The 72089-nt window shown below is 39.0% G+C and overlaps 2 long non-coding RNA genes across 2 annotated transcripts; one reads left to right on the top strand and one right to left on the bottom strand.

The window, feature by feature from the left end:
• Positions 1 to 44399: 44399 nt before the first annotated feature.
• On the top strand, positions 44400 to 45304 carry LOC118803689. Its single transcript, XR_005006912.1, has 3 exons — positions 44400 to 44527; positions 44923 to 45098; positions 45230 to 45304. It is a non-coding gene; the product is annotated as an uncharacterized LOC118803689 (long non-coding RNA).
• A 3462-nt stretch (positions 45305 to 48766) lies between these two features.
• LOC118803687 lies at positions 48767 to 50567 on the bottom strand. Its single transcript, XR_005006911.1, has 4 exons — positions 50463 to 50567; positions 49880 to 50059; positions 49718 to 49785; positions 48767 to 49591 (listed from the first exon to the last, which is right to left on the bottom strand). It is a non-coding gene; the product is annotated as an uncharacterized LOC118803687 (long non-coding RNA).
• Between the last annotated feature and the right edge of the window lie 21522 nt (positions 50568 to 72089).

Here is a 72089-nt window from a genome sequence, read left to right as displayed (position 1 = left end):
CTGCTTTCATTAAGGTTCGTCATGTAACAGTCACTTTTATTAAGTTTGTCTACGTCACAGACGCTTTTATAAAGCTTCGTCACATCACAGCCGCTTTTATTAACGATCGTCACGTGACAGTCGTTTTAATTAAGGTTTGTCACTTCCAAACCGCTTTTGTTAACGTTCCTCACATCACAGCCGATTTTGTTAACGTTCGTAACGTCACAGCCGCTTTTATGAAAGTTTGTCACGTCACAGCCGATTTTATTAACGTTCGTCAGGTCACAGTCGCTTTCATTAAGGTTCGCCACCTCTCAACCACTTTTATTAACGTTCTTCAGGTCATAACCGATCTTATTTAGTTTCGTCAAGTCACACCCGCTTTTCTTAAGGTTCTTCATGTCAATTCCGCTTTTATTAACATTCAACACGTCAAAACCGCTTTTATTTAGGTTCGTCACATCACAGCCGCTTTCAACTAAGGTTCGATACATCACAGCCGTTTTTTATAAACGGTCGTCACATCACAGCCGCTTTCAGTAAGTTTCGCCACGTCACACCGCATTTATATCACAGCAGCTTTCGTGACAGCCGCTTTTATCAAGGATCGTCACGTCACAGCCGCTTTTATAAAGGGTCTTCAGGTCACAGCCGCTTTTATTGAGATTCGCCACATCACAGCCGCTTTTACTAAGGTTCGTCACGTCAGCAGCTTTTTAAAGGTTCGTAACGTCACAGCCGCATTTATTAACCTTCGTCACCTCACAGCCTCTTTTATTAAGGATCATCACTTCATAGCCGCTTTTGTTAAGGTTCGTAATGTCAACGTCACTTTTATTAACGTTTGTCATGTCAAACCCGCTTTTTTTTTTAGGTGCGTCACATCACAGACGCTTTTATTGAGGTTCGTCATGTCAAACCCTCTTTTATTAAGGTGCGTAATGTCAGCGCCGCTTTTATTAACGTTTCCCACATCACAGCTGCTTTTATTAATGTTCCTGACGTCACAGGAGCTTTTATAAAGGTTCTTCACATCACAGCCGCTTTTTTTAAGGTTTCTCAATTCACAGCCGCTTTTATTAACGTTCGACACATCACAGCCGCTTTAATAAAGGTTCTTTACTTCCAAACCGCTTTTATTAAGGTTCCTCACATCACAGCCGCTTTTATTAACGATCGTCACGTCACAGCCGCTTTAATTAAGGTTCGCCACATCACAGCCGATTTTATTAACGTTCGTAACGTCACAGCCGCTTTTATGAAGGTTTTTCACGTCACAGCCGATTTTATCAACGTTCGTCACGTAACAGTCGCTTTCATTAACGTTCTTCACGTCACAGCCGCTTGTATAAAGGTTCGTCACCTCAGCAGTTTTTATTAAGTGTCGTCACGTCACAGCCGCTTTATTTAGCTTCGTCATATCACAGCCACTTTTATTTAAGTTCTTCACATCACAGCCGCTTTTATTAAGTTTCGCCACGTCTCTTAACGTTGTTCAGGTCACAACCGATGTTATTTAGGTTCGTCAAGTCACACCCGCTTTTCTTAAGGTTCTAATTGTCAATTCCGCTTTTATTAACGTTCGACACGTCACAGCCGCTTTTATTAAGGTTCCTCACTCCACAGCCGCTTTTATTAAGGTTCGCCACGTCACAACCACTTTTATTAACGTTTTCATGTCACAACCGCTTTTATTTAGGTTCGTCAACTCAAAGACGCTTTTATTAAGGATCCTCATGTCAATGCCGATTTTAGTAACGTTCTTCACGTTTCAATCGATTCAATTCAGATTCGCCACATCACAGCCGCTTTTATTAACGAGCTTTTACTAAGGTTCCTCACTTCACAGCCGCTTTTATTAAGGTTCGCCACGTCACAACCACTTTTATTAACGTTGTTCAAGTCACAACCGCTTTTATTTAGGTTCGGCACCTCATAGCCGCTTTTATTAAGGTTCGTCATGTCACAATCGCTTTAATTAAGCGTCCCCACGTCAAAGCCGCTTTTTTTAGCTTCGTCATGTCACAGCCGTAATTATTAACGATCATCACCTCAGAGCCGCTCTTATTAACGTTCGCCATATCACAGCCACTTTTATTAACGTTCGACACATTCACCCCCTTTTATAAAGGTTCTTCACGTCACAGCTGCTTTTATTAACGTTCGTAACGTAACCGCCGCTTTTATGGAGGTTCAGCACGTTACAGCCGCATTTATTAACGTTTGTCACCTCACAGCAGCTTTTATTGAGCGTCGCCAGGTCAGAGCCGCTTTTATTTATCTTCGTCATGTCATAGCCGCCTTTATTAACGATCGTAATGTCAGAGCTGCTTTTATTAATCTTGTTCATGTCACAGCAACTTTTATTAACGTTTTTCACTTTATAGCCGCTTTTATTGAGGTTCGTCAGGTCACAGACGGTTTAATTAACGTTTGTCACATCACAGCCGCTTTTATTAAGGATCGCCACATAACAGCCGCTTTTATTGAGGTTCATCACGTCACACTAGCTCTAATTAAGGTTCGCCACATCACAGCCGATTTTATTAACGATCGTCACGTCACAGCCGTTTTTATTAAGGTTCGTCACGTCACAGCCGCTTTTATAAAGGTTTTTCACGTCACTGCCGCTTTTATTAACGTTCGTTAGGTCACAGCCGCTTTTATTAAGGATCGCCACATCACAGAAGCTTTTATTAAGGCTCGCACATCACAGCCGCTTTTATTAACGTTCCTGTCAAACCCTGTTTTTTAAGTTGCGTCAAATCACAGCCGCTTTTATGAACTTTCGTTAGGTCACAGCCGCTTTTATTAAGGATCGCCACATCACAGCCGCTTTTATTAACGATCGTTAGGTCACAGCCGCTTTTATTAAGGATCGCCACATCACAGCCGCTTTTGATGAGGTTCCTCACATCCCAGCCGCTTTTATAAAGGTTCTTCACGTTACAGCCGCTTTTATTGAGGTTCCTCACGTCACAGCAGCATTTATTAAGGTTCGTGACGAAACAGCCGCTTTTATTGACGTTCGTCACGTCACAGCCGAATTTATTAAGGTGTTGCACGTCACAGCAGCTTTTATGAAGGTTCTTCAAATCCCAGCCGCTTTTATTAAGGTTCGCCACATAAAAGCCGCTTGTATTAAAGGTCGTCACGTCACAACCGCTTTTATTTAGGTTCGTCACGTCACAGCCGCTTTCAATTAAGGTTCGAAACATCACAGCCGCATTTATTAAGGTATGTCATGTCACTGCCGCTTTTATGAAGGTTCACCACGTCATAGCCACTTTTAATAACGTTAGTCAGTTCACAGCGGCTTTTATTAAGGTTCGCCATATCACAGCAGCTTTCGTTAAGGATCGTCACGTGGCAGCTGCTTTTATTAACGGTCGTCACGTCACAGCCGCTTTTATAAAGGTTCGTCAGGTCACAGCCGCTTTTTTATTGAGATTCGCCACATCACAGCCGCTTTTATTAACGTTCCTCACGTCACAGCCGCTTTTACTAAGGTTGGTCAGGTCGCAGCAGCTTTTTAAAGGTTCGTAACGTCACAGCCGCATTTATTAACCTTCGTCACATCACAGCCTCTTTAATTCAGATTCGCCACATCACAGCCTCTTTTATTAAGGATCATCCCGTCAAAGCCGCTTTTTTTAAGGTTCGTAATGTCAACGTCACTTTTATTAACGTTTGTCATGTCAAACCCGCTTTTTTTAAGGTGCGTCACGTCACAGCCGCTTTTATTAACGTTCGCCACATCCCAGCCCCTTTTAGTCTTCTTTGTCACGTCACGACCGTTTTCATGAAGGTTCGCCACATCACAGCCGCTTTTATTAAGGTTCCTCACATTTCAGCCGCTTTTATTATCGTTCTTCAGGTCACAGCCGCTTTTATTAAGGATCGTCACGTCACAGCCGCTTTTGATAAGGTTTGTCATGTCACAGCCGCTTTTATTAAGGTTCCTCATGTCACAGCCGCTTATATTAAAGATCCTTACGTCACAGCCGCTTTTATTAACGTTCCTCACGTCACAGCCGCTTTAATAAAGGTTCGTCACTTCCAAACCGCTTTTATAAACGTTCCTCACATCACAGCCGTTTTTATTAAGATTTTTTACGTCACAGTGGCTTTTATTAAGGTTCCTCACACCACAACCGCTTTTATTAAGGTTCGTCATGTCAAGGCCGCTTTTATCAACGTTCGTCATGTGAAACCCGCGTTTTTACAGATTCTTCACGTCACAGCCGCTTTTATTAACGTTCGCTTCATGCCAGCCCCTTTTAGTATTCTTTTTAACGTCACAGCCGCTTTTATTAACGTTCGCTTCATGCCAGCCCCTTTTACTATTCTTTTTAACGTCACAGCCGCTTTATTCAACGATCGTCCCGTCGCAGCCGCTTTTATTAACGTTCGTCACGTCATTGCAGGTTTTATTAAGATTCGTCATGTCAAAGCCACTTTTATTAACGTTCGTCACATCACAGCCGCTTGTATAAAGGTTCGTCACTTCACAGTAGTTTTTATTAAGTGTCGTCACGTCACACCCGCTTTTATTTAGCTTCGTCATATCACAGCCACTTTTATTAAAGTTCTTCACATCACAGCCGCTTTTATTAAGGTTCGCCACCTCTCAACCACTTTTATTAACGTTCTTCAGGTCATAACCGATCTTATTTAGGTACGTCAAGTCACACCCGCTTTTCTTAAGGTTCTTCATGTCAATTCCGCTTTTATTAACGTTCGACACGTCACAGCCGCTTTTATTAAGGATCTTCACGTTACAGCCGCTTTTATTTAGGTTCCTCACTTCACAGCCGCTTTTATTAAGGTTCGCCACGTCACAACCACTTTTATTAACGTTCTTCAAGTCACAATCGATTTAATTCAGTTTCGAATTCGAATTCAGATAACGATCGTCACGTCACAGCCGCTTTTACTAACGTTCGTCACATCACAGCCGCTTTAATTAAGCGTCCCCACGTCACAGCCGCTTTTATTTAGCTTCGTCATGTCACAGCCGCAATTATTAACGATCGTCACGTCAGAGCCGCTCTTATTAACGTTCGCCATATCACAGCCACTTTTATTAACGTTCGACACATCACAGCCCCTTTTATAAAGGTTCCTCACGTCACAACCGCTTTTATTAACGTTCGTCACATCACAGCTACTTTCATAAAGCTTCTTCACGTCACAGCTGCTTTTATTAACGTTCGTAACGTAACCGCCGCTTTTATGGAGGTTCAGCACGTTACAGGCGCTTTTATTAACGTTCGTCACCTCATTGTAGCTTTTCTTAAGCGTCGCCATGTCACAGCCGCTTTTATTTATCTTCGTCATGTCATAGCCGCCTTTATTAACGATCGTCATGTCAGAGCCGCTTTTATTAATGTTGTTCATGTCACAGCCGCTTTTATTGAGGTTCCTCAGGTTACAGACGGTTTAATTAACGTTCGTCACATCACAGCCGCTTTTATAAAGGTTCGTCACTTCATAGCCGCTTTTGATGAGGTTCGTCACACCACAGCAGCTCTAATTAAGGTTCGCCACATCACAGCCGATTTTATTAACGATCGTCACGTCACAGCCCTTTTTATTAAGGTTCGTCCGTTCACAGCCGCTTTTATAAAGGTTTTCACGTCACTGCCGCTTTTGTTAAGGTTTTTCACGTCACTGCCGCTTTTATTAACGTTCATGTCAAACCCTCGTTTTTTAAGTTGCGTCAAATCACAGCCGCTTTTATTAACGATCGTTAGGTCACAGCCGCTTTTATTAAGGATCGCCACATCACAGCCGCTTTAATTCAGATTCGCCACATCACAGCCTCTTTTATTAAGGATCATCACGTCATAGCCGCTTTTGTTAAGGTTCGTAATGTCAACGTCACTTTTATTAACGTTTGTCATGTCAAACCCGCTTTTTTTAAGGTGCGTCACGTCACAGCCGCTTTCATTAAGGTTGGCCACATCCCAGCCCGTTTTAGTCTTCTTTGTCACGTCACGACCGTTTTCATGAAGGTTCGCCACATCACAGCCGCTTTTATTAAGGTTCCTCACATTTCAGCCGCTTTTATTATCGTTCTTCAGGTCACAGCCGCTTTTATTAAGGATCGTCACGTCACAGCCGCTTTTGATAAGGTTTGTCATGTCACAGCCGCTTTTATTAAGGTTCCTCATGTCACAGCCGCTTATATTAAAGATCCTTACGTCACAGCCGCTTTTATTAACGTTCGTCACGTCACAGCAGCTTTTATTGAGGTTTTTTACGTCACAGCCACTTTTGTTAAAGTTGGCCACGTCACAGTCACTTTTATTAAGGATCGTCACGTCGCAGCTGCTTTTATTAACGATCGTCACGTGACAGCCGCTTTCATTAAGGGTCGACACGTCACAGCAGCTTTTATGAAGATTCTTCACGTCACAGCCGCTTTTATTGAGGTTCGTCATGTCACACCCTTTTTTATTAAGGTTCCTCAGGTCACAGCGGCTTTTATTAAGGTTCGTCACGTCACAGCAGCTTTTATTAACGTTCTTCATGTAACAGTCACTTATATTAAGTTTGGCTACGTCACAGACGCTTTTATGAAGCTTCGTCACATCACAGCCGCTTTTATTAATGATCGTCACGTCACAGCCGCTTTTATTGAGGTTTCTCAATTCACAGCCGCTTTTATTAACGTTCGCCACATCACAGGGGATTTTATTAAGGATCGTCAGGTCACAGCCACTTTTATTAATGCTCCTCACATCACAGCCGATTTTATTAACGACCGTTACGCCACAGCCGATTTTATTAATATTCTGCATCACAGCTGCTTTTATTAACGTTCGCCACATCCCATCCCCTTTTAGTGAGGTTCGTCACGTCACAGTCGCTTTTGTTAACGTTCGCCACATGCCAGACCCTTTTAGTATCCTTTGTCACGTCACAGCCGCTTTTATTAACCTTAGTAATGTCACAGCCGGTTTTATTAAGATTTGTCACGTCACAGCGGCTTTTATTAAGGTTCCTCACATCAGAAACGCTTTTATTAAGGTTCGTCATGTCAAGGCCGCTTTTATCAACGTTCATCATGTGAAACCCGCGTTTTTACAAGTTCTTCACGTCACAGCCGCTTTTATTAACCTTCGTAACGTCACAGCAGCTTTTATTAAGGTTCTTCATGTCAAAGCCACTTTTATTAAGGTTGGTGACGTCACAGCCGCTTTTATTAAGGCTCCTCACATCCCAGCCGCTTTTATTATGAGTCGTCATGTCACAGTCTCTTTTATTAAGGTTGGCCACGTTACAGACGCCTTTATTAAGGCTCCTCACGTCACAGCCTCTTTCATTAACGTTTATCACGTGACAACCGCTTTTATAAAGGTTCGTCACGTCTCACCCGCTGTTATTAACGTTCGTCAAATCACAGCTGCTTTTATAAAGGTTCGTCATGTCACAGCCGATTTTATTAACGTTCGTCACGTCACAGCCGCTTTTATGAGGGTTTGTCACGTCACAGCCGATTTTATTAACGTTCGTCACGTCACAGTCGCTTTCATTAACGTTCGTCACGTCACAGCCGCTTGTATAAAGGTTCGTCACCTCACAGCAGTTTTTATTAAGTGTCGTCACGTCACACCCGTTTTATTTAGCTTCGCCACGTCACAGCCGATTTTATTAAAGTTCTTCACATCACAGCCGCTTTTATTAAGGTTCGTCACCTCTCAACCACTTTTATTATCGTTCTTCAGGTCATAACCGATGTTATTTAGGTTCGTCAAGTCACACCCTTTTCTTACGGTTCTTCATGTCAATTCCGCTTTTATTAACGGGGGATCTTCACGTTACGGCCGCTTTTACTAAGGTCCCTCACTTCACAGCCGCTTTTATTAAGGTTCGCCACGTCACAACCGCTTTTATTTAGGTTCGGCACCTCATAGCCGCTTTTATTAAGTTTCGTCATGTCAATACCGATTTTATTGACGTTCTTCACGTCACAATCGCTTTAATTAAGTGTCGCCACATCACAGCCGCTTTTATTAACGATCGTCATGTCACAGCCGCTTTTATTAACTTTCCTCACATCACAGCAGCTTTAATTAAGCGTCCCCACGTCACAGCCGCTTTTATTTAGCTTCGTCATGTCACAGCCGCAATTATTAACGATCGTCCCGTCAGAGCCGCTCTTATTAACGTTCGCCATATCACAGCCACTTTTATTAACGTTCGACACATCACAGCCCCTTTTATAAAGGTTCCTCACGTCACGGCCGCTTTCATTAACGTTCATCACATCACAGCTGCTTTCATAAAGCTTCTTCACGTCACAGCTGCTTTTATTAACGTTCGTAACGTAACCGCCGCTTTTATGAAGGTTCGGCACGTTACAGCCGCTTTTATTTACGTTCGTCACCTTACTGCAGCTTTTCTTAAGCGTCGCCATGTCACAGCCGCTTTTATTTATCTTCGTCATGTCATAGCCGCTTTTATTAATGTTGTTCATGTCACAGCAACTTTTATTAACGTTTTTCACATCACAGCCGCTTTTATTAAGGTTCGTCATGTCAACGCTGCTTTTATTAACGTTCGTCACGTCACAATTGCTTTAATAAAGGTTGGCCACATCACAGCCGCTTTTATCAACGATCTTCACGTCACAGCCGGTTTTATTAAGGTTCTTCACGTCACAGTCGCTTTTATTAAGGTTCCTCACATCACACCCGCTTTTATTAAGGTTTGTCATGTCAATGACGCTTTTATTAACGTTCGTCAGGTTAATCCCGCTTTTTTTAAGGTTCGTCACGTCACAGCCGCCTTTTTTAAGGTTCGCCACATGCCAGCCTCTTTTACTATTCTTTGTCATGTCACAGCCGCTTTTATTAAGTATCGTCAGGTGACAGCCGCTTTATTAAGGGTCCTCACATCCAAGTCGCTTTTATTAACGTTCGTCAGGTCACAGCCGCTTTAATTAACTTTGGTCACGTCACAGCCGCTTGTACAAAGGTTCGTCACCTCACAGCAGTTTTTATTAAGTGTCGTCACGTCACACCCGTTTTATTTAGCTTCGACACGTCACAGCCGCTTTTATTAAAGTTCTTCACATCACAGCCGCTTTTATTAAGGTATTACCAACCTTAATAAAAACGGCTGTGACATGACCATCCTTTGTAAAAGCGGCTGTGACGTTAGGAACGTTAATTAAAGCGACTTTGACGTGACCAACCTTGCTAAAAGGGGCTGTAATGTGGCGAACGATAATAACAACGGCTTTGACGTGACGAACGTTAATAAAAGCGGTTGTGACGTTACGCACCTTAAGTAAAGCGGCTGTGACGAAACGATCGTTAAAAACAGCGACTGTGACGTTCCAATCCTTAATAAAAACTGTGACATGAAGAACCTTAAAAGATGCGGCTCTGACGTGAGGAACCTTAACAAAAGCGACTGTGACCTGACGAACGATAATAAAAGCGGCTGAAATTGTGAGGAATGCTATTAAAGCGGCTATGATGTGGCGATCTTTAATAAATGCGGCTGTGAAGTGGCGAACCTTCATAAAAGCGGCTGTGACGTGACGAACGTTAGTAAAAGCGGCTGTGACATGAACGTTAATAACAGCGGCTGTCACGTGACGAACCTTAATAAAAGCTGCTGTGTTGTGGCGAATATTAACAAAAGCTGCTGTGACGTGACGAACGTTAATAAAAGCGGCTGGGATCTGGTGAACCTTAAGAAAAGCGGCTTTGACGTCACGAACCTTAATTAAAGCGGCTGTGACGTGACGATCGATAATAAAAGCTGCTGTGACGTTAGGAACCTGAATAAAAGCGGCTGTGACCTGAGGATCGTTAATACAAGCGGCTGAAATGTGAGGACCGTTGTTAAAAGGGGCTGTGATGTGGCGACCCGTAATAAAAGCGGCTTGCACGTGATGACCATTAATAAAACCCGTTTTGATGTGGCGAACCTTAATAAAAGCTGCTGTGACGAACGTTAATAAAAGCGGCTGGCTGTGACATGACGATCTTTAACAAAAGCGGCATTGACATGACTAATCTTAATGAAAGTGGCCGAAATGTGAGGAACGTTAATATAATCAGCTGGGATGTTATGAACCTTAATAAAAACGGCTTTGACGTCACGACCATTAATAAAAGCGGCTGTGACGTGGCGACCCTTAATAAAAGCGGCTGACGTGACGATCGTTTATAAAAGCGGCTTTGACGTGACGAACCTTTGTAAAAGTGGCTGTGATGTGCCCAACCTTAATAAAAGCGGCTTTGAGGTGACAATCGTTAAATCGTTACCACACCCCCTATTTTCAGGTAACTCCACCTCTGGCTCACCTTTGAAAAATGCTCAAAAATGGGAGGGCCACGCTGGGAGGGACACTGCAGTGATGTAAGAATTTGAAGGTGGGGCTGCGAGGGAAACCGGGTGGGCTGGGCTGCTGTGTTATTAGAGCTAGCGTACGTTAGCTACCAGAAAATAAGGAGAGTGACAGAATCAAACGGCACTTTTGTAACTGAGAGTCTTACGAGGCTGAGATTTTTCTCTGCTACCATCCCCATCTTCGACGAGGGAAGGTGCTTCTGATCAGGCAGTGCGTCTTGAGCCTCAACAGTATGAGCCACTGACTCAAACCATAATCTAACTATAATCTAACTATAGCATCACCTAAAAATAATCTAACCATAATTTAACAATAGCATCAACTAATCATAATCTAACCATATTATCATCTGATTATAATTTATCCATAGTCATTGCATCATCTAATCATATTCTAACCATAATCTACCCTAATCTAAGTTGAACTGTAACTATAACCTAATAAAATCAAAGACAAAATCAGTACATCAAATACACAAAGGCAAGAAGAACATGCTATCTGACAAACTGTGGTTAATGAATGAGTTCATGCTAAAACGAGACAGTTACGGATTTTATTCTCACAGTTATCATAAACTATAACCTTGGAGTTGAATTACTATATTGTTTGAATTCATTAAGTAGGTGAATAACGATCTGGCTGTATGATTTCACCGTGCAAACAAAAAATCTATTTAACTAGATAATGAAACAGTAACTAATTATAGTTCCAAAGAATTATTACCTTGATTCTGTAAAGTGAATGACCTAGAAATGGAAAATGTCTCAGCTGCACCTCACACTGTCTCACTGAACTGTCTCACTGCACTGTCTGACTGAACCAGCACAGCTTTAGTTCTTTAAGAGATTAGTGGTAGTTTCTGAATAATGGAGATCACAGTTAAACCTCAGTACAGTATGACTACATTGTACTATTGATGTGAATGTCTTTACTGTTCTTTCAGATTAGATTAGATGCGATAACTATTCTTTTTCACAGAGGACACTTAACTTGGCGTTTCCTTAGATGCAAATATAGAATGATCTATGTGGATCACTTTACCGATTGGTTCAAAGTCAGAGAGGAAAACACACTTTAGACTATTAACTGACTTGGACTTCAGACTAAAATCATTTTGCTTCGAATGAACTTATGTCTTAATTATGTTTATTTTTTATAAAGCAATGATTAAACATCCCATTTTGTCACTACCGGCCCTGTGACCGGAAGGTTCCTGGTTTGATCCCCTGAGCCGACAGTACGTGACTGAGGTGCCCTTGAGCAAGGCACCGAACCCCCAACTGCTCCCTGGGCGCTGTGGATAGGGCTGCCCACCGCTCCGGGAAAGTGTGCTCACTGCCCCCTAGTGTGTGTTCACTAGTGTGTATGTGGTGTTTCACTTCAAGGATGGGTTAAATGCGGAGGTTGAATTTCCCCGTTGTGGGACTAATAAGAGTCACTTAATCTTAATCTTAATCTAAATCTAATCTTAAAGAATGGGATCTAACTGCTCACCTTGTGGCCATGAGGGCCATGCAGTCTCACTTCCTGCTCTGCAATGCAGGGGTGTGGCTAAATTAGGCTCCACCTACAGACTAAACTCTTTGTGTGGGACAAGATTTTTTGAATAAAGTTTTTCATTAAAAAAAATCTCATGATAAATATAATTATAATCTAAAAAAATAAAACATTGATCTTGATCTTCTCTTCCTACAGACCTTTCTGCTGTGGGCTCACTCCAAAGACTGCATCCACAAACACCGGATCCTCACCAGGTACCTCTGTCCACTCTGAATGGCCCTCTGTCTTCACTGTGATTTTAGAAATAAACTGATGGATCATTTAAACCAACAAGGATTAAATTAACCACAGTTTAGATCTAATGAAAGATTTGTTGATCTAGGTTTTTATTGCAATTCAATGCACATTTTAAACATGGCTTAACAATTCAGTGATTTGATAAGCAAACTAAGGCAACTTAAGGTTTAGTTTAAAACAGAATTAAAACGCCAACTTGTCTCAATATAATCCTGATTAACTGTTAAAAAGGTTTAAGGTTTGATGCAGATGAATTAATAGATGACTATCAATTTAATCCAAGCTACATCATAATCCTTGTTGGTGCACTCAAGGGCCACCACACCCAGATTAAGCCTAAGTTTAGACGTTCACCGTTGCCACTGCAGGTACTATTTGGGTGGTGGATCATTCTCAGCACTGCAGTGACTCTGACTTGGTGGTGTTGTATTAGTGTGTGTTGCGCTGGTCTGAGTGGATCAGACACAGCAGTGCTGCTGGAGTTTTTAAACACTGTGTCCACTCACTGTCCACTCTATTAGACACTCCTACCTTGTCAGTCCACCTTGTAGATGTAAAGTCAGAGATGATAGCTCATCTGCTGCTGCACAGTTTGTGTTGGTCATTCTCTAGTCCTTCACAGGATGCTGCCCACAGGACGCTGTTGGCTGGATATTTTTGGTTGATGGACTGTTCTTAGGCCAGCAGTGACACTGATGTGTTTAAAAACTCCAGCAGCACTGCTGTGTAATAATTCATTATTAAGTTAACTACTTAACAGAACCACATACATCACTGTTCTGGAAGAACCAGAACGTATCAAATATGTTCAAATGTAACTTTGGGGTAGGAAAAATATTAAACAAAAACTTATGTGAAATGAACTGTAAGTAAAAGCAAATTAACGAAAACCCATAAAACTGCAAGAACATTCTGACCCCACAATATTCAGAGACAGGCTACTTAAAACTGCCCAAAGTATCTGTCACTTCCCCCCTTGTGCAAATAGCAGCTACTTACTAAAAATTCTGACATTTTAACTTCTTTGAAAAGTTGTTTGACCTGTTTTTCCCAGGATATGTAAAGGACAGCTGCTGAGCTCAAATGATGCAGAAAAGTAAAAATTGAAAAAATGGAGATACATGTTTTAATTGGACAGCGACGATATGTATATACACCAATATTGACTGCCTATCAGGTCTGATGGGAGCTGTGCGTGTGTGTGTGTGTGTGTGTGTGTGTGTGTGCAGTTATGGGTGATTCCAGCGTTCGGTGCTTACCCACAGTTTGAGAGTGGAGTGGGGAGGCAGTTTTATGGTTTCTCCGTGTGGTTCATGTTTGTGAATCTGGGCCAGCCACTCACCGTCTTCTACAGGATGCACTCTGTAGGAGCTCTGATTACCAGGGGTGCCAATAGTTGTAGTGGGAAATGTACAATGCCTTTTGACATGTGGCTTTTTTGATCAAATGAAAGTAAAATATGAGTTAAGGCACCCTGTGTTTCTAACTTCTGAGAATTGACCCCATCCCACAGAGCTTTCAGGTGAGACACCTCAGAAAATAATCTGTGTTCATCTTTAAATGAAAAAAAGTCATGAAATGATTTGAGGTTTCTTACTAAAAATTAGAAATAAGCACATATCTCAATATTATCTGAACCCAGAGAAAATTTTAATTGCTCAAATATTGATCTTTGATGAAGTTTATCACAGGTGTTTCTCCAAAAATGTATTAGACAAAATGTGAGAGATGAGAAATGAGATGCAAAATTCTCTAATTTCCTCTTAGTGTTGGAAGAGAAATCGGTCAGTTTCTTTCTTTAGTTCAGTTGCAGATCAAGATGAGCGTTATTGTAAGGGGTAGATCTAGAGCAACACCCCCTCTGACCACTTGAGGGAGACGCAGTGCAACTCCCAATCGCAATCAAGCACAATGATCTACACCTGGATGTAGGGCTACTTAAGGCCTGAGGCAGAGATTCATGTTGCTGAGTCTTTGTTTCAGAGTTCTGGCAAACAAACCAGCCGGTAATTTCAGGTAGAAGCTCTGGAGTGTTTCTCTCGAGCTTCTTTCTCTCTATCACTTCTCGAGCCTGTCCTCTTTCTCGAGTTGTGTCTTTCTTCCTTTAAAACCTGGGCCTAACAAAAGAAAAAGGAAGGTCCTGTGTGTTTTTGTGTTAATTTTTTCCACCTAAACTTTCTGAAATATCTCCTTTGTTTAAAGATGCTGTTTTAGCATTTCTTTGTTTTAGCTTTTGTTTCCTGCCTTTTTCCCCTCTGACTCTTTCTGGTTAAAACTCAACGCTGTTTTCATCATCATGGTGGTGGTGGCACAGTGGTTAAATACCTGTCTCAGACTCTTGAGGTTGTGGGTGTACACCTTGCTTGTGGCAACCCTGTTTTTTAGGGTTCAAGTGTCATAGGTGCATGGAGCCCTACTGGAGTCCTCCTCCCTCCTCCTCCTCCTCCTCCCTCCTCCTCCTCCTAAGTTTGTAGGGAAGACAATGTCATCCAGACACCAAACTTGAAGAGTAGGTGTAGTTTTTAAACTAATCTCAGGCAAATAAATTGGCCTGATGGTGGTGCTATACAGCAGCATTTAATGATTGGTCCATATCTCCTGAACTGTGAGACCTAGATTAAAAATTCTTTCAGAATCTGAAACTTTGCATAATTCCATGAAACTCTTTCCCTGTAACTAAATGGCTCCACCCTAAACCTCTTCATAATTGGAAAAATGTGAAACAAATTTTTCTGCTTGTCTGAGATCTTTCAAAATATCCAAGCAATACTGGTGTCAATGTGCAGGGGAGTCTCCTGGTCAAGAATTATTAAAACTATTTAGATATTTGTAAACAATATGGCTGCTACATGTCAATTCTGCCCTTCTGGGCAGAGCTAAGTTTACTAAAATGGCTACAGATTGGGTTGCCTTTGACCAAATCTCATGAAACTTAACTTAATAGGCCTTAACTGGAAATTTGGCATGCTGTGTCCATGGGCTACTTTATAAGTGACCTATTAAGGACAACCCAGTCATTGGACAAATATGGCCACCATTGACCAATAAGATTTCAACAGGCATTTGGAGGGCTTAGCATTGACCAATCATCACAAAAGTTGTATCGTGTCCACATGGGTAATCTCTAATAGCCTTTAAAGTTTCAGCTCAATTGGCCACGAGGTGTAAACCTAGAATAAGTCTGATGCATCTTATTTTGGAATAAAATAAATCACTTCATATCATGGTTTACATTATGTGACATTTTATCAATAGAATTCTATTAAAATTCTTCAGTTTTTCTGTAACTGTTCAATATTTGAATTATTTTTTTTATTTATTTTTTTTAATTAGCCTGAGTTTTAATCAAATTGTTTCAAATTCATTTAAACCAATCTGTGGAGTCTAAGTAAATAATGACTTAAGATCTTGACTTTATTGCAAAGAATGGCTGTGACTCCTCAATTACTATTTTGGCCTTGTTTCTTACATAAGGGGCTACAAATACATCAGTCTTTCTCTGATTCTAACCAAATTTGGAAATATTGTGCAAAATGATGGCCTGATGAAGCAGGCAAAGTGCCAGTTACATTGATCTCCATGGGCCAGTGTTCAATCAAATGTGAATGTATTTAATGTCATTTTCTTTTTATGATTTGAAATAAGGAGAAGGTAATGTTTTCTAACTAGACATGTAATTAACATCTTAAACTTTGCAATTATGTGTTTATGTGAATCAGGAATGGCAATATATTCTCTGGTCACCAGAGGGAGCTTCAGCATTAAATGCAAATTATTACTACCACACACACACACACACACACACACACACACGTCCAGTCATAGGCTTTACATTGTGTATTCTGTGGTAAAGAAAGCTTGTGAATTATGTTCCATTGAGCCCAACAATTTTTTTTTAATTTTTTTTTAAGACTTGTATTTGCAAAAATTTCAGTAAATCTTCAGAGTTGGGGAAACTTTTATTATTTTTTTTTAATTCCTCCAAAAGTTTTATTGTATTGTATTGCATCGTCTCAACCTTGCCTTTTAAACAAGGTTGGCCCAAAGTGTGTGTGTGTGTGTGTGTGTGTGTGTGTGTGTGTGTGTGTGTGTGTGTGTGTGTGTGTGTGTGTGTGTGTGTGTGTACATTGACGATCAGCCAAGGTAATGTATAACATTTTGGCTTGAAACAACTTAAGTTGGCTCTTGCAAAGCTCACTGCACTGCCAACAATCTATAATACCACTATTTCTGCCAAAGATTTAAATAAAGACACAGCAACTATTTCAAATTATACATCATGAGCCTTAACACTTTGCAAAATATTTGTATTTTGCTTAACTATATGTATTTTACAAGCACTGTATTAGCCTACTGAATCCAATTTAAACAACTTTTACATGCTTTAAAAAAAAAACCTACATTCTTTATTTTCTTCAAACAATTTACCACCAGACTTCAGTTTTAAAATCAAATTTGAAAGAATACAAAAAAAAATCCAGTAACAAAGTGCACTTTTCATATTTAATGTTTTTGAAAAGACTTGTATTTGCAAAAATTGTCAGTCTGTCTTGCACATTACACACATACGTCTGTTGAATGTTATGAAGCTTGTGATTGTTGTCTCAAGTTTACAATTTGCAATTGCTGTTATAACTTCCATCTCATGATCTGGTTTCACTATATATGGTAATGTGGTGAAGTTTCACCTGTAAAATGACTTACTTAGTTTACACAGATTGTGTTAAGACCAATTTTGATAAAATGCAATCAAAACCTAAGGACTAAGAAATGTTGTTGTATTGAAAAGGCCATACAAATAAAATCAACGGCCCTATTCCCCTAAAACCTCAATCTCTGAATGAATCTCTCACACACACACACACACACACACACACATTAAGGTCTTACGAAACCATTTTTTAAAATTTTTATTTCTGGAAATCAGCTGAACATTTTTTGATTTAAACTCAAGATTTTTTTTTTTTATAAGGTTGCCAGCTCAGGGAGAAAAATAAGTAAATAAATAGCCACACAGCTCTAAATTCCATGTCATTAAGCAGCACTCAGCAGGAAGGGAAGAAAAAAACACATTCCTTTTAAAATTTGGATTCTGACTTCTGCTGCTGTTGTGTCCCAATAAAATAAATATAATTTACCTTCAGAAAAACATCCACCAAGTCTTCATCTGGGACACCTAAATTGAGAAGTCTCACACCTTTTACCTCTAACTTTTACTGACACCTGTAAACCAATATTGCTAGTATTAGCAGGGACGTTACTACAGTGTCCTCCTCTTACATTTACATCATTTAGCAGACGCTCTTATCCAGAGCGACTTACAGAAAGTGCTTTGTCTATCCAGAGAAAGAATCTTCGCTAGCTACCAATAGGTTAGAGAGAAAGTCAGTCCTAAACTCAGATACTGCTAGAATCAGAAGGTCATTGACACCCAGTGAAAAAGGGACAGAGTTACACACAGAACAGTGCGATACAATACATAAGTGCTGTACACTACATTACAATCATTAGTGCTCATTTAAGTGCTGAATAAGCAGGTGTGTCTTCAGTCTGCGTTTGAAGATAGCGAGAGACTCTGCTGTACGGACAGCCAGTGGGAGTTCGTTCCACCACCTGGGTGCCAGCACAGAGAACAGTCTAGATGCTTGCCTTCCACGCGCCTTGAAGGATGGCGGGTCAAGCCGAGCTGTACTCGAAGCTCGAAGGGCTCGTGGTACAGTTTGAGATTTGACCACTGCCATCAAGTAGGGAGGGGCTGGTCCATTTTTGGCTTTGTAGGCAAGCATAAGGGTTTTAAATCTGATGCGTGCAGCTACAGGAAGCCAGTGAAGGGAGCGCAGCAGTGGGGTGATGTGGCTGAACTTTGGGAGATTGAAGATGAGTCTTGCTGCTGCATTCTGGATGAGTTGCAGAGGCCTGATGGCCTGCATCGGAAGACCAGCCAAGAGCGAGTTGCAGTAGTCAAGCCTTGAGATGACAGAGACTGCACTAGCACCTGGGTGGCCTTCAGACATTTCTTCTGCATCAGCATGTTCCATGTAATCAACCTGAGTAACAGTGGTGGACTTTATTGTGAGACTGACCTTCTCGTTTACCTTTCTAGTTGACAAATGAGAGTAGTATGTATCCTACACTGTTTTTCAATGTATGATTTATGACCTGATTTATGACCCCTGTGTGACAGGCATGTCAGTTTTGATTGCCAGGTCATTTTTATGACCCCTCTGTGACGGGCCGATTTATGACCCCCTTCTCTGTGACATGCCAGTTTGAGGGACAGGTCTGCCTGGGGTGGGTGTTTTACGACACAAAATTACAGAAGGAACAGGGTGGTAGTATACAGTACTGACTCACAATTCCAAGCCGATCTTGTTGATATGAATGCATATTCTAAGGAAAACGACGGTTATAAATATATGTTGACGTGTATTGACGTATTTAGCAAATATGCATGGGTCCGTTGTTAAAAAGTAAGTCGGGTTTGGAAGTTGCTAATGCGTTTGCGTCCATACTAGCAGAGGGTAGAGTGCCTTAAAAATTACAGTCTGACTGGGGCAAAGAGTTTTTTAACAAATATTTTCAAAACCTGATTTCAAAAAACAAAATTACGCATTTTGCTACAGGTAGTGAACTAAAGGCTAGTATTGTAGAGCATTTTAATAGAACTCTAAAAAGTCATAGGGGGCGATATCTAATGGCTATAAATTCCAAAAGGAACATTGATGTTTTACAAGACATAGAAGTATAAAAATGAAACCAGCTAATGTGTCCAAAGACAATGAAACTATTGTGTTTAAAACATTGTATGGTATGAGAGACGGACTAAACAAGAAAACTGTGTTTAAGTACAAGGTGGATGATGTTGTGAGAATTTCTAAAGTCAGGGGTCCATTTGCAAAGGGTTACGAGGAGAACTATACACATGAATTTTTCACTGTTTCAGAGTGTATCCCTCGTCAACCACCTGTTTATGGATTGAAAGATTATGATGGTGATGTTATACAAGGTAGTTTCTATGATGAAGACATGCAAAAAATAATTGCATCCAGAGATAAAGCATTCAAAGTTGAAAAAAAATTTCGAGAAGAAAAAACAGGGTAAAAAAAATATAGTTTTGGTGAAATGGCTGGGATGGCCTCCCAAATTCAACAGTTGGATTCCTGAAAAAGATGTGGTGGATATACAAAAGCCTTAAAAGATGTGTCGTTTTTGTGAATGCATTCATTACAACCAATGACAAACATGGGTGACAAAGGTTTTTGCATTACTTTGCCATGCAATTCATCGATGTCGGTATACCCCGACAACCAAATTTCTAATTACAGAACAAAACTGGCAAAAACAATTGATTTAAAAGGTGAAGTAGGTAGTGGGTGTTTTAGCGTTTCATTACCCGCGGACGTGGAAAACATTTGATGAACATGGCGCGACATTTATGGTGATCGATAAAATCAAATTCAAAAATAACAAAAATAAAATTACCTGACGGATATTATAAAGACTTACCAGTGTTGATAGATGAGATTAATTTTAAACTATAATCACATTCAGTATTTATTGGTTACGATCAAATAAGACACACAATTTATATTAAGACAAGACCTGGCATAGGTTTAGTATTTGATGGAAAACTAGCTATTATCTTAGGTCTAAAACCGAGGGAGATGCTAGAGTCTGTGTCTAAAACGGATCAAGATCAAGAAATCTTAGAAACTTTTAGAAACAGTACGCACCGCACCCAGCCAACATCCATGGGGGTTTCTACACACTGTATGTTTACCCAGACATCATCTAATACCAAACAGTTGAAGACTCCTTTGTGCCTATGTTAAGATGTGTACATATATCAGGGGACATCCATGACGTTGTCACTGTTAGATACAACAAGCCGCACTATGTGTCGGCAACTAAGACCCACATTAGCGACATTACAATAGAGGTGAAAACTGATCAAAACCAACACGTCACTTTTTCATATGGGAAAGTGATTGCAAAACTACATTTTAGACCAGTAAAACAACCAAACGGCTTTTAAAATGGATGCATTCAATGCACAAGCTATGGACCCTGAACGCTATGTTTCTTACTACCAAAATCAAGCGGGCGGTATCATGCCTGGTTATGCAGGTAGTCCAGCTATGTACAGAGCCGGATTTGGTTGAATTTTTAGAAATTTGTTCCGCATGGCAATACCATTGTTCAAAAAAGGGTTTAGCTAAACCGCATCTAAAAACAGCTGCAAAAAACATTGTCAGCGATATTGTCAGCAGTGGTCTTACACAAGTAATGCGAAACAACCAGGACGGTTCAGGCATGCTAGTAATGGCATGAAAATCTGTGAAACAACCCCCTGGAAAGAGGCGTGGTCGCCCTGCTAAGAAAACCAAGCGTGAGTTGAAAATCGCATCGATTCAAAAAGGAAGAGAAAGGGGAAACAGACCAAACGAACACCCCATAGAAAGGCTATCAGTACTATTTTCTGAACATGGCTCTACTTCATCACATGTCTGAAGAATGTATCAAGTCAGAACTAGACTTGTTTGTGTTAAAGGCACTGTGAACATCTATCGAGAAAAACACTTATGTAGAAATTCCACCACTTTCAGCAATATCAGACACAGCCCCTTTGGAATTTTTTATAGCCGGCCATGGTGAAGATTATACGGATCTGAATAACATTTTCTCTTGTACCTTTCTTGTTTAAAATCACAAAACCTGACAGAAGTGACATCGATGACAGAGGTGCTGTGGGGTTGATAAATTATCCAGGAGCCACAATATTTTCACAGGTGGATGTGTCGCCAGGTGATCGACTAATTTCACAGAGTTCCAGTACCTACCCATACCGCAGTATCATAGAATGTCTTGCCAATTATGGTCGGGATACCTTGGAAACAGTTTTTTTCTGCTGGACTGTGTCCAGATAAGAGTCCAGCAGAAAAAGCTAGGAGCTCTGTGATAATAGTCAACAAATTTAATTGTATATGCTGTTTTTGACAGTGTCATTGAAGTGTCGAATCGAAGACAAGTTTTGGTTGATTTTTACTAATGAATACTTGAGTTAAACGCCATCATGGACAAAGTAGCTGTCAACACACATTTTCTCTGGGTGTTAGCATGCGACCATTTGCCAACAAACGTCATCAGGAAACTACCAACAATGGCTATTATAAATATGCATACATCAGACCTCCCGGGTGGACACTGGCTTGCTGTGTACATAACTGAAGATCGTGCTTTTTTGACAGTTTTGGAAACCCACCAGAGAGGTTCCCTGACATGATTCGTGAGACAGCGGTACTCAACTAGACAAGTACAAGACTACTTGCGGCCTACAGTGTGTGTGTGTGTGTGTGTGTGTGTGTGTGTGTGTGTGTGTGTGTGTTGTGTTTTTTTTTGTGTTTTTTTTTTTGTGTGTTTTACTACATCACCAAAGGGTTAAGTTATGAAGATGTGATGTCTAAATACTGTTTAGATTTGGTAAAAATTGACTATGGTTTTGACACTTGTAAAGAAATTTTATCCATGTATTTGTAAGAACAGTGTTTAAATGTGTCCAGCATGTTCAATCAGGACAAACATTTTAATGTATAATTGTGTCCCTATGTGATGTAATGGTTGATAAATAAAAACAAACAAAACAAAATTTCAACTCATTTATTTACAAATATGTAACACACATCAGTGAAACATCGATTTAACACAGTATTTTCTGAAATGTATTTACATAGTCATGATAAACAATATGTTAAACAAATAAATTAAATCCATCCAGCTGGTGTTGCGGTACCAAAAACATTTTTTCAGCGTATTACATCTCTTCAGTTTATTTGGCAGTTATCAAACTTGTTAACGGTAAAGCAATACTTAACAACGGTAGAAGAAAGCCCCCTTTCTGATTAATTACTTTCTTTTTTCATGAAACACCAATCTTTTTATCAGCAAAAATTTTATTTCAGACTTCTTCTTTAACACATGATGATACTGTGTCGGTGTGAGAGGTATGGTACCGTTAAGTACATTAAGAGCCGCTTCACACAGAGTTAAAATAAGTTCATTAGACGCTGCTTGGAAAATAACGCGTCTCTGTGCAGGCTTAGCTTTAAATAAAAGTTTGAGAAGTGGCAGGTTTCTATATAGTCTGTCAGATATATTGATCTATCTGTGTTTTTTCTGAATGTAAACAACAGGACTGTTTGAAAGCAGATCCGTTCTGAGACGAAAGTCTTCAGGAGTCTTTATAATCAATCATAAGATGACCGAATGGTTTACTTACAGCATTTTGAAAGCACTCCATGAAAAACTTTGTATTACCAGGGTACATCTGTCTACCTAATACACCAACCTGATTGTTGTCTCGAGGATTTTTAAACAATATGAGGTAGTTTGTGTTCAAACTAATAGTTCTACTAGACTTTCCTTTAAAAAATAAATTCTGTATTAGGTAAATGGCACTTTCGATGGTGTACATACTGCGTAAATACCTTTTTCACCTCAGCATTATTGCTAGCATCTTTCGTAACATCAATAATTAACAAATTTATTTCTGTTAAGTGGCAGAAGTGTGTCATCATTTAGGGTTGTTGGTATCCCTTGAACAAAATTTCTTATTTTTAACATTTGATCATAAAGGGGTTGCCAACAATCATAAATGTATACTATGTTTTCTATTTTTCTTTGAACGTGCTGATGAGTTGGTTTCAATCAACTGTTTTACAAAAAATGTTTTTTCAGAATTTGATGGTCCACCTATTACACAAGAAAAAGGGTGTTTTAATCTAAAATCAAACCCTTCAACATTGCACACCCCATGGTGGTGATGAACACCTTTAGTATCCATAAGGGAGTGTTGAAAAATCAGACAACAGGACCCGTTTGTTGTATAAGACTTGCTTAAACTAAAAAGGTCAGGGTAACTTGGATTTTGTTTAAAGTCTACAGACCAATGCAGGGGAGAGACAGACACTCAGGCCGAGGATGCTTCAATCAAAAGTAACTTTATTGGCTAAATATGACACTACAGTTGGATAACTTGGTTAATAAACAAAAGAAAAATAAAAAACAAGGGAATGGCTCAGGTAATGTAACTTATTTCACAGTGTAAAATGGTATGCAAAGGTGGCTGAGGGCGCTCCTTGGGAAAGCGACTCGGGCCTTAAGGACAAAGGATCTATAGGGCAACTTAACCTAAACTAGCATATATCTAAAAGAGAATTCTTATCGAATAAAATAGCGTCGAACCTTGACTGCACAAATGAAAGATAGCCAGCCTTACTTTGAAGTCGGGAGACAGAACTGCAGGTCCTCTGAGATGGGTCGCTTGAGGATCGGCTGGAGCTTGCACGCTGGGCATTTCTTCGCTGGCCCTGGAGTCTTGGTGGGACTTCACACAGGCGACGCGCTGCAGTTGATGACCGACTTCTCCGGCGTCTCGCCTGCCCGAGGATGAAGCTTGGAACCAGGGCAGTCTTCTGGCGAGGATTTGGTTCACCGGTCGAGGCACGGCTCTGGCTGGGCTTCAGAGTCTCTGGGCTTCTTCTTAGGGCTGGGGAGTGCAGTCAAATTTCGAGGCTGCTAACCTGAATCACTGCCTCTCTTCGTCAGAGCTGAAACTTGAAATTCCTTACTTGGCCATGTAAAGAAATCTTCACTTTCTTCTCTAAGGTTGGGTTAAACTTAAAGGTATAAACAAAAGACAAACTACACAAACAGCAAAATATCCAGATCTGATCTAAGCGTTCTAAACCTCTAAACTTTCTTTCTAACTGCGGTTGGTACAGACTTGTGGAAGCTTCTCCTTGTTCACTGGATCAAGTAAACGAGAATAGTAAAATAGAAGGCTAAATATAATAAGTGAAAAGAAAACCTAGGTGCATGCTTAGTGTTCTAAAACCACTACTTTAAATGGTTATTTCAGTAACTTTCAGACAGTTATCCTACACATTCCCAACATCTGGTAAAAGAAAAGAGAATACACACTAAGTAACTGGGTACACAAATACAATCATCATCTCTTGCAAATTAGATAGGATTGATAGTCAAACATGCATATCAATGAGTGTTTCTGGTGGTGTGGTGTGGTGATGTGGTAATTCTTGTTTTCACACCTTGGGGTGCTTGGGGTGCTGTGGGTCCATGTTGAGATCCTCAGGGGATTTAGAAATTTTTAAATTCTCATTTCAGATTGTCGTAGCAGTCCCGTTCAGGTATGTTTAGTTTAAATGAGTCCTAACGTAGGGCGGCACGGTGGCGCAGTGGGTAGCGCTGTCGCCTCACAGCAAGAATGGCCTGGGTTCGATTCCCGGCCGGGCGACCAGGGTCATTTCTGTGTGGAGTTTGCATGTTCTCCCCGTGTCTGCGTGGGTTTCCTCCGGGTACTCCGGTTTCCTCCCACAGTCCAAAGACATGCAGTCAGGCTGATTGGACATGCTAAATTGCCCCTAGGTTGTGTGTGGTGTGTGTGTGTGTGTGTGTGTGTGTGTGTGTGTGTGAATGTGTATGTCTGTCTGTCTGCCCTGCGATGGACTGGCGACCTGTCCAGGGTGTATCCTGCCTTCCGCCCAATGACAGCTGGGATAGGCTCCAGCACCCCACCGCGACCCAGAAGGATAAGCGGTTTAGATGATGGATGGATGGATGGAGTCCTAACGTATGGTTGCAGTTTGGAGTGGATATATACCTTAATGTACTTTCTGTTACGTAAAGATAAAGTTGTCCACAGGACTTTGGAGAGCCATATGCCACATTCCAGAGGGGGGTGCTCTGTTGCCCCCTGGGTCAAGGGAGAGGGGTGCTGGTTCTTGATTCAGCCGTAAATTTGAGTTTGGGGTTGGGAGTGTTAAGTCGACAGATTTACACTTTCAACTCCAGACTCGCTGGAGCCAAAACGCCCTTAGCTTTTGGGTGAACACTCAGTTTGAAGTAAAGTTTCAGCCAGTGTTCGCTACAAGTGTGATACCTTTTGCTTTCATACATGTTTTTCCGGTTGCTGTGCGATAACCGTATGTCTTGGGCCCTCCCGAGCAGAACTCTGTAATGAAATCGTCACTACCAATTTCGTCTGTCAAATCACCTAAGTAGGGTCCCAGAGGGGGTTCCCAATCATCTTCACGAGAAACAAAAATAACACGCTCAGTATCACTGTACAAGAGTGTCACCTAATCTATCCATCAGTACAGTTCTAAACGAGCGTGCGCTGTTGTAAAAGCGCCGAGAAACACATTAATGTCACATGTTGGGCAGCTGTCTCCAGCAGAATAGCACCACTGAATCAACGCTGTGGCATCAGACACAAATGAAAAGTGTTTAACGTCATATCCATCGCCAAATATGTGCTGTGAAAACTGTTCTGGATCGGTCAACAACTCGGACACTGGCAAGTTTTTCCTCATTGAAAAACAACCCCACAAGCTGTTTAACAACAATTTGTTAATAGACCGACGTGCTTGGTTAAGGCTTATCTTGTCAGGATTCAGCTGAATCTTTTCCTTTTTAAAATAATCCCCGATGCACTCAGCCCTCTCTTCCTCTGTGACGGCGTGTGCTGGATAACCGCTGGCCTCCTGCTTGTACTGTAAAAAAAAGTCTTTACATACTTGCAGAACAACGTCTCTGAACTGTCTGGAAAATGCCAAACCTCATGGATTTTTGTCACCACATACCCTTTCTCAATAGCCTTCATCAATTCAATACTGACCCAAGCCCCTGTAATGGATCTATCTTCATCACTATGCGTGCATGTTTGAAGCTGGTTTTCCTGCTCGGCACAAGTACGACACAGTGGGAACATTTAACTTACCATTGCAGCGGTATGGTAATACAGGGTGTAGGAGTTTTCTTGGCGGATGTACGGTGGCCTTGGCTAAACCATAGTACTCCTCCAGAGGTCGAAAAATTGTAAAAAATATTTGAGGATGACCTAAAGGGTATTTCTTTCTAGCCTGACAGAACAGGTACAAACTAGTGAAATCCAAATATCTGATTTTCTCACCCTCCTTTGCTTTGTAGTACAGCTTATATGCGTTGGTTCTGCCACCAAAGAGCGCATCTCTTGGTTTCAATCTTTCAGGTGGTGTGTAGTTAGACATGAACGCAGCTACACTCAAATCATCCCTCTTAGCTTTGGCCCACTCACATTCCCACATTACTTCCACGTCTAGCCCATATGCTCGAACAAGGCTCTCTACCTTGGTGTTAAACTGCTTTCGCAATTCGCCATACAACACCTTTTGACATCGGATGAGGCTGGTTTGGACTGTAACGACATTCATGACCATGATGCATACACCCGTTAAATTCTAAGGCTTTTCGTACACCTCCCTTTTCATAATACCCATCCACATAATACACACCAAACTTCATTTCATGAGTTAGGGCGTGGTGCAGGTCAACACCTCTGGTACTCTTAACATACTCAAGCCATTCAATTGAAACATTTCAGAATGTCTTGTCTTGTGTTGGTTAATGTATGCGTTGTTGTGTGTCAATGCTAGTGTGTCTTTGGGTAGAAAATGTGTCTTGTACACAGCCATGCAACATGATGCTAATGTTGTATAATTAAATGGGTCTAGCTTTGTACACTGAATGAACTCGTCATGATACTTAATGCATGCTTCACGAAGTAAAACAACATCGTTCCTGCCATAAACATACAACTCATTTTTGAAATCAAACACACCACCAGAGACTGTGCTGTACCACTCATCAAACTGCTCTCTGTCCTTGTCACTCGAGTCATAGCCGTAAAAACTCTTGTCGGGGTATGGGCCCACATAGTTCTCATTTTGTGTCAAATTAAATTTGTGTGGAAAATACCCCTTCTCTGAACGTTAGATTTAACGCTGATGCTGTATTAGCCAAACGCATTGGAATAAACGAGTACAAGTCTATGTAGCACTGTTTGTACGATTCGTCATACATGGAGATGAGTCTACACCCCATCATGGTGATTTTGACAGAAATGCCCGCTTTAGAAAAATATTCCAGTAATAGGAAATTGTCAAAACCGGCTGCATTGTGTGCTAACCATGTGTAACCCTGATATTTGGGGGTTCTAAACTCTCTGAGGAGTCATTCTACACAGTCAGACCCCTCTGCTGTGAACTCTCTACCGTCAAATATGATGGCGCAGACAAAGTTAGCTTCATGCTTACCGTTTTCAAACCGTGTCTCAAAGTCAAAGAAGATGTAAGGCTCGCTTGGTTCTTTTAATTTGATTGGCTGTATGTAACATTCATGTGTTGTATCTGATATTAATTCTTCACGGCAGTGAACACAATGTCCTGACATACACTTGTGGGGTTTTGGTTTAGTTAAACTAACATGATAACATCGACCGCATGATCTACAGTATTTAGTCAAATCGCATGAGGACGCCATCTCCCCGGTAATAAGTTGTTGTTTCTTTTTCTTGTGTTGGTCATAACAATAGTCAGATTTACAATAGCGTGAACAGTCATCACAATATTTGACACGTATGGGTTTCTGGCTGCATTCTGTGTCCTGACACACATTGCAATGATATTTACAACTATGATCCCGCGCGTTAGTGTACCCCTTATAACAAAACTTGCAAACATACGGTACGCCCATAAACGCTTTCAAATTTTTTACCAAGTAATAATGGCCAGCATGGAGATACAGAAACACAGTCCTGGCATGTGGTTTGTCTTTCGTTTGGTACTTCTCTAAACCACCCGAACTGCTCTTGTGGAACACAACTATTTTAACAGCAAACTTGAATTCGAAACGACCAATGTCATTAAACCCAACCTTGTGATCACGCATGTAACCAGCCTTTGCCTGTATCTGATCGGCTATAGTTATGTGGCGCCTGTGGGTTCAGAAAATGAGCAAGACAGATCGAGAAACACAGATTATTTGAAATGTTTGTTGGACAAAAGAGATTCATTCTGTTCCTATCAATCACCTGATTGTGCGCAAGGTCACGCACCTTACGCCGAACACCGCCATTTTTACTCATAGCTATGGAGACTGTCAACACCAAACTATTGTCTGTTGTAATGTGCTTGTTACTCTGCATAACCCTTTCAATTGCATCTGCAAACCTGTCAACGTTGTAACCATCTCTTGAAGACAACAAAGCATTTACATCAGATGTTAAACTATCACCTCTTAGGGTTATGTTGATTACACTACCATCACCAGCCAACACCCTGGAGAACAATACAATGTCTGATAGCATATTGTGTACATAGACAGTGTATGAGGCCATGTCTGTGGATGGAGCGTCACGTAAAATCAGCGTCCTGTGTAGGACAACACTATTAAACCTATTTCTCGGCACTACAGTGTATCCACTTATTTCACCACCATTTTTCACCAACTGAACCACGTCATTACTAGATAAACATAGGATAAAGTTAGGAGCTGTTGGATCGAGTGTAGGAAAACTATGTGTCTGCAGACCAGTGTCTGTCTGTTCTCTGTTTAGGTGTGGCGTATTATTTTGTACCGGGTTTTCTAAGAACATTAAAGCTGACTCATACTCATCATTTAAGCATAGCAGTCGTTCGCTAATAGATGTCTGCTCCCAAGCATTGGTTATGGCAGTATTATACATAAAATCTATGGAATGTCCATAATTATCACTGCATCTACGACGTGTTGTTGGTGGGCTGTGTATTGCGTCGTTTTTATTTGAGAACCATTTATCCAATGTGGTCTGTAAACCATCAGGTGCGATATAATCATTAACATTTGTGTTGTGTTGATTGTATGTGTTTTGCAGATTAATACCAGTAGCCGACTCATACTCATCATTTAAACATTGCAATCGATCGCTAATAGACATTTGTTCCCAAACATCATTTAAGTCGCTAACACACGGATTGTTGTCTGACTCCCGACACCTTTTAGACCCCATTATTTTTGTTTGTTTGTTTGTTTGTTTCTTTCTTTTACTAATAATTATTTAAACAGTAATTTATGATGTACTGATGTGGTTTGTTTAATAGGTAAACAGAAATATGTGTAAAGAACGAAAATATTTTCAAATTGCCACAATAACTACTTGGATGGTCCTGCAACAGAGAATTTTGTTGAAGTTTTTGACTAAAACCCTGTTGAGTTTAAATATTACATCTGTTAAAGATTTAAAATGTGCATTTTGTTCTTCACGCATAACCTATACAATCTGTATGTGCTTTGATACCTGTTCAAACAGTATACGGTTTTCTTTTACTAATTCCCGATTATTTTCAGCTAGTTTTTGAACAATGTTATTTAATCTACGCACAATAGCACCTTGTCTACGCTGTTCAATTGTATTTTTGATGATCTCTTGAGAACGCAGACCCAGCAATGTTCTAAACTCAGTAACACCGCTAGAAAGGTAAGATCCGCTTACCCGACGTTCGTGCTCCTGATTCGGTTTTAAACCCTCTCCATCAATGTCTCTCACTTCTTCCGATATTGGAATTAGTCCAGTATTAATTGGTCCAGTATCCTCGGCCTCATCCAGCTTTTCTGTGAAACTGTTCTGGTCCCACGTATTCAAAAGCTCCTCAGTCCAGACGACAGTGTCAACCTCCGAAACCGCTCTTGTCCGTGCCACATCACCACATGCAGTACAGTCACTGGTGTGCAAATCTGTAAACAGTCAAACATATCCTTGGATGTTTTCCGCTAGAAACATAGCTATCATCGGCAATTTGACTCCTTCCACTCTGTGGCGGACCCCCAGGACTGCTTGTTAAACAAGGCTTAAACGTCCGCAGAGGTACTGGGTACTGCATCGAATCCTGGCGGTGTTAAGAGACCCGTTGCTTCAACAAAATGGGTCAGAGCTACTACAGAAAAAATGAGTTAGCATTACACACCAACTACTAACACAGAAAAAATATATACTATAAACTCACCCAATGGATTCTCATAACCCACTGTATTCGCAGATTCTGTAACAGCAGAAATGTGAATTATTTTGACAAACATCAACTACAAATAAATGAAATAATAATAAAAACTGTGACATACCTTAACAAAGTTGGGACTATCCTTCAATACTTCTAACAGCTAGGATTGTTCCAAGCTCAGATGCGCCTAGACCAATAAAAACCTGTTAAACAAAGAAAATTGTGACGCTGTTTGAATCACTTACAACAGAAAATTAGGTAAAACTCTGCAGCATGCTGCATGCTCACCGAGAACGTTGGTGTCCATGGCTTCGATCAGTTTTCTCAACAGCAAAGGTTGTAGTTGAACCGTGACCCACAATTTCACAGCTCTATATACCATTTCTCACTGCCACACCTCTTCTTGTCTCTGTGTATCAATCTGAGTTTTGATTGGTTAGACATCACACACCCACACACACACACACACCCCCTCAACCCCCTCAACACGCCTCCCACACACAGGCATGCTCGAACTTCCAAAGCTAAATTCCGAAAAGGGTATTTCTTTTTTAATTGCTTCTAAACCCCTGAACAGATCATCAATCTTATGGAAGAACCTTGTAGCATCATCCACTGACAAAACCCAAATAAAATTCAGAATCTCTCCAGTTGATTCTGCGTGTGGTTTGATGTGTTTACTTGTGTAAGTAACTGAAAACCTTATTGTAGCCTTTAAAAGTACAATTAGACTTTTATTCTATACACATGAGTGACTCTCCTATCTTTACCCAGTGTGGACGTTGTCGTGTGACCGAAAGTCACTCGTTCGTGTTTCCAGCCAATTTCATCGGGTGTGAGAATGAATAGTGTAACAGTCTCTTTTTCATAGTTAAAACCGACAACACAATCTTTGGACAAATACCAACCTGGTCGCACTCCGGAATCTTATTTCTAGGAATTATTGTACACACAGCCAGAGCAATCATTAACAAAAACAAAAATAAGAAAACTAGCAAAGTAAATTGTTTCAATACGACTAAATAAATGTTTCAAAATGAATTTTGTTTTTAAGATCTAGACTTTCTGCCACTTTTAACACATTTTGGAGACACACTGATAACAACGATTTAACCCCCCACACGCCACTCTAAAACCCCTTTTGTTTTTATTCGTCTAGACATTCTGGTGCTTTTAACACACTGGAGACATACACAACACCCCAATGTTTTACCTACATGAAAGGGTTCAACATTCACACCTCACACTACCCCTTGCCCCATACCCTGCTCCCCCAACACATTTTAACCCATCTGTGCAGTGAAACACCCACATACGCACTAGTGAAAGCACACACTAGGGGGCAGTGAGCACACTTGCCCAGAGCAGTGGGCAGCCCTATCCACGGTGCCTGGGGAGCAGGGCAGTTGGGTTAGGTGTCTTGCTTAAGGGCACTTCATTCACGTACTGTCTGCTCAGGAGATCAAACTAGAGACCTTCTGGTCGCAAAGCTAGTTCCCCAACCTCAAGCCAATGACTGCCCCAAAGCCATCTTGATCTTGGTAACCTGAAATTAAACAGGGAAAGATATGAACTGTCCTCCATCTAATTGGGTTTAGATTTTTCAGCGTTAGCACAAAAACTAAGTTTTTATAAAATAACTAATCTATGATAACTGATTAAGTAGACATACATTCACTTACAGATCAATCAACACAACTGAAGTTGGAATAGGACTATGATGTCTGAACTATAACTGAGTAGACTATAAAAGTTTGTACAGAGATTAAAATAAAAACCATTAGATATTTAGTTCTAAGTACAAATGTGTGGATTATCACCACTTACTGTAGAGGACCATACTTGCTTAAAACCCTAAGGTGGTGGTGGTCATCAGGGGCAAACACAACTACCTGATGAAATTTCTCTCTGTTTGCAAAGATGCTTCAAAATATTTAGTTGCTGGCTGAAGTTTTCCAGATCCAGGTTCAGGCAGCATCCACCAAGTCTTTTTCCGGGACATCTACCTTCATCCCTCCAGTACACACCCACAGGGGCAGTGATAGTATACCCGTGAATCCCACTAGTGGATGATGGGTCTCGGTGTGCTAAATTAAATGAAAGCAGTTTATTACAACACATTCATAGCAGCTGAAATAGGTTGGTCATGATAACAGACTTTCTCACTGGAAATACCTTTTTGATTATATACATGATTAATCAAGGTGCCAGTGTCAGTGGTGGCATCTTTTACATCTTCAGTGTATCATGACACTGCATGACATGGCTAATTGTATTTATGAAAATTTAACCCCCCCCCCACCATTATGATTTTACCTCCTGGCAGACTGTCCATATGGGTGATCAATCAGCTTTCTTTGAAATGCTGTCAGATTGTAAGTGGGTTGTCTGTATAGAACTGTAAATTGCAGACACTTAAGATTGATGCATGGTAAATTAACAATGCAGCAATTAGTGTGCTTTTTACAATACAAACCAACCGCATGTTGCCCTTTCAGTTCTGCTAACATCACTTGTCTTATGCAAGACACTTCGGTTTACTGTGGAAAGTACAATTAACTGGTTCATCCAGGGATGGGAGAGTAGCTAAATAGCACCCTTCTTTTTGTAGCTAACTACAAAGCTGCTAGAGTTTTATGAAATGTAGCTAATAGCTGTAGCGCCTACAAATTTTTGTGTAGCTATAGAGAATTTTTGCTATAATTTCGCCACAGGCTTCAGGCAATCCGGACAAAATTTGAACCACAGAACGCGGCCGTTAACTGGGCTAGTGGTAATTGTGCAATCCTGACTGAGCCGCGGACAGTTTGAGCAAACGGTCACACACTGATCACCCTTACTAGCAGGCTTAGCTCAGGAGTTGCAACCGAAATGTTATGAAGAGCCATTTTGTCCTTTTCAACAAAAATGAAACCACTTTGGGAGCCACAACAGTTTATGTCCGTTTTACCATCATGGCTGTAAGTATGTCTCAGTATGTGCTGATGTTCTAGTTCAGGCTACACGAAAACGCAGACTTGTGTTGCTCTGCTTTAAACTTTTAGGTCAGCTGTAGCTGCTTTTCTCACATCTCAGTCAGGAAACTTTTACACAAAAGTAGAGTTTCTTGTAAAAAATATCTCAATGTTGCACTTTTTTTCAGGGGCTGAATCAGCTTCTCATTCACCAGCTTCTTGTTCGAATTGTTCTGTTCCACCTTAAATGGTGCCTGAAGTGCCAGAATGTATGGCTGCGCCTTTTAAGATGGAACGGGAGAAGACTTAAGCTTCCTGACTTTTTTTAGTGTTTGACACTTTCTGGTTGCAGATTAAACAAATAAGGAAACCAACTGAGGTGCTTATAAATGCAAAAGTCCATTCGTCTCCAAAATTATCGATGTTTGTCTTAAGTCTTTCTCTCTGCCGTGTTGTTAGTTACTAGCTAGACGAGACTTTTCTGCCTTGCTGTGACCAGCAGCCTGCGCGCCAACCTTCAGTGTTGGTTGGTGAATTAGCAGTTGTGTTAACTCCAGCGTTAAGACCATTTATTGTGAAAACTGTGTTAGAACTGTGTGTTTATAATGATCAGCAGAGCTTTATTTTACTGCAAAGGAGGATTGTTATCTTACCAAAACATCTAATTCTACTGTGGAGCCGCAACAGGGCAGTAAAAGAGCTGCATATGGCCGGGTGTTGCCGTGTGCCATGTACATCATGTGCGTATGTATGATTTTGAATTTAACCAGGTTTCTGTTATGTAAATATCAGCTTCCGTAAACCTGCTGTCTTTTTTATTTCTTCCAAATGACATCAGGCTTTGAACATTGTGCAAGATTCCTACATGATGTTGCCTGTGGTTTTTGCTCAATAAATGCAGACATGCTTTGCAATGCAGCCTCAACATCCTCTTCTGAATATGACAGTCTCTTTAAAGTCCTCTATTATGAGTCCTTTTCAGAGATGTTACTTGACTTAGGGCAACATATGCTTGTCCTGCTGCAAAAATCTTTTTTCAGTGAGCCAACAGCCTCTTTCACTGACAGACCTTGCACTTTGTGGATAGTGCAAGCCCATGCTAATTTCAGTGGAAACTGATGTTGCACACCACCACTCTTGGTCACTCTCTCTTCTGGACTCTTTTAATACCGAGCAGTGCGGTTGTAATGCATGCAGAATGTGGTTTGGCATCGTCTTACTGAAATAACCAGGTCCTTCCCTGAAAAAGACGTCATCTGGATGGCAGCATATGTTGCCAAAACATGTGTATATATCATTCAGCATTTATGATGCACACAGATGTGCACGTCACCCATGCCATGTGCACTAATGTCAAGTCAAGTAAGTTTATTTACATAGCGCTTTTTACAACAGGTGTTGTCACAAAGCAGCTTTACAGAAAAATCCGGGTCTGAGCCCCCATGAGCATCGCCAATGGCGGCAGAGGCAAGAAAAACTCCCTAAGAGCAAGAGGAAGAAACCTTGAGAGGAACCCATCCTCCTCTGGTCGACACTGGATAGCAAACAGTGTCAGTATAAAGTATTATAGTACAAAATGGGGAAAACAGGTGAAGCAATGGTTAATTAGTTTAGTTTTAGTTTATGCAGCAGCAGCATCATCAGGAGGGTCAGTTCACGAGGGTGAGGTTTGCACACCGTTGTACAGCATGAAGCTCAATGGTGGTCAAGCCGGTCCAGAAGGTTGGCGAGCAGTGGGCACCCGATCAGGGCAGAAGACGCAACAGCATCAGACACACAGGATGGGCAGCTGTTCAGCTTGGCAAAGAAAAGGAAACACACAGAGAGTCAGTTCTGTAAAGAGTGACTGATCACAGATTACAGTATTAACACAGAGCAGCAGAGACTCCGGCAGGTCTAGTTGTTACTGCCTAACTAAAAGGGAGAAACCAGAAAGGTAACAGACATGAGGCTCCCTGAGATGTTGGTGCCCCTCCGCTCCACTATCAGCAAACCTGAGTGAACACGTGAGAACAGCAGGACAACGGCACCAACACGCCCAGTTTACCATAGAGTATTATGACCATGAACCCCCCGATCTGCACCTTTTTATCTAATAGGGAAAACTAATTAGCAAAGGCTCGACTAAACAAGTAAGTTTTTAGCCTAGACTTAAAGACTGAGGCTGTGTCTGAGTCCCAAACACTGACTGGAAGATTATTCCAAAGCTGGGGGGCTTTGTATGAGAAGGCTCTCCCTGATGTAACTTTATTAATTCTAGGTACTAATAGTAATCCAGCACCTTGTGATCTAAGTAGGCGTGATGGTTCATAGTATGAGAGAAGTTCACTCAGGTACAGAGGGGCGAGTCCATTCAGAGCTTTTACTGATCTATAAAGAATTTTGTAATCAATGCAAAATTTAACTGGCAACCAGTGTAGGTTTGATAAAACTGGGCTGATATGGTCAAACTTTCTGGTTCTTGTGAGACTCTGGCTGCAGCGTTCTGGACTAGCTGAAGCTTGTTAAAGCTTTTGCTGGAACATCCAGACAGCAGGGCATTACAGTAATCTAGCCTTGTAGTAATAAATGCATGAACTAGCTTTTCTGCATCCTGTAGAGATGATGCATTCCTAATTTAGCAATATGGCGGAGATGCAGGAAGGCTGTTCTAGTAATATTAGTTATGTGCGTCGAAGGACAGATCAGGATCTATAATGACACCAAGATTTTTTACAGATGAACTTGATGCCACTGAGGAATTGTTAAGTTTAAGTGTTAAATTAGACAGCCTCTTTCTAGCTGCTTTTCGACCAAGAAGCAGAACTTCTGTTTTATCTGAGTTTAGTAAGAGAAAGTTACTTGACATCCAGTCTTTTATGTCTTTTATACAGTCCTCAATCTTGCCAAGTTTAATTTTATCATCCGGTTCGCTTGATACATATAACTGAGTGTCATCGGCATAGCAGTGGAAATTTATGCTGTGTTTACTGATAATGTTGCCCAGTGGTAGCATATATATTGTGAATAATATAGGTCCTAAAATAGAGCCTTGTGGAACACCATACTTTGCGAGGACCGATGATTGATTCACCGTTTACATTAACAAACTGATAGCGATCAGTGAGGTAGGACCTGAACCAGGAAAGAGCTGTTCCTGTTACCCCTACAAGGTTTTCTAATCTATCTAGTAATATAGAGTGGTCTGTCATGTCTGGTTCCTCTCGAGGTTTCTTCCTCCTGTTGAGGGAGTTTTTCCTTGCTGCTGTCGCCAAGGCTTGCTCACTGGGGGTGTGGACCCGGATTCTCTGTAAAGCTGCTTTGTGACAACATCTGTTGTAAAAGGCGTTATATAAATAAATTTGACTTGACTTGACTTGTCATGTCAAATGCCGCACTAAGATTGAGGAGGACTAGCAAAGACACATTTCCTTGGTCAGAGAATAATAAAAGATCGTTTACAATTTTTACTAGTGATGTCTGTACTATGATGTGGCCTAAAACCAGACTGAAATTTTTCTTGTAAATGATTCCTATACAAATAGGAACTCCAATGGTTTGCTACAACCTTTTCCAAGATCTTAGATATAAAGGGGAGATTTGAGATGACTATAATTTTGATAGTTCGCAGGGATCAAGGTTAGCTTTCTTAATCAGAGGTCTAATTAAAGAATAAAGTATTCAACTCGGTAGGATCAGATGGACAGCTGACAGAAGCTGATAATTGTGGAAGGTTTCTAATAAAGCTACCAGCTGCGGAGGAAGTTATTGTCCGCTTAACATGATAACATGGTGATGAACGCATATTACCACTAAAGTGAATTTTGTATGAGATTAAGTAATGATCTGAGACTACTGTGCTCTGGGGGAGAATGACTAAGTTATCTATGTCTACACCAAAGGTCAGTATTAAGTCTAGAGTGTGGTTGTGGTAGTGTGTGTGTGTGTGTGGGCCCCTTTATGATTTAGGTGAAACCTATGGAGTTTATGATAGATATAAATGCATTACTTAGTGCATCTTGAGGATTGTCAAAGTGAATATTAAAATCTCCGACAACTATTATTTTATTTGAAAGTGTTATTAGACTTGATAGAAACTCAGAATTCTTGTAAGAACTAAGAATACGGCCCTGGCGGGCTATAGATTGTAATTAGTGAATAGGAATTTTTATTTGCTCCTCGATCATATATATTAAGAAAGAGCTTCAAAAGAAGAGAATTTATAGCCTACTTTCTGGCTCAGGCCTAAGGCTTTAGTATGGATGGTTGCTATACCTCCACCCCGGCCACTTAAACGAGGGCTATGCGCATAACTGTAGCCTGGGGGTGGGCTTCATTTAGACTAAAGTATTCATGGAGTCTAATCCATGTTTCTGTGAGGCACAGAGCATCAAAATCTATTTTTTTTCTATTTTTTGTGTTTTAGAGTTTTAACTTGCATTTGTGGATGCAGTGATGAACTGTTTTCACAGTGGTTTTCAGAAGTGTTTCTGAGCCCATGCAGTGATTTTCTTCTACAGAATCATGTCTGTTTTTTTTGGCCTTTTCCCTTGCATACAGAGATTTCTCCAGATTCTCTGAATCTTTTAATGTTTTATTATGTACTATAGATGATGAAAAGCAAAAGTTCTTTGCTATTTTATGTTAAAAATTGTTATTCTGGAATTGTTGCACTATTTAATTGTGCAGTCTTTCACAGAGTGGTGAACCCCTCCTCATCTTACTTCTGAAAGACTCAGCCTCTCTGAGATGCTCTTTTTATACCCAACCATGTTACTGACCTGTTGCCAATCAACCACCAGGTGATTTTCTCTTTCCATTTCACAACTTTACCAGCCTTTTGTTGCCCCTGTCCCAATGTTTTTGAAACATGTTGTTGGCATCAAATTCAAAATGGGCATATATTTAAAAAAAAAAAACTGTTTCAACATTTGACATGTTTGTCTTTGTACTGTTGTCAATGAAATATAGGGTTTAAATGATCTGCACTTCGTTGCATTTTGTTTTCATTTACATTCTGCACAGCATCCCAACTTTTTTGGAAATGGTTGTATTTCAGTTTGGAATATCTGTATGAATGGGAGGGGACTGTCCTAAACACATGGCAAAATCACCATGAAAACTTTGCTTTTAGAATGTGGTTTTGGAAGAAAACACTTCAGAATTCTGTGGAGTAATTAAAGTAAATGGTAATGACATTGACAAAAAATAGAGATTAACGAATAAGTTAACAGCCTATATGACAGTGTTGCTCAAGATTTATGTTACTTCCCATTTGACGGAGTTAGTGGCTAAAAACCAAAGTCACAAGCAGTCTGGACAGTTTGGACTACTTGGACTGTTTTTACTGAATCAGAAACTACGGTTGTATGCAAAAATTTGGGCACTCCTGGCCAAAAGAAATATTTTGTTGATTTGAAGTGAAAATAACTTCTGCAGTAAACTATTTTTTTTTCTTTTTTACATTTCTCTTTCTGTCTTTGTTCTTGTTTTATGAATTTTCACTGACTATTTGTTGCAGAATGCTTCTCAGTGATTTTCTTATTCAAAATTAAGAACTTGATTTCAATTTAAAAATTATTACAACTTTTATCTCATCACTCTTTTTGTATAATGCCATTTCTCCTAGTGAATTTCTGGAAAAACACCTGTGACAAACTTCTTACATAAAGGAAACATGGTGAGAATCACATTTAAGTCCCCTGAGCCATCAAAGATCAACATTAGAGCAACAAAATGCTCCTCTTGGTTCTGTAATACTGGGACATCAATCATTTCATGACTAGTTTCTTGTAATGGTGAACTGTTAGGAGTGTAACAGCGTTAACACAGATTCTTTTCTGTGGCATCTCGTCTGACAGCACTGTAGGATGATGTCAGTTCTCATAAACTTCTGTTTTACTTTCATTTTTAGCAAAAAAGTCACATCAAAAGACACTGTACGTCATTCATAAGCAGACAGACACAAACAAGATGCCTTTCAACACCCGCCTGTTACAGCGTTTAGAAGAAACACAAAATGTCTGCACGGAAATTCTTTCAGAACAATGAAAAGCAAAGGACAAGATAAGGTGGCAAGAAAAAGCCACCCGTTTCTCTTAAATGTGGTCAATGAAAACGCTCAGAGTTTTGGTTTGGCCGACTTCTTTCACAGAGACTTCATGCTATGCTAATCAAAACTTCAGCATCTGAGCAACTTCAGATCTTCAGCATAGAACTAAATTTACTGTTGAACTGATGAAACAACATGCTAATCAGATGAGTCTGTCTCCCATATAAGGATTAAACATAGCTTGGACTGCATTTTCAGTGAATAAAATCCATTCAGAATGCTGTGCAGTCCAGAGGCAATGTTACAGAAACTTCTCACGTTTTGTCCTAAATTAACATCAAAGTAGGATTTTAACAAATTTGTATTAAAGAAACAAACCTTCATGTAGGAGTTATATCTGATCTTACAGCAACAATTTAAACAAAAATACTAAGCAACCGACATTACACACACACAGCTGAAAAGAAAAAAACATGCAATCAAAACAATGTAAAAATGTTTGTTAGTTAGCTAAAGTGTGTGTGTTTTAAAACCACTGTTATATATCAATATAAAACTAAAGAATGATGAACTAGAAACATTTGGAAACTGTTTTAAGCGGTTAAGAATATTGTGACAGCACCTCTTGCTGTTTAACAGGGTGTCGTCACTTCCCTTTTCCAAACTTTTAGCCAGAACACAAGAGAGAATGTATGAGAATACAGAGCTAAAACACTATCAACACCATGCAAAGATTAGAGAGAGACAAAGGGCTACATAAACCAAAGAACGCTGACAAAAACTGGACCTGTTTGAAAATCTCTTATCTGCAGTTTGGGGGTGTGTGTGTGTGTGTGTGTGTGTGTGTGTGTGTGTGTGTGTGGTTTTTATTTTTTTTTATTTATTTATTTTTTTTTAAGAACCACACTCCTGTGTTCCTTTCTTCAGATGAATCAAGTGAGTTATAAAAGCATGCATGAATGAGAATAAACTTCTATTAAGACCCAGTCTCTACTGCTATTTGCCAGTGAATTTTCACAAGTAAAACTACATTCACTTTAATGGAATTCACTGAAAATAGGAAATTTCGCATCACAGATTTCCAGAACAAATAAATTTTGTATGTTGAATTTAGCGTCGAATTCAACTTTGATAAACTCTGACGTGCCAATTTTGTGTAATCAACCAATAGGGCAAATCAGCTTTACATCACAACAGCAAAGAACTTAGCCAAGTTCTTAATTCATGACTTTGTGATTAATTTTTGTCATAGAGTCATAAACATGCACCAGACATGCATTACAAGGCAGGGTTTAATTAAAAAAAAGCTTTTTCTTTGTTTTCCCTCTGCACATTCAAAAACAACAACTGATCCAAAGATCAACCAACTGTACTTACCATTCGAATTCTGACTCTAATTCTGCTCCATTTATGAAAACCATGTTAAACGATTTAATGGTCTTTTGTTCACTCTAAAGCATGTAATTTGATTAATTAGCTAGAATCAAACAAAACTTCAATTTATCTCTGAGTGTGAAAAATGAACAAAAACACTTGTTCTGTGGCTGCTAGCATAAATGATATTCGAGTTAGCTTCTTATAAGCTTATGTCACCTAATGTCGAACTCTCTACAAATAAATTCTAAAAATAGCCATCAACACAAACATACCATCCTAGTTTACACTCTGAGGCACTTACTGCTCATGTAATAGAGGCTGGCAGATTCATCTGGAAGAGTAAAGGATTCGCTAAATTGTAAGTCTTACCAAACACAGGATGCTTCACTGGGATCGATACTCTGCCTGTTTCTGAAAGCTGGAAAATGGGGAAAAATGTAACATACATCACCCCACTACTGCCAACCAGACCAGTTATCTATATATCATTTTGGTCAAGACTCAGTGTGCAGCCCTGAACACCCATGAATATATAGTTATCTAAAATAATTATGTTCACTTTTTGTCATCTGTTAGCAGGGGTGTAGCCAAAGGTGGCCAATGCCAACCTGGAGTGAAGCATGGCTAGAAACAGTCAGCCATCAACAGTCGGCCATCATCAGTCCACAAATAATAAGGCATGAATTATGAATCTGCCAGGGTACTTAACAATCAGTTATGAGAGTCTGATCATGCTGTGCTTAATTAGTGTATCATGCTGTGATAGGCTAGTTTACTCAGCAAACAGCTGAGCGAATGTGCACTGGGTGCCTTCAGCAGAGCAGCTCTGTGAGCTACATTATAAACGAGGCCATTCAATGGTAAGATGAGTTAGCTATCAAAAATAAGACTGCTGTACTCGTTTATCGTGCTAACTAATTTTAAATCACTGCAGTCAGAACAAAACCTTCTGCTGGTGCCATTGACTTACATTAAAAGTAAAGTAGCTTTTTCCTTCTCCTGTAAAGTTACTCTTTTGGAGATACTAGGTTTTGTTCTGACAACAGTGAAATGCATGTGTTGTATATTGCCTGAGACAGTGCTGTCTAACCATTAGACTCATGTGTAACCTGTAGTGATTGCAGCCTAAATGAATAACTTCTATGGCCTGTTTGTATGAAATTCTTCTCAAAGTTAACGATGTGCATTGAAAATAATAATGCATTTAATTTACTTGATTGAAATACATTATTTCCTCATGAAAGACTAAAATATGTCATAACATGTTTTGTCTTTCAGTTTACTTTTGGCAGTAGTGGTACTAATGTAACATTTTTTTATTCCTGTGGAAATTGTTGAAAGATTTAGTTACGCACAGAGAAACATACACTATTTTATTTTTTTCCTATAGGAAAAATGTGCAGTGTGCCACCCAAATACAATTCCTGGGTCATACCTGGCCGCCCCATTCTGAAAGGTCTAGTTACAGCCCTCGCATTTTATATTTTATAAAATGTCTGTTCCTGATCAAGATTAAGATTTTTGAATAACTACATCAGTGAAGTTCCCAGAAATGATACTATATCAGGACTTATTCACAGAATGTTGCTCTACCAGTGATCTCATGGTGAAGCAGCGTTTAGCTGCTATGCTGCAAAACAACTGGAACAAACTGCCAGAAGATCTTAGATGTGCTCCAAATGTGGTGATTTTTAAATGGACTTTTCCCTTTAGTACCACAAGGCCTTTGCTTTTTTTATTTTCCTTTAAATCTTTTTTTTTATTATTATTATTTTGATTTTAATTCAGATACTGAATTATCATTTTATTATTCTGAAGCTACTGCACTTTGTGTTTTTTCAGCACTTTAATTTTCAGTGTTTTTCAATCGTAAGCACTTTCTTTTTGATGTTCGTTTTTGCTTTTATTCATGTAAAGCACATTGAATTGCCTTTGTGTGTGCAATATATATAAATAAACTTGCCTTGCCGTGCTTTACATGTCTGCTTCAGTAATTGTACCTCTGAAATTTTTTAGACCAATATTTGAACAGAATCGACTTGAGCAGTACATATCTATATTTTTCATCATTATTTTTTAAAATTTTATCTTCACTTCATTAAGAGTTTAATTGGGTAAACATACCAGCCATAAACATTTCAGTATGGTACGTTTTCTATTGTACTCTCCATAACATAAGCAAAAATGGATGAACTACTAAATAAATTAAAATTACAGACCAGTTCACTACTCAAGATATTAACACACACCTTCAAAGTAATGCAGAAGAAATAAATCTAAGTAACTATTACAATTTAAACAAAACATATAAGTAACACGCTTTCTGACAAACATTACACACGTCTGACAGACAACCCAAGAAGGTGATAAAGCCAAAGGTTGTTGACTGTTACAGCCCTCAGCGCGCCTCTTTTCCTGTAAATGGAAGTCAGCTATAGCATCTGTATTCATACTTTAACTTACATCTATTTCTTTATTTCTGTCTATTCTTATTTTTATTTCTGCTTAATATAACAATAGCGATATGTAAGTTTATGTGCAATTACATGTCTTGCTACTGCAACACTATGATTTACCCTCAGGATTAATAAAGTTCTTTCTTTCTTTCTTTCTTTCTTTCTTTTTCTTTCTTTCTTTCTATGGAGGAGCGTTGATGAGGGGCGAGGGCTGAGACAGTCAAAAAAAATGAAATAACTAAATGAATAAAAATAACACACCGTACTACTCAATAAATGAACACAAACTTTCAAAGTAATGCATATTAAAAATAACCAATAGAGGTTACATCGAAACTATAATAACATGCTTGTAGAGACATTTGACAAACATTTCAAGAAGCTGAAAAACAGATGTGTTGAAAGGTACAGACAGTCTCAGCTCTCGTTTCTCATCAGCGGACGTCACTGGAGGCTCTAAGAATGAACTGTAGAAATAACACCCCATTATAAGCAAAAACACCACAGAAGATTATAAATTAAACAGGAAATTCAATCAATCATTCATTGTTCATTGTTTTTGTACAGTAGACAGGTGTTAGAAGACTGACTTGTTGCTCCTCTGGGAGCTTTTGTTTATCTCCTGCTTGCATGAGCACATAATTCACAATCAACAAGATCATGACGATAGTTAACGGTTAAACTTATACAGCCATTAACTGATATTAGATAAAATCTCAAACAAGTTCACTGTAAAAATATTGATAAAATTCAAAATATCGCAATATAAAATGGCAGAGTGGGGTTTGATTCCCTGCTTGGAAAAGGAAAAAAAAAAAAAGTCCTGGTCAATAATTCTGACGCTACATCTGAATATCTGCCAATGGCAAAAATGTAATACTGGCTAAATCTCCTCTTTTGGAAATAAATATTATAATAATATTGTCAGCTTAATGTTGGATAGACAAACAAATAACAGTTGATTTAAACAAATTGACTTCAGTGAGGATGACTACAAAAGAAACAGTTGAGAACTCTTTTTCATGGTGAAAAAATCAGGCTGTTAGTCTCAGATTTTAGCCAGTAAAATACCGTATGATGTTATGTTATATATTGAAAGTATTTGACCCAGTGTTTTTGAAGCAGTCCTCCAGTCTGAGTGGGATATCAAAGAGATTAAGGCAGTGTAACCAGTGAAAGTAAATTGGTTGACCTGCTGACTCACTTAATGAGCTCATAATTAGGTTTTGTCTGTCCAACATGAGTCGATCTGAGAGCAGAAAGACACAGAAGACTAATTTCTCCTGATGATCTCAGTGACTTCACTGATCAAGCTGCTTTTATTTATCATTAATCTCTGATCTTTGGTGCAGAGCTTGTGTGGAATGTGGATTCTCCAGTGTGTTTGAGTGATGTGACCATACTCGCTTTACAGATTGAACAGCTCAGCAGTGAGAACTTGGCCAGCTGCCCTGCTGGAATGTTTCCACGCCTGTCTAACCAGAACAGCAAAAATGTACAAAAACATATTCATGTTTATGAACAACCCTGAAAAGAAGTGAAAGCAAAAGACAAGGTATGAAAAGTTTTGGTCTTAAGTGACGCTTATTAGTCCCACAATGGGGGACATCCTTCTGCACACGGCCTCGTCTATAAAGAACCCTCTGCACTCCAGTCCAGAGCTCACAGGTGAGGTGATACAGGTAAGAGACTATGTTCAGGTTTATATGGATATTATGAAACAAAATATTCTGTATTGCAAGAAACAACTTGAAATAAATAGTATAATGACTGGTTGTAATGTAGTTTGATGGATTTTGAAGTAGACTTTTATAAAAACATAACATTTATATGAACAACATCAAGCATCAAAGAACAATATTACAGCTGTGAAAGAAAACAGCATTATTTGCATGCAGAAACTTTAAACTGTTTTTTTTTAAATTGTACAGATTGAATGTTTTGTCACTGATGTGCTCAGACTGCCTGAAAAATGTTGATGTTGGTGGTCTCATCCACTGCATGCGAGTGAAAAAGCCAATTTTGCCCACATCGTTTTAGATTTGTGGATTAAAAGAAAATATAATCATGTTTACAGAAAGAAGAATGAACGTCTGGATGTCAGGTATGCCAAACTGTCAGTGCTACTGCGGTGGCCTGGGACAGCAAGGAATGATGGTCCCATATATACCTCAAATGCAGAACGCACTACAATACCAACCAACACAATGCAACGCTATGATGCCACAAATCATCAGCAACTCTGATGATGAGGTGATTTCTTTAACTAACCTGGAGAGTAAACATCATTTTCACTCTCAACTCATCAAGAAATCTCTCTCTCTCTCTCTCTCTCTCTCTCTCTCTCTCTCTCTCTCTCTCTCTCTCTCTCTCTCTCTCTCTAGGAGGAATATGTTTTTGAACACAAGAAGAAGGTCTTCGTACTTGTTAAGAATGGAGTGCGGCGTTTCCGGTATGTGATTAAATTCAAATTATCTCTTTTTAATAAAATAAACATAAAATAATGCCTTTACAATTAAATTCAACATTCTGATTTCATTATGTTCAGAAATGCTTTTTTTTGTTTTTTTTCCCAATCAGAGTCATCCAGCGCATTCATTTGTATCCCTGCTGAACATCTGAAGAAACACCACAATCGCTGAGGTGCAGCTGGTTTCTCCTGCTATGATGTTTGGTCTGTGATGTTAATGTCTGATGACTCTTTGAGTTGATCTTGGGTTGACATTAAAAACTCATTAAATAGTAACAGGCTTGTGTTGGTGTTATTCCATGGTGTCTGTGATGAGCTGATTGGTTTACTCTTTTTATAACTGCACCATTTTGGGAGCTGATCTCATTTACGTATTAAGAATTTAAATGAAGTAGTTATTTACTATCATGTTACTTTTGATGCATAAATATCTTTTTTAAGGAGTTTTAAAGTAAACTATATGTAGAATGTGATTGGTAATGAATTGGGCTCTTGGGATAAATTGAGACATATTTATAACAACAGATCTTTTTACTTATTACACTAACATATGCAACCTTCATAAAACAACATTAACAGTGCTTTAATTATTTGTATGTCATTGAGCAAATGACTAAAAATAGTAATGGTGGCACTTATTAGTGCACAACTAAAATTATACACCTCAGTGTCACTGCTGGACTGAGAATAGTCCACTAACCAAAAATATCCAGCCAACAGCGTCCTGTGGGCAGCGTCCTGTGACCACTGATGAAGGACTAGAGGATGACCAACACAAACTGTGCAGCAGCAGATGAGCTATCGTCTCTGACTTTACATCTACAAGGTGGACTGACAAGGTAGGAGTGTCTAATAGAGTGGACAGTGAGTGGACACAGAAACATATCCTTACTGGTTTTACTCGATCTTAGTGCAGCTTTTGACACAATAGACCATTCCATTCTATTAGACAGCCTTGAGAAACTAGTAGGAGTGACAGGTAAAGCTCTTTCGTGGTTCAAATCTTACCTTAGTGATCGCTTTGAGTTTGTTAATGTAAATGGTGAACCATCAGCTCTCACAAGAGTAAAGTATGGTGTTCCACAGGGCTCTGTCTTAGGACCCATATTATTTACCTTATATATGCTACCACTAGGTACCATCATTAGAAAACTGATGATACACAATTATATATTTCAGCTAAACCAGAGGACAAAACTTAACTTAATAAGATAGAGGACTGTGTCAAAGACATTTAAGAATGGATGTCAAGTAACTTCCTCATACTAAATTCGGACAAAACAGAAGTTCTTCTTCTTGGTCCAAAAGCTGCTAGGGATAATCTGTTTACGTTTACTCTTAATCTAAATAGTTTCTCAGTTGCACCAGGCACATCGGTAAAAAGCCTTGGTGTCATGATCGATCCCGATCTGGCCTTCGATGAGCACATTACCAATATTACCAGAATAGCTTTCCTCCACCTGCGTAACATCGCTAAATTAAGAAATGCACTGTCGCTACAGGATGCAGAAACGTTAGTTCACGCCTTCATCACGTCCAGGTTAGATTACTGTAACGCTCTGCTTTCTGGTTGTTCCAGCCAAAACCTTAACAAGCTTCAGTTAGTCCAGAACGCTGCAGCCAGAGTTCTCAGCAAAACCAGGAAATTTGACCACATTAGCCCAATTTTGTGTACCTTACATTGGTTGCCAGTTAAATTCCGCATTGGGTACAAAATTCTTCTACTGACATATAAAGCTTTGAATGGCCTTGATCCTCAGTACCTCAGTGACCTTATTTGCTATTATCAACCGACACGCCCACTTAGATCACAAGGTGCTGCTCATTATTAGTACCTAGAATAAATAAAGTTACGTCAGGGGGAGGAGCCTTTTCATACAAAGCCCCCCAGCTTTGGAATAGCCTACCAGTCTGTGTTCGGGACTCAGACACAGCCTCCATCTTTAAGTCTAGGCTAAAAACTTACCTGTTTAGTCGAGCCTTTGGTTAATTTGTTTTCCTAACTATGTTCCTCTTATCCCCCCTCCCCCTCCCCCCCCCTCTTTCCCTGAGCTGAGCGGCTGCCTGTCCTAAGAGGGTCTGACATGACTGATGCGGCCGGCGCACTGCACAGTGGTGTTAAACTGTATCCACTTATACTGTTTTGTGTCTGTCCTCTCATCCGGTGTCGACCAGAGGAGGATGGGTTCCCCTATTTGAGTCTGGTTCCTCTCAAGGTTTCTTCCTCCTGTTGAGGAGGTTTTTCCTTGCCACTGTCGCCAAGACTTGCTCACTGGGGGCGTGGACCCGGATTCTTTGTAAAGCTGCTTTGTGACAACATCTGTTGTAAAAGGCGCTATATAAATAATTTGACTTGACTTGTTTAAAAACTCCAGCAGCGCTGCTGTGTCTGATCTACTCGTACCAGCACAACACACACTAACACACCACCACCACGTCAGTGTTACTGCAGTGCTGAGAATGATCCACCACCCAAATAGTACCTGCTCTGTGAGGGTCTATGGGGGTCCTGACCACTAAAGAATAGGGTAAAAAGGGGCTAACAAAGTATGCAGAGAAACAGATGGACTACAGTCTGTAACTGTAGAACTACAAAGTGCATCTATATAGTAAGTGGAGCTGATAAAATGGACAATGAGAGTAGAAACAAGGAGGTGGTCATAATGTTATGCCTGATCGGTTTATATGATATGATGAATCTTGTTCCATTAATGGGAACAAGCCTTATGACCGGAAGGTTGCCGGTTCGATCCCCTGAGCCGACAGTACGTGACTGAAGTGCCCTTGAGCAAGGCACCTAACCCCCAACTGCTCCCCGGGCACTGTGGATAGGGCTGCCCAACACTCTGGGCAAGTTTGCTCACTGCCCCCCTAATTCACTAGTGTGTATGTGGTGTTTCACTGCACAGATGGGTTAAATGTGGAGGTGAAATTTCCCTGTTGTGAGACTAATAAGGGTCACTTAACTAACTAACTTAACTATCATGCCCAGTTTTTCTGAGATTTTTCATGGCTCTTCCACAGAAAAAATACAAACACTTGCAAGAACTACCAATGATGCCATTCAACAATGTTTCCTCAGTACTACTTATAGGTGCAGACAATACTCAGTTGATCGCACCTACTGAATGAGACCTGCTGGAGCACCTGCTGCAATAAAAACAAAGCTCAGCACCTGTTTACCAAAGTCAGTTCCTCTGCTGATGAACCTTTCAAGAATGTAGAAAGACTTTGGCAATTAAATGTTCCACCCTCATTTAATGAAAAGACGGCAGTGAGATCTCAACACGTGTAAAAACAAAAGTGATAGTTTATGGAGTGAATCATTGAGCACCTCCTCATCTGAGAATGGAAGGAGCTCCTTCATTAACAGCCACAGCAGAGACTGTTGATCCATTCATTATTAAAGTTTAACACACTGTAAAAAATCAACAGCAGCATCAACATCAACATATATATGAGGTTTTATTCTGACAGTAATGTTCTGTAAAAACAATTGATTTCCATAGATGATACAAAAAAGACAAGTTCACAGCACATTTCAGAGTATATACTTTAATGTATGAGTTCTTTACTTTACAAAGAGAACCCAAGACTGAGCACTGAGCTGAACTTGAGGGGGCTCCTGAAGGTGGGCTTGCCCAGCTGTTCAGAATCTCCCTGACTGAGAAAATTCAGACACTTTCCCAGATTAACAATTTATTTCAGCTAACAATTGTCTTTCTTAAATGTGGCAGCACTTTATAAGACCTGACCCCTTTAATGATCAGCTTAATCATGATCTAACTCCTTGTTAATGATGGTTAAAAAATGCATACTTTTTGTGCATTAAATTATTTTTAAGGTTATAAGTAAAATTATGTTATGAATACAACATATATTCAACCCAAGAGCCCAATTAAAAACTAATAACATTCTACATATAGTTTACTTTAAAACATAGATTAATAAAGAAACATTAAGCATCAAAAAAGTAGCAAGATAGTAAATAACTACTTCATTTAAATGCTTACATGTAAATGAGATCAGCTCCCAAAATGATGCAGTTATAAAAAGAGTAAACCAATCAGCTCATCACAGACACCATGGAATAACACCGACATAAGCCTGTTACTATTTAATGAGTTCTTTAAATGTCAAAAAAAAAACAACTCAAGATCAACACAGAGTCATCAGACATTAAGATCTGACATCATTGCAGGTGAAACTTGAAATTCATGCTTGTGGTGTTTCTTCAGAAGTTCAGCAGGGAGAGAAATCAAAGCGTTGAGTGTATCTGATTGGAAAAAAAAGCATTTATGAACAACATTAATCACACATTGCTTTCACAGAATTTCAATTGTACAGGGATTGTTTTGTGTTTTTAATAAAATAATGAGATCGTTTAAATTTAATTACTTACTGGACACGCCGTGGTCCGTTCTTAGTGAGCACAGTGACCTTCTTTCTGTGCGTATAAGAAAATTCTTCCTGCACAGAGAGAGAGAGAGGTGAGAGATTTCTTGATGAGTTGAGAACAAAAATGAAGTTTACCCTCCAGGTTAGATTAGGTAAAAGAAATCACCTCATCATCAGAGTCGCTGATGATTTGTGGCATCATAACAGTGTTTTGTCTTTGTTGGCACTGTAGTGCGTTCTGCATTTGAGTGTTGTATGGGACTACGTTTCTTTGTTGTCCTTGGCCACCGCAGTGGCACTGACACTGTGGCGTCCCTGACATCCAGAAGCTCATTCTTCTTTCTTTCTGTAAAGAGGATTATATTTTCTTTTAATCCACAAATCTAAAACGATGTGTGCAAAATTGGCTTTTTCACATGCATGCAGTGGATGACATCATCAATCTGACAACATTTTTCAGGCAGTCTGAGCACATCAGTAACAAAACATTCAATCTGTTCAATTAAAAAAATACACTTTAAGGTCTCCGCACACAAATAATGCTGAGATTTATTATACAACTGTTCTACCGTTCTTCAGTGCTTGTGGTTTTTCATATAAATGTTCTATTTTTTTCAAAAAAGTCTACCTCAAAATCCATCACAGCACATTACAACTAGCCATTATACCATTTATTTCCATTTGTTTCTTGCAATACAGAATATTTTGCCTTTGAGAGACATAAAATAAACATGAACAGAGACTCTTACCTGTGTCACCTCACCTGTGAGCTCTGTGGACTGGAGTGTATTTGCAGAAGGTGTTTATAGACGAGGCAGCTTTTTATACCTTACCTCGTCTTTTGCTTTCACTTCTTTTCAGGGTTGTCCATAAACATGAATATGTTTTTGTACATTTTTGCTGTTCTGGTTAGACAGGAGTGGAAACATTCCAGCAGGGCAGTTTGCCAAGTTCTCACTGCTGAGCTGTTCAGTCTGTAACGCAGGTATGATCACATCACTCAAACACACTGGAGAATCCACATTCCACACAAGCTCTGCACCAAAGATCAGAGATTTATGCTAAAATAAAAGCAGCTTGATCAGTGAAGTCACTGAGATCATCAGGAGAAAATGTGTCTTGTGTGTCTTTCTGCTCTCAGATCGGCTCATGTTGGACAGACAAAACCTAATTATGAGCTCATTAAGTGAGTCAGCAGGTCAACCAATTTACTTTCACTGGTTATACTGATGGACAGCAGCCTTAATCTCTTTGATATCCCACTCAGACTGGAGGACTGCTTCTAAAACACTGGGTCAAATACTTTCAATATATAACATAATATCATACGGTATTTTACTGGCTAAAATCTGAGACTAACAGCCTGATTTTTTCACCATGAAAAAGAAAAAATTCAGAATATCAAGGCAACATGATGCATTCAGATTTTTGAGTTTTCTCAACTGCTTCTTTTTTTAGTCGTCCTCACTGATCATCAGGTGAAATCAGTCTTGTGTGTCTTTCTGCTCTCAGATCGGCTCATGTTGGACAGACAAAACCTAATTATGAGCTCATTAAGTGAGTCAGCAGGTCAACTAATTTACTTTCACTGACTGGTTACACTATCAGTGATGGACAGCAGCCGAAATCTTTTTGGTTTTCTCACTCAGATAGAAGCGCTGTTTCTACAACACTGAGTCCAATAATTAAAATATGTAACTAAATAATATATTATCTGAGACTAACAAATTTTTTTTTCACTGTAAAAAAACAAGCTCAAAACATCAAAGCAACATGACGGATTAAGATTTGAGTTTTCTCGACTGCTGCTTTTGTAGGCGTCTTCACTGAAGTTAATTTGTTTAATCAACTGATATTTGTTTATTCATCCAACATTACGCTGCCAGTATTTTTTTCCCAGAAGAGCAAATTTAGCCAGTATTATGTTTTTGCCATTGGCAGATATTCTTATTCAGAGTGACTTACTGTCTAATCATGTTTCAGATGTCAGGAATGTAACGTTGGAATTTTTGCCCAGGACTTTTTGTTCTTACCCAAGCCCACCCTGCTGTTTTATATTTTGATATTTTAAATTGTATCAATATTTTTACAGTGAACTTGTTTGAGATTCTATCTAATATCAGTTAATGGCTGTACATAGTTAGGAGTTAATACTTATGTTCTTCTTCATCTTGTTGATTGTGAATTATGTGCTCATGCAAGCAGGAGATAAACAAAAGCTCCCAGAGGAGCAACAAGTCAGTCTTCTAACACCTGTCTACTGTTCACCTGTCTATTGTATACCTGTCTACTGTACAGGCCAAAAACAATGAACGTTGAATGATTTGACTGAATTTCCTGTTTAATTTATAATCTTCTGTGGTGTTTTTGCTTATTATGGGGTGTTATTTCTACAGTTCATTTTTAGAGCCTCCAGTGACAGTGATTTATGGGAATGCTAATGAGAAGCGAGAGCTGAGACTGTCTGTACCTTTCAACACAAGTAAGTTTTTCAGCTTCTTGAAATGTTTCTGTCGAATGTCTCTACAAGCATGTTAATTATAGTAGAAAGAAAGAAAGAAAGAAAGAAAGAAAGAAAGAAAGTAATTGATTAATCCCGAGGGGAAATGGTAGTGTTACAGTAGCAAGACATATAGTTGAAACTTACATATCATTATTGTTGGAACAAAACCTTGTATCTCCGAAATAGTAACTTTACAGGAGAAGGAAAAAACATACTTTACTTTTAATGAAAGTTAATGGAACCAGACTTTTTTCCAAATAATTTTGGGCTGTTTCTTTTGGTCCATTCACCATGAACTTTACACACACAGTAAAGGCCAACAGGCATTTTCAAATGAAGTCAAAAACTGAAGAACGTCAAAAATGGAGATACGAGGCACAACAGCAGCGATATATTAAGCAGAAATGGAAATAAAAATAGACAAATTAAACAGAAATTAAAAAATAGACACAAATTAGAGCAAAGTATGAATATAGATGCTATAGATGAATTCCATTTACAGGAAAAGAGGAGCGCTGATGAGAAGCGATGGTTGAGACTGCCAACAACCTTTAGCTTTCAACACCTGTATGTTTCTCATCCTCTTGAAATGTTTCTGTCAAATGTCTCTGCAAGCATGTTAATTACAGTTTCTGTGTAACTTCTATTTGTTATTTTTAATACACATTACTTTGGAAGTTTGTGTGTTAATTTATTGAGTAGTGTGGTGTGTAATTTCCATTTACAGGGAAAGGGGAGCGCTGATGAGAAGCGAGGGCTGTGACTGTCAACATTTAGCTTTATCACCTTCTTGGAATGTCTCTGTCAGACGTGTGTAATATTTATGTCAAAGCGTGTTATTTATAGTTTTCGTGTACACTCTAATAGTTATTTAGATTTCTTTATTTTGCTTTACATAAAGTGTGTGTTAATTTCTTGAGTAGTGAACTGGTGAGTAATTTCAATTTATTAAGTAGTTCATTCATTTTTGTTTATTTTTATAGAAAGTACAATGGAAAGCGTACAATACTGAAAAGTTTATGGCTGATATGCTTACCCAAGTGAACTCTGAAATAAAAAAATAATAATTATGAAAAATATAGATATGTATTGCTCAATTTGATTCCGTTTAGATTTTGGTCTCAAAAATTTCAGATGAGTTTCATTTATATAGTACAGACAAAGGCAATTCAATGCGCTTTACATAAATAAAAGCAAAAACAAACATCAAAAAGAAAAAGACTATGTTTCAAAGACGCTGTTTCACCCTGAGATCACTGATAGAGCAACATTCTTTGAATAAGTCCTGATACAGTATCATTTCTGAGAACTTCACTGATGTAATTATTCAAAACTCTTGCAACTGTGATCAGGAAAAGACATTTTATAAAATGTTAAACCAGTCAAAATGTTTTTCTCCTTGTAATAATGTTTAAAGCCACAGTCACTCTAGTTTTTTAGTTTTTTTCCAATGCCTTGCAAAATTGCCTTGCATCACTGAGTCTGGTCGGGAAGACTGGATATGAGAAAATGTTCCATGTTATTGCAATTAGTACGCGAACAGCCAGGGGCGTAACTAGACCTTTCAGGATGGGGTGGCCAGGTATGACCCAGGAATCTTATTTGGGTGGCACACTGCTAAGAAAAAATAAAATAGTGTACATTTTTCTCTGTGCATAACTAAATCTTTCATTCATTTCCACAGGAATAAAATATTACACCAGTACCACTATTGCCAAAAGTAAACTGAAAGACAAAACATGTCGGTATCACATTTTAGTCTTTCATGAGGAAATAATGTATCTGAATCAAGTAAATCAAACGATTTTTTTTTTTCAATGCACATTGTTAACTTATTTCATAGACACAGGCCATAGATGTTATTCATTTAGGTCGCAATCACTACAGGTTACACATGAGCCTAACAATGAGAAGGCAATGTATCAGGTAATATTCAACACATGCATGTATTCAACAGTAAAAAATGAATTAGTTAGCATGATAAACAAGTGTAGCAGACTCATTTTTGATAGCTGACTCATCTTACCACCGAATGGCCTAGTTTACAGTGTAGATCACAGAGCTGCTCTGCTGAAGGCACCCAGTGCACATTTGGTCAGCTCTTTGCTGAGTAAACTGGCCTTTCACAGCATGATACACTAATTATTAAACACAGCATCATCAGACTCTCATAAATGATTGTTACATATCCTGATGGTAGATTTTTGTATTTTCATAATTCATGTTTTATTAATAATGGCTGACTGATGATGACTGACTGTCTCACTTTCCATAACGTGGGTGGCCAGTAGGGTGGCCATACTTCATTTCAGGTTGCCCCTGGCCACCCCATGGCTACACCTCTGCTAACAGCAACGACAAAAAGTGAACATAATTATTTTAGATAATTATATATTCATGGGTGTTCAGGGCTGCACACTGAGTCTTGACCAAAATGAAATAGATAACTGGTCTGGTTGGCAGTAGTGGGGTGATGTACATTACTTTTTTCCCATTTTCCAGCTTTCAGAAACAGGCAGAGTATCGATCCCAGTGAGGCATCCTGTGTTGAACACTTACAGCTGAAGCCAATGACAAATAAGTGAATCCTTTACTCTTCCAGATGAATCTGCCAGGTTCTATTACATGAGCAATAAGTGCCTCAGGGTGCAAACTAGAATGGTATGTTGATGTGTTGATTGCTATTTTTAGAATTTTTTTATTCATAGAGAGTTCGACATTAGGTGGCATAAACTATGAGAAGCTAACACTAATATCATTTATGCTAGCAGCCACAGAACAAGTGTTTTTGTTAATTTTTTCACATTCAGAGATAAATTGTTCTTTTGTTTTGATTCTCCACCTAATTGGTGTGAGTCTGTGCACAGAACAGTGTGGTGCATGCTCATGACTTTATGACAAAAATTAATCACATAAAGTCATGAAGTAAGAATTAAGCTCTTTGCTGTTGTGATGTAAAGCTGATTTGTCCAATTGGTTAAGGATGCAAATTGACATGTCAAAGTTTGAACTCGGTGCTAAATTCAACACGCAAGATTTATTTGTCCTGGAAATCTGCAATGTGAAATTGCTCATTGCACTGAATTCAGTTCATTCCATTAAAATGAATGTAATTTCACTTGTGAAAGTTTGCTGGCTAATGCAGTAGAGACTGGGTCTTAATAGAAGTATATTCTCATCCATTTGTGACTTTATAGCTTAGGGGAGTGCAGGGCACAAACAGACTTTTTATGTTGTTAAAGGAGGTCAAGCAGCGTGTGCTTCAGGCCACAATACCACATTTCCTAGCCACAGTCTCTTACCAAAATTCAGAGGGCTTCGTCAGTGTTTTAAAGAGATCTGTGGCACAAAATCCAACCTTATATTACTGTAATCATCATCTTAGCATCAACATAGCACTGTTTTGAAGCAGCTGACAAACTCACAGAAAGTGCTAGTTAGGCTTAAGTACAGCCTCTGTACTGTGGGGTTAGTTCTTACACAGTGTTACAACTAAGCCACCCTCAGTAAACAAAAACATATTATAGATAGATAATATACAAGGTGATTCAAAAAGATTAATCTGATTTTTAAAGCGCCATATTTTTGCAACCGCAAGGTGCCTAGGAACCAATCACAATCCAATTTAAAGAGGGGGTCATAGAGTTTCGACTATCAGTGGAAGATGGCCCCCTTCAGTCTGAGAGGAGATGAGACCCCTGAGCAGAAAGCGTTCTGCGTTCTCCACTTCAATAAGAGTGAATCCGTCATAACTGTGTGACGTGATTTTCGTGGGCAGTGAGCCTCCAACAGCTCAGAGCATTCGTCGTTGGTTCCACAACACTGGATGATCTCCGAAATCGCACTGAAAGAGCCGTGAGTGCAGCGACACCCGACATGCTCAATGGAGTATGGGATGAATTTGACTATGGCGTTGATGCTGTTTGTACAGCTGGAGGAGGTTCATATTGAGCACTTGTACAATTACATAATAAACTTTACGCTCAGTTAAACAATTTACAGTTCACTGCATTGTTCTGTAATGATTTATAAGCAAAATAAATCATTTTGAAATCGGATGAATCTTTCTGAATCACCCTGTATAGTGCAGTATGACTGGAAAATATATTTATTTCTTACAACATAGAATTATATTAAATTAACTTTGTTTGGACTAATTCATCAGACTGTTCTAGCAGGTATTAAACCGACCCTCTGTCTGTTACAGTGAACCCACCCATGGGGTAAATTGTAATTGTGCACTTCCTGTCATTTTGGGTGGAACTGTATATGAACGGTGGGTTCTAGAAACAAAGTTCAAGTGTTCATTTGTATCAGAGATGTATATGTTGCTTGTATAAAATTATGATTATTCCAGATTAAATATTTTTACAGTTATTCAACAACAACCAAAATGTGTTAGGTTGTGCTCTGCTCTCCCCTTGATTTATCTGAAGAAAGGAACACAGTAGTGGAACAAGGTAGTTCTAAAAAACAGACAATAAAAGAGGTCCAGTGTTTGTCAGCGTTTCTTGGTTACACTCAAAAGCACAAACGAATGACACAATCATGTCTCCAGACAGTCTTATCAGCGTCTGTGTATATGCAGCCCTTTGTCTCTCTCTAATCTTTGCATTGTGTTTCAGCTCTGTATTCTACAGGTCCGCATGTTTTTCATACTTTGTCTTGTTTTTCTATTTCAGTTTTACTTTGCGCCCTCTGTGTTTTTCCCCTCAATGTTAAATACACTTGCAAATGTATCTGGCTTTCTGACCTGCCTCACCTGCATTATAATCCACTATAGCAGCATCACAGTCATGCACATGTTAAAAATGCTGGCAGATTGTTATTAATTTGTATTAATTTCCATACAGTCAAAGAATCACCTGGAGATGTGGTCCTGTATTACAGAAACATCCTAACTCTGAAATCTGTTTGATCACCATGACAGCTTCAGTTAGGATTGAATTTATATGGCAATAGCTATTACAGAATAATGTTTCCAAAGTTTATAATCTTGATAAAGTTGATAAGGAAACACTATTACAGAAGGATCCTAACCAGATGCAAATTCCTAAATACCGTCCTAACTGTAGGACAAACCCCGGCGATGTGCTAAGCCCTGTTTCAACCTTTAGCCAGGTGTTATGTTTATTAAGTAACTGTGACTGGCAGCATAACAAGTTCATGAAAACTATCATATAGCAGGACAATTATTCATATTGTGAAACCGTGGATTCACTTTTAAGAGTAATATTTTCTCCTAACTCTGCAGTTAAAAAATTCTGGACACTGCAGACACATTTTCCTGTTCCCACTTATTACCTGTATTTGTTAACGTTGAGGAAAATTATCAAATAAAATATTAAAGTGATGGTGGTGAATAATGAAAAGAAAGAGTTGAACATGTTGCTGTTTATTAGGATGAATAACAGAGGCGCAGCTTGCTTGCTGGCTAAAGGTTTGGGAAAAGAAAGTGCTGATGCCCTGTTAAACAGCAGGAGGCACTGTCACAATATTCTTAACTGTTTCCAAATGTTTCTAGTTAACTGCACTTTAGTTTTATTTTGTCCTTTTTTAACAGTGGTATCTGTCTAGCTAACTAACGTACATTTTTACATTATTTTGATTACATGTTTTTTACGTTTCAGCTCTGTGTATTGCTGGTTGCTTAGTAACAGAAATAATAATTGATTTTTATCCTTGACTGTGTGCTGTACGATTTCCTAAATTGATATAAATAAGTTATCCTTTTATTAATCCTACAACAAGGAAATTCACCTCCACATTTGACCCATCTGTGCAATGAAACACAACATACACCCTAGTGAGCACACTTGCCCGGAGTGGTGGGCAGCCCTATCCACGGTGCCCAGGGAGCAGTTGGGGGTTAGGTGCCTTGCTCAAGGGCTCAGCTCAGGGGATCGTACCAGCGACCTTCCAGTTACAAGGCTGTAAGATCAGAAATAACTCCTATGTAAAGCTTTGCTTCTGTGATACAAATTTGCTAAAATCCTGTTTTGATCTTCAAATCTTAATTTAGGACAAAACATAAGAAGTTTCTGTAATATTGCTTCTGGACTGCACAGCATTCTGAAAGGATTTTATTCATTGAAAGGAAAATGCAGCTATGTTTAATCCGTATATGGGAAATAGACTTGTCTGATTAGCATGTTGTTTCATCAGTTCAACAGTAAATTTAGTTCTATGCTGAAGATCTGAAGTTGCTCAAATGCTGAAGTTTTGATTAGCATAGCATGAAGTCTCTGTGAAAGAAGTCGGCCAAACCAAAACTCTGAGCGTTTCAGTGACCACATTTATGAGAAACAGGTGGCTTTTTCTTGCCACCTTATCTTGTCCTTTGCTTTTCATTGTTCTGAAAGAATTTCCGTGCAGACATTTTGTGTTTCTTCTAAACGCTGTAACAGGCGGGTGTTGAAAGGCATCTTATTTGTGTCTGTCTGCTTATGAATGACGTGCAGTGTCTTTTGATGTGAGTTTTTTCTGACAAAATGAATGTAAAGCACACATTTCTGATTTATGAGAACTGACATCATCCTACAGTGCTGTCAGACGAGAAATGACAGAAAAGAATCTGTGTTAACGCTGTTACACTCCTAACAGTTCACCATTACAAGAAACTAGTCACGAATGATTGAGTTCCTTTCTAAAACTCTCCTGGAATCAGCACATGACCCAGTGTTACAGAACCAAGAGGAGCATTTTGTTCCTCTAATGTTGATCTGTGACGGCTCGGGAGACTTAATTGTGATTCTCACTATGTAAGAAGTTTGTCACAGATGTTTCTCCAGACTTTCATTAGGGGAAATAACATTACACAAAAAGGAGTGATGAGATAAAAGTTGTAATCATTTTAATCACAAAAGCAGTTGCAGGCTATACTATCTGCCAAAGGGAGTGTTACTAAGTGTATACAAACTTTTCTTATATTTTTTGAAGTTCTTCAAATATAAAGAACTGTGCATTATCATTTGCAGAAAAATGTAAAAAATAGTTTGCTGTAGAGATTCTTTTCCCTGCAAATCAACAAAATATATCATTTGGTCAGGGGTGCCTAAATTTTTGCATACAACTGTGGTTTCTGATTGAGTAAAAACAAAGTCCAAATAGTCCAAACTGTCCAGACTGCTTGTGACTTTGGTCTTTAGCCAATAACTCAGTGAAATACAAAGTAACAGATATAAATCTTGAACAACACTGTTATATAGGTTGTTAAATTATTCGTTAATCTCTGTATTTTGTGAACAGAATTCTGAAGTGTTTCTTTTTAAAACCACATTCTAAAAGCAAAGTTTTCATGGCGTATTTGCCGTGTGTTTAGGACAGTCCCCTCCCATTCATACAGATATTCAAAACTGAAATAAATATATTGATTCAAAGTTCACACTAACAGACAAACAAAAGGTGTGTTCACTTTGAGATTTCTGGTATTTTTTAAGTCCTCCAATTTTTTTCAAATATTATACAATAAAAGTTCATCTTCCTCCTTCCTCCCCCTCCCCCCACAGTTCTCAATGCATATAAGGTCATCCCAAAATAGTTCTTCCTAAAATGGTAACAGTGTTTTCCCTGTTGTGTCTCCTTATGTGCAGGTACATGATTGGCCACATGGGGGCGCAATGATGTAAAAGAGGCCACCATCTTGGAGAGGTTCAAAGCTCTCTCCCCTTTGACATGACCTGGAAGAACACCTGGCCAGGCCAGCCTAGCACTCTTCACACTCTGCTTCGTTTCATTTGTAAAGTTCATGAAAGCTTTGTTAGATTCTGTGAAGCTCTCTGTGACCATTTGGTAAGTAGGGGACGAGTACCACTTTGTTTGGGTTACTGTTCCTCCTGGTTTTAAAGCAGAGAGAAAGAGTAGCCCTTTGTATTTTTGTTTTGTTTTCAAGTTTAGTTAGTTAGGTTTGTAATCATTAGATGCTTTGTTTGTTATTTTGGCATGTGCTCCTCCCTGAAGCCATCAACCCAACATGTTTGAGCTTTTGAAGTAAATAAAGCTGCCATTTTCTGATTTCCATGGTGTCCAGTGTTTGGTCAAGGAGCAGGTCTGGGTAGAGAGCGCTCTCTCATTCTGTTATGGCCTGACCCTAGAAGGGTCGTAACACCATGCATGAGTCGTGAGCATGCACATGAATAAAACTCGGAATCTGAAGATCCAGCCTCCTGAGTCGTCCTGCCGAATTTCTAACAGTGACAATTCACCAAAACAGTTCTTTTGAAACACTGATGACAAAATCTCAAGGCTGTAATTCAGTGAAACGTGACAAATTGTGAGTTAACAATTTAACTCTTGTGTGGTGTTGATGTGTTTGTTACTCGGTGGTCTGGTGGACCCACCACATTATTGTTTTTTTTTTTTAAATCATAACCATAACAAGTTGTGCAAAAATACCAGATGGTTAAAATATCGCAAGTGTCCAGTGTAGCAGCTGTAGCCAGTCCGCAGCCTGTCCATGTTGTCCACCCACACACACACACACACACACACACTAACAGGAGGCCATGTAGGAGTAGAACAGAGTGAAGGACACAGCACCTCCACACTTTTATTCCCCGTGGGTTCAGCCCAACACCACATGTGTAATATAAATGTGTGGGGGGTGAACAGAGTGAAGACACTGAAAATGGGTTATTTTATATGTTCTTCTCAGAAAATGAGCAAAGGCCAAGGAATCTGAGATTGAAATAATAATAAATCGCATCTTTTTTATTTTGGTAAACATTGAAAATGGGTCCCACAGACCTGAACACCACACAAGGGTTAATTAATCAAGCTGGGTGAGTGATATTCATCATAGGTTTATGACAAATACAAACAACACATGCAACCAATGAATTACCTTTAATGCAATTAATAATAATAAGTACAAGACAGTCGATTACAACAGAATCATTTACTTTCATTTTTCATGTACCAAACACAACAATGAAAGAACTCCAGCTTTGTTGTCCTAATGATATTTGAATATTATAGAGGTTATCATTATAGAGGTTTTATAGATGTGCCTTCCCTGTGATTTTAAAAAGGTTGTCTTTTTTAATAATGCTTTATTAAAATGTGTTGTTCTTGTGCAAAGTTAACAGCCTGGTGTTCATTATATTAATTTTCATATTTCTATGTAACTGAGTTTAAGCAAAGTCAACAGACATTTTTCAAATAAAACAACCCTGTTTGTCGCTTGATAAGTTGACAGTAAAACTCCACATGTTTTTAATAAACAATCTTAAATTCATTTTTATTTGTAGTGTTTGAATTTTTACCATTTTGTATGTATATCATTACCACTGATTGTACATCTTTGCATTATTGCCTCCTGACTGAAGCTCCAAATGGCTTATGTGGGTAATATATAAGCACTTCCATCACAGACACAGTGTTGTAGAAAGAAGACAGTAATTTCCAATACATAGTTTCAGTCAGAGCTCAGAAAACATCCTGAGATAGAATTTTATAGGCACTTCATTCTGCTGTCGCTCTGTTGTTGGAGCCTTTTCCAGATTCTAGTTCAACATAGCGATGCAGTTGGCTATTCTGATGATAGTGATAACAATACAACAAGAAAACAAAACAGAAAAAAACAGTTAGTGAACAGTTACATATACTCAAAAGTAAATAAATTATTGTAATTAAAATCAATGTCATACCTCTCGATTCGCACTCCACGGTTAGTAATGTAAATAATCAGCTGCTCATATATAAGGCTGTAGATGTACTGCACCAAGATTAGAGACAGAAGGTGAGCCATTTGTATTGAGACATGAACAGTATAATAAGTAATCAAATCATAGCTTCATTGCTTTATGGTTTGCTATTTTTGTGTTTTGCATCCTTTCATCACCGCCATAGGACAGCCTCAGTGCCAGAGCTCGGGGTTTATGTAGCTCAAATTTTTGACCTGAATAACGACAAATCTGTCTGCTATCCATCGCTGTCTTTGCCTGTGTCGTAAATATGATTACAGTTATTTATTAGTTATTGTATGTACTAAAATATACTAATTATTAGAACATTTTCATGAAGCACTTACCAAAGATTACATTTACAGTGCCAGTCAAAAGTTTTGAACACACTTCTCATTCAATGTTTTTTCTTTATTTATTTTCTATGTTGTAAATTAATATTGAAGACATCAAAATTATGAAGGAACAGTTTTACACAGATATATAGAACTGTGTACCAACCCCACCTCCATGCAAAGACTAAAGCTATAACTCATCGCTAGATTGGACTGAACACTCCCTTTATTTTCTGTCACTTGTTCAAGATTCATTGGCTATAGGGGAAGCCGAGGTATTAACAATGTAAAACAATAATTAAACAATTAGACAGTTAAAAACTACATCTTTATACACAAAATACCTCTTATTGACCAGGGTATATTTAGGTTTTTCCATCTGAATTTACATGACCAAATCATAGGGCAAATTATTCAGTAACTGCATGAAATTAATGTAAATTTATATTTTTTTTAAACGCTCCCCTCAAATTAACAGAAAATGTGTTTTATGATCACACATATTGCTATATGCTTACAATTTACTGCTGAAAGCCAAAAATCTTAGACGCTCTTTGTATTTTTGTATAAAAATTATTTTTACAGAGCAGATCACTGAAAAGATGCCATCTGTTTATAGATTATAGCCCAGATTTGTGGAAAAATGGGTCAAATTTCAGTAGAAAAAAAAATTGAGTTCAGCTTCTTTTATTATAAGGGTTTAAAATTACATCACCCATCTATCTGACTGGAAAGAAGACAGTTACAGCTCTCATACGACCCCCACCTTTTGAATGAAGCTTATGAAATATGAAAGTTATGAAGAATATGACAAAGTGTATTTTGGAACCACCGGTGGTCCCAAGGAGTTAATAAGGTTAATGGGATTGATTTTAAAAAAACTTAATTAAATTTAAGTTGCCATAAGCCACCAAAAATAATTGCAAAAATAATAGCAAAAATAATTGTATATTTTGGTCAGAACAGAGTTGTTTCTTGAAGTTCTCCACTCTTGAAAATGTACTTTAAAAGTTACAAAAGCCACAACAACATGAAATATAATATTCTTACCTGTGGTGTCTCAACTGGGAGTGTGGCTGGATGGAGTCTGTTCTCAGAGCTCAGAACCAGAGGGGCCTTATAACCACTCTTTCACTTTCATTTCTTCGGTACAGTGTGCATGTCACGATTGTCATAAATCCTCGTTATACTAGTTTGACAGTGAGGTGTGCATTCCAGTGATTTCTTACTGATGAACTGATGACCCCTTTAACAATAGTATGAATGCATCACCGAGAAACACACATTGAAATCCCAGACCTGCACTTATGAACAGACTTAAAATTATTCTGCAAATTAGTTACATTGAAAAAAAGTCATTTAAAACATATGAAGAACTCAGAATTTTGAATCTTACTGTTCTCTTATCAGATCATGCTACACTGGTCAAAAGATAATTCTGAGCTATTAGAAAAATCAGCAGTAAGACTAATTAACTTTAATTGATTAACTTTTATTCTCTTTTGATGTGAACCATAATGAGTTCTATGATATCTGTATTAAGATATCTGTATGATCATATACCCTGTTATTTCTGCTTGTACATTTCTGGTGTGAGAGTAATTCTGTAATTGTGGGTTCATTTCATATTCATGGGATATAATATATTGACATATTGTGGAGTACACAAGTAGTTGAGCTATATTTTATTCTTTTCTGAGATTTACACTTTGCAGGAGTTGGGATACATAAATGGTAAAATGTGGTTGTGGTGGTAACCAACCGGGATGCTTTGTTAACTCAGCGAGGTGTAGCTAAAATAACTCTGAGTGAGAGAGGTGCCAGTGGTGTAGTTCAGAGAGCAACAAGAGTATTTAGTCTATTTTCTTTTTTTTTACTAAGTTAGCCCACTTTTAAGCTGAAAAAAGCCTTTTAATTTTGAGCATACGATTGAGAGAGTCGAGGAGTTCTGGGGACTCATTTGGCCATCTCCACTTGGGCTCTAAAGACGACTGCATGGAATATGTGTAATGGCATATGTGTTAAACATTGTCATGGTCTGAGAAAAGTTCAGGGCTTTGTCAGTGCCGTGAATCGAGTCAAGCCAGTCAGCAGCCTGGCCTCTTTGGTTGCTTGTGCAACATCTTGGCAAAATCTTGCCATTTTTTCCAATAACACTGTTTGGAGTGTGCCTCTGAAAAACCTCTGTTTGGGAGGCCATGTGGCCCAAACCCTTCGCCCTACCCCTCTATTCCAACAAAAATCGCCACACCCTACCCCTAGATGTGACTGCGCAACACGAAGAGGTAAGGGCTAAGTGGTAGGGGTAAGGGGTCAAGTGGGTTTGGGCTAGCTTAAATCTCAAGAGCACCTCTTGCGCAGGGTTAAGCTAAATTCCCGGTGAAGTTTAAAGTAAAATTTGGACTATGTGAATGCTGAACTGAGTTTGTGCCTAAAGCTAATAGCCTGCACAGGGATTTCATAAACATGGACAGTGAGACCAGTGAATTGAGGCTAAGATTCGGCGAGGCTGTTTTCCTGGGTGGATGACTTGCTTTCAGTGGGCAGGAGCAGCGTCAGACACTTCTGCTACGTCCTGGGGACTTAACAACAACCATCCCACCTCCAGTTGATGTTTCTCCACTAGAGCTCCCCTGCCAATTAAACCAAATCCTCCTAGCGCCTTCTTTTGTCTGTTAAAGGGAAGTAACTGTCTGGAATTCTTTTATTTTCCCTTTTGAAAGTTTTGAGAGACCTTTTTTGTTATCTTGTTGAGAGATAAAGAACTCATTTGATGTTGTGAACTGGATAGCACATGGTTTGAATGTGTGAGACTGTTCAGAGCCTTTTAAGAGATTCCTAAGCTGTGAAACAAGGACTGTCCATATAGAGAAACAGAAAATAAGGACACTGAATTCAATTGTCTAATTTTATTTATTTTTATTTAATTTCATTCAAACAAAGCAATCATTCAAGAAGAACTGTCACATAACAAAATACATTTTAGTAGTGTTTTCCCTTCAAATTGAAAGTTGTATAATGATCTTGTGTATGCTTACTCTGGAGTAGGGCTGCCTCACCTTTTCTGTTAGATTTGAGGCTGGAGGGAAAAGTTGGCAGGTTTGTATTCACACAAACATAATAGTGCTATTTGCATTTTGAGTTGCCACTGCTAGTGGCTTCCTTTTACATCTACACAAGAATATTAGTGTTTCACCACCCACTTCATACAACAAGATAGGCATCAACATATCTGTTCATATAGGTACAGAGGCTAATTGTACTGGGGCCCAGATCCTTTTGCTTTCCAGTCATCCAGTGTAAAAGCTGCTTAATAATACCCCTACTAGGCAGGCGAGATTTCCCTGCTACAAATGTGGCGTCATGAACAGGATACTGCCAAGTGTATTTTTGGTAGATTGCAGCTGTTGGTCACAGTCTTTTAATTCCAAGATGTCTGAGCTGGAAGAGTTGAAGAGAGAGATTGCAAACATGCAGCAGAGGCTTGCAGAGCAGTCTGCATTTTTGCAGCAGACTTGAACAGATCATAGGGAGGCCTTTGCTCTGGCAAAAACTGTTATAGAGCAACAGGTGGCTGCTCAGAGAGCCCCAGCTGCTGTGTATATCCCCCGAGACCACAAGCTTCCAGAGTTTGGTGGGTGCTTCACAAAACCAGGTGGCTTAAGCATTGAAGAGTGTGTTGCAAAAATGAAATTCACCTTTGAAGTCAAGGAAGTAACAGATGAAGATTGCATTAAACTCATCAGGTAGCAATTATAGGACAAAGCCAAGATGACTGTGAGGTTCATGCTGAAAGGAGAGAAGAGTGTTGAGATACTCTGTCCTTTTGCAAACCTATGCAGATAAGGTGCCTACAGGTACAAAATTGAAGGAGTTTTATGATAGAAAACATATGTCTGGTGAGAAAATATGCTCCCATGTGTATGATTTGCAGGAGAAACCAAACTGGGTCCTGATTTGGTATTTGAAATGGATTTTGACCTCATTCCTAATGCTGATGCTGTGCTTAAAGGGCAACTGGTCCTGGGCTTAAAATATGACTTTTTGAGACATGAAATGAAGAGGAGGGCAAAGGATGAAAAAACAGTTGACTTTTGCTCAGCTAATGCAGGCTGCAGTCACCTGGTCTGAGGAAGAGGATGTGCCAGCACTATGCAGTACAAGGAGTACCTGCTCTAGATGTGTTGTAAATGCTGCTGCTGTCACTGCCCACATAATAAAGAAGAAAAGAAACAAGATGTTTCACCTAAATGTGGGGGGAAAAAAAGCAAAGTTGCAACTAAAAGCTCCTTAGGCAAGAGGAATGGTCACAGTTTCACAGGAAGTATCTAGCACTCTTAGAGAAAATGCATTTAGGGACTGTCTGACCATTAAAGTCAAGATAGCTGGTGTGAAGAGAAAATGTCTTTTAGACACAGGATCAGAGGTCAGCTGACTGGGTGAGGCTTACAGCTGCAAATGGCTTGGACATCCCTGTGGTTGGATGCCTAGTGGCACACGCTGAGAACATGGGAAGGACACTATCTGATGTTTGAAAAGTTTACAGTCATTGCAGACCACAAGCCCCTGGGCTATTTGGGGACGGCTAACCCAGGAGCAATTGAGCAAAGGTGGATGGCCCAGTTGGCAAAGTACAATTTTGATGTCTGTTACATGCCAGGGAGGTAAAACACTAACGCTGACACCCTGTCAAAAAAATCCTTCCCCAGAAGAGCCTCAGATGAGTGATGAACAAGTTATGAACAAGTGTGTTGCACAAAATATAAAGCATGACTCAAAAGTCAGTCAATAACTTACTAGGAGACATCAACTCTCATAGGCTGGCTCACTGGGCATTCCAGCAATAATATAACAACACGATCTAAATCGATAAATGCATGGTCAAAAGTATATAGTATCATTGATTCAAAATTATTTAAGAAGTTGTATTGCATTCACATGGTAGGCTAAATTAGAGGCACCACTAAGGGGCCCTGTATTAGTATGTGGGATAAAAGAGCATGTTAAGCATGGATGCTCAATCTTTGTCCTGAAGATCAAATCCAACACATCTGGCTCTAATATTCAGATGTTCTTGAAGGCCTTCATTACCTGAATCAGGTGTGTTTGATTAGAGGTGCAGGAATGGTCGGAAATCCCTGAGAATGCTATTTTACTTCACTGACTCAAACAGAAGCCCAAAGAATTTTCCGCATGCTTCCCAACACTGGTACAACATCTGTATCTGCATTTAATTGCTGAAGCTTCAAAGTCAGATGTAATCAACAACAAAACATAATAAAATTAAACACAAAAAGGAATTAGTAACTAAATATGGCTAAAATGTAATGCAGTAAAAATAGATTGCTGTAATCCAGGGGCGTCCAATCGTATCCGCAAAGTGTTGTTGTGGCTGTAGGTTTTAGCTGCAACAAAGCAAAGCACAAATGATCCGTTGTTTAAAGACTGACTGATTAAATGAGAGGAATCAGGCTTGCTCTTCTTGTTTGGACCTGCACACACGCTGGCCCTTTAATTTTTGCATCCCTGCTTTAATCTTTACAGATATAGTGAAGTAGAAGTAAAAGACGTGAAAATAAATATGTCAGTATGTATTTATAAATCAATATTTTACGTGTGCAATATGATGCATTATTTTCACTTTGACTTTCCTTCCTGTGGGATTCATCCACATTTAGGAAACAATATAACTGAAACATTTGAGTTGCTTTTAAGTGCAGGAACTGAAAGTAAGACTGAAATGGTCTGGTGGCATTTAGGGGAACGGACTGCTCAGTTAAAGCTGTATGCAAAAGTTTGGGCACCCCAAATGACATGTTGATTTTCTAAGTGTAAATAAGTTACACACCCTCTACAGAGAACACACTTCTGCACATTTTGATGCACAATTGCTATTTATTTGCTGAATTTAGCATATTGGGAAAACATAAAATACATATACAGAGATCCACTTCTTTAAAAAAGCATAGAAATGAACATTAATCTTGCATAAATATCTTGTAACAGCACTTTTTGAAAGGTCTTATTACTGCATGTGTTAATGTTTTTTTAACTGCTCTTATTGAATTGTCTTACCTCTGTATTGCATATTTTAATATCAGCACTGACTATTGTTACTGGCAGTTTCTTAGTTCAAAGCTATCTTTAGACTAGCGTGTTTGCATTAGCTATGGATATATTATCTAAGCCATGGGTGCTCAATCCTTATCCTGGAGATCTACTACCCTGGAGAGTTCAGATTCAACACAGCTGGCTCCAATATTCAGATGCCCCTGAAGGCCTTCATTATCTGAATCAGGTGTGTTAGATTAGAGGTGTAACTAAGCTGTGCAGGGTGATAGATCTCCAGGACCAGGCACCCCTGCTCTAAACGGACAACATAGCACTTTTCTACGTCACTCTGGATAAGACTGTCTGCTAAATGTCGTAAATGTGAATGATTGTTGGATTAATGTTGTTTTACCAAAGACTAAAACTGAATTCATTTCCAAAGAAAGAAATCCCCGATTGTGCTGCCGAGTGTCAACCCAGTGCCCAGAAACTTTGCTTCTACTTTTGTGGGGCTAATTTCCACACCAGTCTCAACCCCCAGCCCAACTTTCACTCCAACTGGGCCAGCAGATGCTGATACACTTCCAGCTTCTGCTCGAACCATGGCACCAGCTCCAAGCACATTAGCCTCAGCACTTGCAGAAGCATTTGGGCCTTTGGCTTTAGCCTCAAAGATGCTCCACTCTGCTCCAGCTCGTCCTATTCCAGCCTCAGCCACAGCTCCAGCCTTTGGGACGCGTTGTCCAGGTTTGTCAGCGAAGGCATATGCATACGTGTCTGTACCGGCATACAGACCGTCAGCATATGCTTCTGCTGGCCTGTCATAGTTGTCTATCAAATCAAGCAAGGACGGATCTGCAATGAATTCAGAACAGTTAGTAATTAGTCAAGTAAGCTGGAGGTGAATAGACAAAATTAGCACCAGCACATTTCCAGTAATTTCTATGCAATAGGCTAGAATGCAATATGAACATTACTTGAACTTTTAAAGGGAAATTGGGCATTTTTTACATTCCCAAACAAAAAATCAGTAACCTATTTAACAAAAAGTCAAATAAAGCACTGCATCAAATTTAAGAGGCAACTGGCTGTTAAGCACAATGGATGATACACAATTGTGCTATGACATTTGTATAACATGCTATGGTACAGGTGTAGCAATGGCATTTTAAAATAATGTGCACCGACTTGGCACATGTTATTAATGTCAGAAAACAGCAACACAAATCATTAAATAATTAATTAAAACATTTATTCATTCATTCATTCATCATCTAACAACTAAAAAATAAACTGGCTGATTGCTGATTGCACGTTTGGAGCGAAAGATTTCAAGATTTCGATCTTTCAGTCATGCACCCCTACAGCTACAGTAAAATAGACCCCTTGGAATTATAAGGTTCTGTCTGACATTTTTGTCAAAGTTGAGTTATTCACATTTCTTATTCTGTAACAAGGGGTGTTTTTTTTTAAGCTATATCCATTTTTGGACTTTTTATCTAGAAAACAAAAAGGTTCTCTCTCCAAAGTCAAACTCTAACTTAGTTCTATAAGGTTCTATCTGTGAGCCAATCAGCACTTCGAATCCACGCAAGAGGACCAATCAGACTCTGCTTCTTTGCCGCTCTGTGGGAAACAGAGCACAGGCGTCAAATATGAGTCACGCAACGCTAAGTTTAGGAGAAATTTCAAGATGGAGGATTTACTGATGATCTCATGAAGTACAACAGTCCAAATGACAGGCAAATTAAGTCTTCTTTAATCGTTTTTGATCTTGCTGAGGAGGTTTATATTCATTGTTAGCTACCATGCTAGCCAGGTAAGGCTTGGTCTGCCCATTAATGGTAACATAAGGCATTAAAGCATAAGTTTTGGTTTTTGAAGAAAGGTCGTTCTAACAGTTACCCCTGTATTAAAATACTAATGATTTCAGAATGATTGTAACATTAGATTTTAATGTAGCCTTTAGCTGGTCAGTGGTTTGATGCTAATAATTTTTTTTTGTCTCTTTTTATTCTTGTGATGGCCCTGATCCCTGACATGGTGAGTATGTTTTCTTTTTCTCCAGGCCAGCGAGGTACAGGTAGCAGAAAGAGGGGCATTGGAGCTGTGGGTCTTTACCAGACCTAACAAGGGCCAAACCTGTGCAGCCAGGGCCTGCAGATGGACAGTGTTATACTGCTTTGTTGAAAATTGAGCCGAGGCTATAAGGCTCCGAATCTGCCAACTTGATGAGTTAGAGGTATTTTATGAAATTGAGATGAAACAATCATTTTTAATTGTTAGCAGAAACTGAGTTGTTGCATTGCTTAAAATGTTTTGCAATGACTTGACAATTGTTTAATTAATAATTCATTCATTTAAATGAATAATTATTTCTAAGTTTGTATGTCCACGTTTATAAAACTGTGAAACACATATGAAACATGTTGCTGAAACTCAGCCTGTCTCCTTGCAGTTCTTGAAAAACTGTTAGTCTTAAACTTTATAAATATTAAGCCTTAAAGATAATTAAATAGTGAACTTACAGTAATTACAGCATAAACATGAACATCTTTTCTTTCTTTCTCCAAAAATAAGCCATTTTGCCTCATTAGGTAATGGTTCTTACCTAAAACTGACCTCCACTGGACAAAATATTTAACACTGACCCTAATAATACTTAAACAGCAATGCCTTTTTGCATGAAAAAAGATGATTTGTCCTAAAACAAGAAATAAATGTCATAAAAATAAATTAATCAAAATAAATGTCATAAAAATACCAAAAAGGGAATTAAATTTCACTTTCTGGACATGTAAACACTCTGCTGCAATACTAATTTTATCTTTTACAACAAATTATGAGTAACCTTTCTGTGTTCCTTGAAAATTGTTGCTTCTTTTCATGTTTTGTCAGATAGAGCCTTATAATTCCAAGCAGAAAGTGAATTCTTAGGATTAGAAGGTTCTCTCTGCATTTGACCTGTTCCAAAAAACAAAAAATCCAAATATTTGTAAAACTCGTTTACACATTTAATAGGATTTCGATATTTTACATTTAGAATATATTTAGGGTGTCTGTCATTGTCATGTATCACACAGACGTGTTCCACATATCAGTTTTGCTGTTTGGAATGCAAAATCTTTGAAGCTCAATATCTGAAAACTGCTCAGAACACAGACAGAACTCCGGTACATTCTCAGAAAATTAACCTTTGTTTCATTCTACCAGATTTTTTGGCTTGTAGTTTTCGTATGAAATATTAGCCAGTGATGCACTTTTTCAATATTTTTTTTTTATCATTCAGTTTACTGCCATCCCCTGAGGCTGGACATCAGGGGGTCATTTAATAAGGTATTGCTCCACCACTAATCATCATCATAATTCGTTTTATAATGGCAAACAGCAAATCAGCACCCAAAGTGAAACTAAACTGTATATCACTTTGTATTGGCTGTGTTTAGGGGTGCAAATCCATCCACAGTATCAAAACAGAAAGCTCACCAAGGAAGAGATGGTTACAGTTAGACCTTAGATAACACTGCTGTTGAATTTGGAAATTGAAAATTTAGAAGAGCAATGTTGTGGGCTTACCTGTGGTGCTCATCTTGGAGAAATAAGAAAATAAGTGACTGTAGAGAGGAGGAAGTCAGAGAGTGAGCCTGCAGAAAAGAAGACTACAAGTGTTTCTCATTCTTTCTCTATTTATTTCTTTGTTTTGTGATTGCTTTTTGTTGTTACATCTGGGGGATATTTCCCCAAATAGGATGTATCAGTTAAGCCAGATAACGTAAGCCCAAAGTCAAGCCTGCCCAATAAAAA

This window comes from Colossoma macropomum, unplaced genomic scaffold, assembly GCF_904425465.1.
Source record: "Colossoma macropomum unplaced genomic scaffold, Colossoma_macropomum, whole genome shotgun sequence".
NCBI classification, from domain to species: domain Eukaryota; kingdom Metazoa; phylum Chordata; class Actinopteri; order Characiformes; family Serrasalmidae; genus Colossoma; species Colossoma macropomum.
The sequence above is the reverse complement of the archived record's forward strand: the minus strand, read 5'-3'. Positions and strand labels throughout refer to the sequence as shown.